Here is a 70,754-nt window from a genome sequence, read left to right as displayed (position 1 = left end):
ATACTGGCATATTCTTTAGCTTCAGCTAACGCATAACTGACCGTGGGTTTGTAAATTGTTCCTCTAGACGAGGACTTGGAAGTCTTCTTTTCTCGAAGTAAATAATTGTATTGCTCGACATGTTAAGCTAGTTCGTACATGTCATGGAAGTTTGTCCCTAGGAATTTTTTCTTGTACTCCACGTCCAACCCATTCAAAACGAAACTAACAAATTTGACTTCAATGAGAGGTACTCGGCACCAATTTCTGGCCGATTTAAACCTTGTAAGATAATCCATTGGTGACTCATCAGATACTTAAGCCATCCTAGCCAATGAAGAAACTGACATTTCCATCCCCGGCTGATAAAATTGCTCATGGAATTTTTCGACCAGTTCCTCCCAACTTTGGATAAAGTTAGGTGGAAGGTTGATGTACCACATGAATGCCGAGCCTGTCAACTAGAAGTTGAATAGTCACAGTTTATGGAAGTCATTCTTAACATCTCCGCATTGTGCAGTGAACCGAGCTACATGTTCTAACGAGGACAAGGACGATTCTCCAGCAAAAGGGCTAAAATCTGGGATCTTAAAGCCTTTAGGATATTCAAACTTCTCTACATAAGCTGGGTATGGATGGATGAATTTCGAAAACTTCGGCCCCTTTTTCAAGGCCGAATCGATCATTCTTTGGACCTCAATCACATCAACGAATGTTGTTTCTTCTCTTTGGTGGAATCCGTCTGATCTACTGTTTTATCCTCCTCTTTTTTCCAAGTCGATCGTTTTGAGCCGAGCAGATCATGTCCCGGCCTGTATCGTTAATAACGGATTACTCCTAAGTGGAAGTTGTTGGGAACGATCAACGGGTCCACCTTCGTAAACTTTACTAACCAATAGTTCGAGCAATTTGTTGTGTGACTTGCCATTATTGAGTATTACCTCAAGTATGCTTTTTACTTCTTGACTGAAATTCAGAGATTGTTCTTCAAATCTTCTCCGGAGAATCAATCTAGTCGGTGGATCAGAACCTTAGCCACCATCCTCATCGCAGTCCTCGATTATTCCTTCGATAAAAATTTCTTTTGTCGTTATGGTGGTGATCTCCGCATCATGAGCTTGTCCATCGAGACTAACTTCCTTTTCTCGGCATGTCGTACTTGTGGCTTCAGGTGTGATAGCAGCAAGAGGATTCTATGCTTGTGACAAGCCATCATGATCTAAGTTTTAGACCATAGGTGGAAGGTTGGTCGCTAATTTACCCATCCATATTTTCTTTTTTACTGACCATGTCTCAATGGTTATAAACTTCTTAGCTTTAGCATTGGGTCCCACTAGGTATGCCAAAATGTTGACCCTAAAAACTACCAAGCCTACGTGGTGTGCATGCCGAGTAATTAAAAAACTAACTACGTCATTTGGTTGTATGCGGGGCGTGCCAACTTGACGGCTGAGCTTGGCTAAGGAGTAAAATAGGTTGATGTTACGTTGAGCGCACCACTGACTTCTTGATCTTGCAACTGCGATTGAGGAAGGAACACGTCTCAGCCTTTAGATTCTAGAGCTGGAAGACAAGGTTGCTTGTCTTGCTAAGTTCACGGATCGTCGGCGCCGGGTTTGGTTACAGTGATTATATTTGTGAGAGTATAAGCACGCCGAATTGGCACCAGACTATACGGACACAAGTACTCAAATGAGATGTATGTCTTGATGGTAAATGTGGTTCGGCCATCAGAATGCCAAACTCTAAAACTTACTTATGAATATCCAATCATAAAAAACTCAGCGTTCAATGTGCCGAACGCAATATTCTATAACACCTCACTTCGCCGAGAAAGCTAATGAGATGACTTCTATCAACAAGAACTCGAAAATCCTTCTTGACCGAGACTTGGATAAATAACCAATCGGCCTCGACACAATGTTGTTTATCCAAATTGAAGATGTCACTGGTTTCCTTCACAATGTTATTTATCCAAACTGAATATGTGTTGGCGGAAAAAGAAAATGAAAATCTCAAGGTTGTTGAGAGGTTTCGCATAGAGAGAGAGTTTGCGCAGGGCAGTTTGTATGTTCAATTGGAAGGCTTTGAATGGTGCAATCCCTTTTCTATTTATAGTAGTGAACCTTCTCCTAGCCGAGTTAGAACCACACCCTAGACTTGAACTCCTTATTCTGATCTAACTAGGACTCGACTAGTCCTAATTCAATTGGGACTTTGAACCCACCTCCATAATGAACTAGATTTATTCCCTAACTCTCAGTGCTTTCAACTTTAACACCCTTTGTGGTATAAGGATTCAACCTTCGCCTTTATTCGAATCAATACTTCTCGCAAAAGAACTCGACCGAAAACCGACTAGACAACTCCTGATGCCTAGTCGGCCCATGATACCCCCAGAAGACCGTTGGACCAAGAGTCTTGGCCCATTTTGTTACTCTCGGCCCAAGTTGTCATTTTTGGGCCCAAACAGGATCACATAATAAAAAACTAGCAACTTGGATATCTATTTCTGTTTGAATGGTGTGTGCGCTCTATTGCTCAGGAAATATTTGAGACTGTGGTGATCAGTCTTGATTATAAAGTGTCTACCCTGGAGATAATTTTGTCATTTCTTGGCTGCTTGGACAATGGCTATAAGTTCTCTCTCATATGTAGATAAAGCCTGATTTTTGGGCCCAAAGATTGCTTGGAGAATGTTGTAGGTTTCCCTAGCTTTTGAAGAACAACCCTCATTCTATTGCATGATGCATCACACACAATTTAAAAAGGCAAGGAGCAATATGGAGGAGCAAGGACCTGAGGAGAAGTCATGACACTCTTGAGCCTAGAGAAAGCATCTTGAGCACTTTGATTCCACACAAAACCATTTTTTTAGTTAATTGGTACAATGGTTGGCAAATTTTTCCATAACCAGGAATAAATTTCCTGTAATAACCAGTTAAGTCTAGGAAACCTCTCAGATTTTTAACACTTGTTGGTGTAGGTCAATCTACAATAGTTTGTAGCTTTGTAGGGTCTACAGCCACTTCCTCTCTGGAAACCTCATGGCCTAAGTATTCCACCATATTTTGCCCAAAAGTGCATTTTTATTTCTTGACAAACAAGTGATTATCCTTCAGAAGTTGAAAAGTAATTTTCAAATGAGAGAAATGATCCTGCCAAGTCTTGCTATAGATCAATATATCATCAAAGAAAACTAGGATGAAGTGGCTGAGATGAGGCTTAAACACATCATTCACCAAATTTAGCTAGAGCATTGGTTAAACCAAAAGGCATAACTAGAAACTCATACTGTCCCTCATGAGTTCTAAAGGTTTTTTTCTCAATATCTTCCTTGTGCATTATGATTTGGTGGTAACCAGACCTAAGATCTAGATTAAAGAAATACAATGCTCCACATAACTTATCAAGTATATCATCTATTAGGGGTTTGGGGTACCTATCCTTAATAGTGATGCTGTTTAATTCCTTGTAGTCCATACATAGCCTCCAGAAACCTTCTTTTTTTCATAACCAGTAAGACTAGAAAGGAGAATGATGTACCCTACCTGCAATAATTCTTTCAATGCTTTTTCTATCTCAGACTTTTGAAGAGGCCCATAATGATAGGGTCTAATATTGGGTGGTTTTGACCCTGGTACTAGAGAAATCTTGTGGTCACAATCCCTTGATAGTGGAAAAGATATGGGAACTTCAAAAATTCATGCATAATCCTACAACAATCCTTGCAGCTCACTTAATTGCTCATAATTCAAATCAGAAGCCTCTATTTTTCCCCCTTCCATTCAGTAAATAAACAGTCCCGGATTGGAACTAGATAACTCTTTCTCAACTTGTTAGAGAATGATTTCTTGCACATATGGCAAGGAAACAGATTCCTTATGCAGCAGTTTATAGTCAACCTCATCCTTAGTGAAATCCATTGTGAGTAACTAGAAATCCCATTGTACATGACTAATTGAAGAAAGCCAATCTACCCCTAAAACTACCTCACAACCACTGAAAGGCAAAGTATAAAGGTTATTGGAACGATTGTAACCACCCACAAATAATGGAGCATTCTAATAACAACATTGGCTCTTAACTTCACCCTCATTAGCTACCATGACTTCAAAAGGTTTTGTTGGTTGTAATTGCCAGCCCAACTTTTTCACAATTCTAAAGTCAATAAAACTGTGTGAGCTACCAGAATCTAACAAGATGTTGACAGTTTGGGTGCTCACTAGACGTTCAACCTTCATGTTTTGGGTGTTTGGTTGGAATAAGTGCCAAAATAGGCATACTCACTGAGCTCTATGTGTTGGATCTCTAAAGGTGGTTTCTCAATAATGCCAATCTCATCTTCCTCATCACTTAACCACTCCATCATTAGTAACTGCTTGTGCCCAAACTTATGACCTCTAACCCATTTTTCATCACAAAAACAACAATCGCCCATATTTCTTCTTTTTTTTTTTTTCTTTCAAGGGATAATCGTTTCACAGGCATATTTCCAACTCTAGGATTAGTAAGAAAATGCAAGCTTGGTGTTGTAGGTGGGCACTTAAATTGGGGCGGTGGCCTAAAAGTAGTAACTTAAGCTCATTATGCTTGTTATCAAGTTGATTAGCAATATCAATGGCCTCATGAACATTTATAGGCTTAAGTAACTTGACATCAAATTTCAATTCCTTTCGGAGACCCCCTCCCAATAAGCAACTCTTAAGTAGTATAGGGCCAACATCAGTAGTTCTATTATCAAATCAACGAAACTCAGCAATATAATCCTTCAATGTACCTGTTCGGCACAACTTGAAAAGAGATTCTGCACAATCCTCAAACTCAAAAGGCCCAAACTCCCTGCAGAAAGCTCGAATGAAATCATCCCAACATGGAGTTGTTTGGAAGCAGTCCATCTACCTAAACCATTGGAGTGTTTCACCTTCCAAATGGAATGACATGTTAACCACTTTTTGATGCTCAGATATGCCATAGTATGTGAAGAACTATCCGCCTTATAAATCCAAGCCAGAAGATCGTCTTCGTTTATGAATCTCAAAAAATCGATGCGATGTTGCCACTGCAGGCACTAATGAATGCCACCGTCCTCGATCTCACGTCGTGTAGTGTGATGAAGCTCACCCTCATGAAGATTTAAGTTGTCAGTAAGGATCGCCGGAGGTGCCCACTCAATTTCAAATATTGAACCTCCTTAAGTGTCACCAATAGGATGTCAGTAAATGATACCATAGAATCCTATAAAGCTTACATAATCACACTTCTAATAATTTGGGACTGCAACACTCCCCCTTGAGTGTGTAAATACTCAAACAAATGTCGCATCAAGTTATCAGCAAGGAAGCAAGAACATTTAAAGAACTCGTCAGCACAATGAGTGAATACAAGTCTCAAAACAAACAGGAGAATGCATAAGGTGTTGGAGTTTGTGCCTCTATTGTCCCACATCAGGGCACTGAAGTTCTCCAATAGGCTTTATATTAGTTTTGTCCTTTTTATTGGTAATTAGGACTTGGACCGCTTGGAATGAATTGAGGCTTGGGCCTCTAATTGTGTGGATTAGGCTTAGGTAATAATAAAAATATTTTGATTAGTCGTTTCAGCTACATCCAACATGTATTTGAAAGGCTATGAAATAGCTTATACCACTAAAGTCTCATTTTCCAATTAAGGTAATCTTCTTTCCTTCTCCCTCCCGTACAAAACCTTTCATAAAGTAAACACACAAAGCAATTTGCCAGAATTCTATAATCCGGTGTGGATTATAGAATTTGAAAGTTGTATCGTAGTTAGGTAAACATCATCGAACCACTAGCATAAGAGTGGGGCGGGAATAATGTTTGAAAGACATAGCTCTACGCTAACCTCTATCTGTCAATCAAATTAGTATCATTTTATTTTATGTAATTATTGTGTTATTGTTTCATTCTATATTGTAAGTATATTTCATTAATAAAGAATCGGTAATTCAAGTTCTATAGTTATTTTAATTTCTGAATTGTTCTCCTACGTAAAAAGTAGAACTCACAAAACCTCGTTATAGTAAAACTCAAGGTAGGATAAAAACCCATAGTCTAAGGAAAAAAGTGAGAAGTTTCATTACATCAAAACGAAACGCCTTCAGGACTCAAGTAGAACGCACACAAGAGTATGATAAGACTAAGATGAGTGCCTCGTTAAGCCCTTATCAGGTAACAAAAACTTAAAGCGAAAAATGCTCTTAATCGTAGGAAAAAAGAGTACATTAAGGTCAAGTAAGTATACTTCTAGATACTCTCTCTGAGTTTCACAAAACTTCCAAATGAGAACTACAAGCATTGCAAATTAGACAATTTACGCATACCAATTCCTTGAACAAGCTTCTGGAAGGTAGACTTTGGCAGTAACTTTGTGAAGGGTTCAGCTAAGGGTGGGTTCAACAAATAAAAGACTAAGAAAAAAAGGACCGAACACCAAACCGAAATCAAAAAACCAAAAAAGGAAAAACCGAACTTTATTAGTTCGGTTTCAGTTGTAGAGGTTTGGAAATCAAACCGAACCAAATCCCTTTACACTTCATGAATGTATGCCCATGATGTTTTTTTTTTTTTTTTTTGTGAAACATTGTTGGCAAGTTTGAAACTAAGTCTAGTGCATTTTCAAGGAGCGTACTTGGTTCAATTAGGGAGGATCTTTAATTGGTTATAGAGGCAAAGTTTTGGAAAGCTTTGGAACTTGGAAGAACTTCTCTATTTGTTTGCTTTCAGAATGGATATGATTATCATTTTTCTTTGCAATTGAGGTTGTTGATAGAAAAGGATTGGTTTATATGGGTTTATATGATCTTGTGTATTTATAACTACATTCCCACTTTCTCCATTTTCTTATTATTAGTCTACCAATGCAAGCCTCTTTTCTAAATTGCATATTAAAAAAATAAAAATAAAAATAAAAAGATCAAGTCTTATATAAAATAAAATAAAATTGAAGTCAAACCGAACAAAACCAAACCAAAAAAAAAGGGAACCGAAAAAACTAAAAGAAAATCAAACCAAGTTGAATGAAACAACCCCTGAGGTCAGCCAAATTGTCCTGGGAACAGATTTGTTTGATTTCCATCTTCTGATACTCTTGTTACTGATGCAAGTAAAAGAATTTCAGCACAATATGTTTAATGTTGTCTTGTTTGATGTATCATATCTTAATCTGGTCGATACAAGCTGCGTTATCTTCATATATTGTTGTAGGGGTGTCAATGATGGAGGCAAGTCCACACTTGCTTTGAAAATGCTCAACAACAGCTCACTTCCATAAGAATTCACTCGCAGCTTTGGTGGGGCAAGAATTTTAGCATAGTTTGAAGAAATCCCAACTAAGGTCTACTTGGTTAACCTTCAAGATATTGCAGTGCCTCCAACAGTAAGGACATAACCTGTTTGAGAATGTACCTTATGCGGGTCAGATAAATAACCTGCATCAGCATAACCAACATGGCGAAATCAACTCGATGACAAGGGTGCAACATCTCCACTCTAGGATGCGTAGGGATAGAGAAAACCCAAATCTCGTAGTACCCTTAAGGTAATTAAGAATGTCTTTAACACCAGTCTAGTGTCTGTGTGTAGGCATGTTGTTATATCTTGCTAAAAGATTAATAACGAAGGACTTGTTCAGTCTAGTGCACTGAGCTAAGTACAATAAATTGTCAATTGCACTCAAGTATGGAACTTCAGACTCCAAAACCTCTTCCTCATCGTCTTTATGATGTCTTTATAGCAGAAAGGATCTCATTTTGCATCTAGCATACGAATGACCATAAGAGTACTTGAAGGTTTCATGTTATCCTCACTAGAACGTCTTAACACCTTCTAGGTGCAGTTCGATTGATGAACTAGAATCTTATCCAACAATGCTCAAGCTCTAGGTCGAGACCATATCGAGTTTCCCGAGACCTTTCATCTCAAATTCTGACTTTAGGTGCACAACAGTTTTCTCAAGCTCTTTGAGAGTCCCAATGAGATTCATGATATTGACATCAACTACAACTATCACAAATCTAGTATTCGACTTTCTATTTGTTGACTAATCAAATAATCACTTACATGGGCATAATTCATTATTTACATATCCTTGACTAATCAAATACTCACTTCAATTTGTAAAGTGAATGCCTCAATCTAATCGAGAGTGTGATCCGTGGTCTAGAACTACTTGATTCACTCAATATAAGTTCTTCAGGAACTTTCATATAGATTTTCATATCAAGATGTCTATAGAGATACGCGATTATCACATCCATAAGCTACATATTCAGTTTTTTGGAAACTACAAAACTGATAAGGTAGCGGAACATTATGAAGTCCATTACGGGGAATATGTCTCCTTGTAATCAATATCAGGGCGTTGAGAGAAGCCTTGCGCCATGAGGAGTGTCGTATATCGCAATATCTCATTTTTCTCATTACGTTTCCTTACTAAAACCTACTTGGAGCCAACGAGCTTCACATGTGGAGGTGTAGGAACTACAAGCCCAAACATCTTACATTTTGCAAGTGAATCAAGTTCGACCTGGTTTGTTTTTTTTCTTTTTTTTTTTTTTGAGTTTGACTAATCAGTTCTACGTTGACATTCATCAACGGACCGCGGTTCAATGGCATCTCAATATGATATTAGTAACCACTATGTATGGAAATGCATCGTCGACTATCATCTTAGTCTAATTCCAAACCTCATCCATGCTAGCATAATTGATCAAAATTGCATAATTCTCGGGAAACAAATTCATCTCTTCAAAACTTTTTCGTAATCTAGAATAATATTTTACGTTGGAGTGGTTAAGTAGGCGATAGTCAGATTCAAACTAGTTTCACTAGGGTGTGCCATAGGTTTCCTCTTCCAGGATTGTGAATCCTTAAAACCAACAAGTCTGTCACAGTTTAGGGTAGGAGAAGATAATTGGCCAACTGTCCTTCATGGGCGATGTTTCAATATACATTAAATACATATAACTTTGTAGGCGCGTTTGTAGCTGATATATGTGATCCCATCACTTTTGCTAGATTAGTAAAAGCATTAGGCATAGTTTGAGCAATGTTGGGGAGATTTAAAATAAGTTACACTTTAGTTTTAGATTGTGTAGTGCGGGATCTAAATGACATAGTGGGAGTAATTCACGACAATTTGCAGAGTTCTTTAGGAATGATAACGTTCTTATCTCCCCTTGACAACAGGAAAACCATCTTATTGAAGTGACAACCCGTAAAATGTGTGGTAATGAGATTGCCTATCAAGGGCTCTAAATAGTGAATAATAGATGGCAAATCACAACTGACAATTCTTCTTTGAGGCCCCATTTTGGTACGTAGTGGCAACACTATTGACACATAAATTGCACACCCAAATACATGTATATGTGAGGCATCATACTCGTACCCCGTAACCAAGTGTAATGGCCAAAAAGATTAGGGAGCGGTGGGCCTCAGATAGACCAATATAGTTGCAAGCAAAATTGCCTCACCCTAAACAAAGACCGAAAACTTGATGCGCATGACCAAGGTCTGAGTGATCAATTGAAGGCGCTTGATGAACGAATTTGCTAGGCCATTTTAAGTGTGGATATAAGATAGTGGATGTTTAACTTCAATGCCAACGAACTGCAATAATCATCTAAAGTCTTTGACATAAACTTGTTCAACATTATCAAGTTGAATCAACTTAATCGAACAATGCAAGCCTTAAGAATGTGTGCTAGGAGCTTCGTAAATTCAACACTGAGTATGGACAATAGGCAAACTTGTGACAAAGTGTTGATGGATTAACCAACACCATAAAATATTTAAAACGTCCACATGTTGGTTGAATAGGTCCACAAATATCCCCTTGAGTCCTCTAAAGAAACTTTGAGGGGTCATGGATGATCCTTGTATTTTAGAGTTGAGTTGACAGTTTCTCCAAAAAGCAAGCTTAACATGACGCATGTCTAGGAATGAGTTTCAAACTTCTAGTTGAAGGATGCTCGTGAGATGTTTTGAAGATACAACGATTCATATCTATTCCCAGATGTCCTAAACGATTGTGCCAAAGAAAGAAATTGCTCTAAAACTCGTACTTCTATCAAGCCACATGGTGGGCTTTTATGGCTCGAAAGATATTCCAAATGATTCTCTTCAGTAGTTTTAGCATGATAATTATTCTCTCGAATATATATCCTTAAAGCTCAACAATGTTCTTTTGTAACGGAGGGAGTAAAGAGACTCTTTAATAGTTATTTCTATACCATTGGACAACATGATATGGGCATTGCCATACCCCTAAATCAGGTTGGATGGGCTTGGAAGGGTTTTTAGGGGTGAATTTTTAGGTATGGAATTAGTAAAATAGTGACGGTCACGCACAATGGTGTGCATGGCTATACTATCTGCCAAACAACTAACTTCCTCACATGACATACCTAGAAATAAATTAATTGAATTGGTCACATTTTTATGATACAATTCTAAATCCACTCATTTAATTAATTATTTGAGAAATAATATTCATAAAATAATTATCCTAAAGTTTAAAATAAAACACCAAACAAACAGTCCAAGTACATAGGAAATTGTTTGAAAAATTAAATGATAAAAGATAGGGGGTTGGGCCACTAGTGGGAACTAAGCCAACATGTCTACAAATTAATCTAGTCTTCCATCGGAGCGGAAGCCTCTTGAAAATCAAAAATTTATGTGGTGGTATCTTCGAGATTATTCATTTGTGCAAAGTTTGTCTCAGTCTTTTGAGGACGTGAATGATACCTACCAAAAATGTCAGAGGAAGCTCGACAAATGCGGGACCAATATTCTTTGGAACCACAATAGTAACATATATCAAGATTAGTATAATCTTGATTGGTTTGATCCTTGCCCTTATTCTTGAAGTGGGCCCTAGGGAATTGCAATTTGGGGTCAGATTTCCTCCCTTGGGTGGGCCTCTGCATTGTCGACCTTGGGCTTGTGACTAAGGGTTAGACCCTTTTCCATGGCCATGACACTTAAGGGCCTCGAGAAGTGGTAGCATGCGCTTCAAAAGCACATTGATAATTCCGCATCAAAATTGGTTTTTCATTTCAACAAGTAGTAAGATAGAGATCAAATTCCAAAACTTAGTGACTTATATGCATTTATTGTTGCTACAGGACAATATTGGTGGCATGAAAAGTTGAATAGGTGTCCAGGATATCATATTTAGTCAAGTCATTTTTACAACACTTGAGAAGTGATCGGATTAGACAAATTTCCTAAGTACTCATTCACATACTTAAAGTTTTAGAAGCGTAAGTGTTGCCAATCGTGTCTTGCTTTTGGGAAGAAGATATCCTTCTGGAGATCGAAGTGTTCTGCCAGATTGAGCCAGAGAGTGTGTGGATCCTTTTTGGTGAGGTATTTGATCTGCAATACATCATGCTTTTATATTCGAATGAATATCATGGCAGTTATTTTGTTAGCTTCGCCAACTGGTTTGTCAGTAGCCTCTTCAATGGTGGCTCTGAGACTTTTGGCAATGAGATAGAGCTTCACATCTTGAACTCACTTCAACTAGTTTCTGCTACATACATCCATAACGGACAAGTCGAATTTGTTCAAGTTTAACATGCCACTACAATGGAGGGAACAAGATTGTAGTTAGTCTTATGGAAATGTAAATATCCATCAACATAAACTACAACATTCAAGTTCTATGGACATGTTTTGGTTTAGTTTACTTGAAAATTTTTAGGTTTCATGGGTGTATGTTTTATATGAAAATATTGGTTTCAAATACACTAAATTCGAAACTACAGGTTCAATTTTAGATGAACTTGCGGTTCATAAAATGTACCTGCAAGAACGCAAGATATAATGCACAACTAGTGTAGTGAATTTGAGCAGTATGAGTAGCCTCAAAACTACAAAAAGATGTTAACGGTTCAAATAAAAAAAATATAATCTTGAATCGTTAATTTAGAAAAATGGACTGCATGCCAAAAATTTGTTTTCAAATTAATCGAATGTTGATCACTAAATTAATTCAATAGGCCAAGTGTGACATCCCACATCGCCCAGGGGTGTGATCCTTATATGTATATTCCCATCCCTACTTAGCACGAGGCCTTTTGGGAGCTCACTGGCTTCGGGTTCCGTAGGAACTCCGAAGTTAAGCGAGAAGGGGGCTAAAGCAATCCCATGATGGGTGACCCACTGGGAAGTTGCTCGTGAGTTCCCAAAAACAAAACCATGAGGGAATGGTAAGCCCAAAGCGGACAATATCGTGCTACGGTGATGGAGCGAGCCCGGGATGTGATCCACCCCGGGCCGGGATGTGACACCAAGAACCAAACATGAGTCGGTCGTGGAAGCAAGAAAGTATAAACGTTGGGGTCATATTGGGTTTGGATGGCTATGAGCCAAAAAAGCTGGATACAGGTTGTGAAACAAAAATTGGCTTAGACCGAGAAAAGCAACAACCCAGCAAGCTGGGTCCAGGCTGAATAACCCAGAGCAAACAGAACGTGGGCTGGGCAGATAGAATGCCCAACAATAGGGATGGCAACGGTTCGGTTTGAGGACAGAAATGTTATACTCATTCTTATAACCATGAAAATTAATCATATCCATAACCGCCAATTAACCATCGGGATTATCCATAGCCATACCCACCGAATAGCGATTTCCCCATTAGTAAACAGTTATATCCATCTTCATCAATACCAAAAATATATTCATTCAATTAACATATTATAATATAATAGGTACATTGATGATATTGGCTTATGTTTGATCTCCCATAAGCACAATTGAATTCTCATTGGTTTTGATTCAAAACTTTTTAACTTTCTCACAAAATGCAACTTCTTGTCATTCTCAAGGTAATGGATTCTGTGAATATACATATATATATATATTATACAATACTATATTTTTATATATAAATTATATTATATATAATGTGTAATATTCGTGTCGGATTCGGAGAAGGATATGGATCGGAGACTCCTATAACCATATCTGAAACCATAACCAAATAATATTTTCGGTTTTTCCCCATATCCGCAATATAACTGAATTTTCATCCCCAAAATGACATTATTCTAGGAGCTGGAGCCGAAGGCTCGACTCGGCGGGGTGCGTCTTCAAGGTTTTAAAATTCCTAGTTTTTGCTTCTATTTTTTGTTTTTCTTTGTAATCACAAAATTCAACATAGCAATATAGCATAATAAAACATATTATGCCTCTACAAAATCAACATAATATTGCGTATGCATGAACAAGATATATATTTTAGAAAGATAAATGCAGTATAAGGTAATATATAAAGCATAGATAAATTGGGGGTTTATGCATCATAGTGAATGTTTTCATGCTATCAGAGCTTATAAAATATCGATTCCGTGTCTTAGAAGAACTTGGATTGGATGAAAACAAAGAAAGCCCTTGAATGCCAGTTGTAGAAGAACCTCCTTCAAAAAATTTTGCTTCCCTAGCGCAACAGCGGGAGGGTTCTATTAACGTATTATGGGCCTATTTTGTTGAGGGATTATAAAGAGGGAGAGGGAGGCCGGCGAAAAGAGAGAGAAGAAAGAATTGGTGAATTCTATGATGTGTATTATCTCATGCCATTATGCTTTTATTTATAGTAGTAAGGAATGGAAAATTCTTGTCTTTCCAGACTTCAAGTAATACATTACAACTAGGAAACTATGTAAAATATACCATACAATCCTATAAAGGTTTACACAATCACACTTCTAATGAATTTAGGACTCTAACAAAGCTATTTTTTCATTAACATATTTCGAAGTAATATTTTTATAGATTGTGTTAATATAATTTTTGTGAACATTTAAACTTAGTTAAAAGTAATCAACAAAGTATGAAAGATTGCCCAACGAAACCCCCTCGAACACAATCTAACCACACATCAATATCTTCCTATACACATCAAACACATTCCAAGCATGAAACAATTTAAGATGTTATCCTTAGGCATTAGATTTAAATTTAGGCCGTTTGATCAATTTCTTTTAAACCTCTACATCGAAGATGGTCATATAATTTGTTTGATAACGTGGAAGGTAAAAATCGACCATGGGTCTCTTTAAAACCCTTATTTGCAACTCCAATTCACATCAAATGAACCAAGTATATGCAATCAGAGGCGGATATGCATTGGGACCAAGGTGGTCCTAGGATCATTCAAAATTCGGAAAATATACATGTGAAGGTCTTTCGAGGACCCTCCGAATGTTTGTACGGGTCCCTTTTTATGCCTATCAAGTGTTTAATATAATGTCTGCTAGGCATATCTTGATAGATTGCGTCAACAACACTCGACAATTTCTCTCGATATTACTCATTAGATTGTTTCAACATATGTCGATATCTATTGACATGTACACAACGTGGTTTGACGTGACGACAATACGTCTACTAAGTGTTCGACAAATTACCTCAGTGAATAAACTGAATTTTTTTTTTTTTTCGTGCGCTTAGCATTTTATTTCTATCTTAAAAACTTGTACTTTATTACTAGGACCCCCAAGATCCAATTCCTGAATCTGCCACTGTATGCAACACAATTATGAAATTAAGCTGGTCATATATAATTTGCAAAACATTGGACTAAAAGCTAGTCAGTTACAACACGCTAATTTGCATCTCCATTTGGTATCGGATGTGACCCTGTTGTTTGGTTGAGATCTGACCTAGTTCCTTTTGAGGAACTTCATGGTTTGATTCTCAATTAGAAGATTGCTTTTTTAGCACAATAATGTCATTATGGATTTCGTTTGGGGGCAGGGTTCTAATTTACATCTCCATTTGGTATCGGATGTGACCCTGTTGTTTGGTTGGGATCTGACCTAGTTCCTTTTGAGGAACTTCATGGTTTGATTCTCAATTAGAAGATTGCTTTTTTAGCACAATAATGTCATTATGGATTTCGTTTGGGGGTAGGGTTCTAAATCGGCTTAATCAATTGTCGGTGAGACTCACATACATTAACGACTCATGATTAATCGTCATCCACACTGATACAAACCCCTAATTTTAGCATTCCTCAAAGAATAATCCAACAGCTCATATAGAAGAAAGGGTTCACTACTCTAAACAATTTGGCTAAATTCTGAACTTATGTTTCATAACATTGGCTTTGATCAGAATGTGATGTTACACGAGCTATCATAAACATGTTAGCATTTGTTCTTTGTACAAAAATGAGCAGAACCCGAAGATTCCCTCACTTGGGTAGAATGGAGAGCCAGCCATTTCAATATTCATTTCTTTCTGTCTTTTCCATAAAGTAGGCAGAAAATGATAAGCAATAAAACAAAGACGACATATGTAGGCAAAAACGACAAGAAACACTCGCAGGCACTTTTTAGCAAAAGCAGATTTGGACCTATGTGTGTATCTCAGTCTCATATATTTGGAGCTATGTGTGGGTGCATCTCAGTCTCATATGTGTGTGGATCTCAGTCTCACAGATTTGGCCATCCCCAACAAATATAACCCCGTCAAAATTATAGCTCTGAAAATAAAAAATAAAAAATTTTAAATAAACAATATCAAATTATACTCATATATCATCTCTAACTGAGAAGGTTAAAAGGGGTTGAGGCTCCAAAAAAAAGACTAAGAGGGAGGCTATATATAGCCAACCTGATGCCGCTTTGGCCAAATAATGGTCCGGTGAGCTCCACAAAATTATAGCCTAGTCATCGGTTGAAAATGAGTTTTTGGACAATCAGACTATTTTTTAGCTTTTGGACCTTTAGCCCTTTCCATTGCAACATGTTAAATTTTAACAAGGCAGTATTCTACTCTAGAATATTATAATATAGGAGAAGGATTCCAACTTATCTCTAAAGGAGCAGCACAATGCCTCGGCCAACTGGCATAACTAACATCTGCGCAACATGTTTATTTAAGGGGTTTACAGAAATTAGTTTTCACAAGTTCAAGCTAATGACATTGCAACACAACATCTTCCAAATGCTACACATGAAAATTACAAATAACCTTAATTTCCTAATTCAAGCAACATGCCTCCTTGCAAGGCTTCAGTTCAACAAAGGCAGCTGGTCAAATGATGCATCCTCCCATCAAAAACACTTATGACCATCTGTCACACATTACAACACAAAACCAGTACATATAATACGTACATGCCGTTCACGACAACTTCAGTCAAGAATCCGACATGAGGGTAAGAAGAACACAACTCCAGTTCCAGTTAGCAGTTAATAACTTAATTGACTCATCTAACCTCTCTAGCATTTGAAAATTGTGGCAACTCCGTATGAATCACGCACAAATAAACTCGCTTAGCTCTTTCACCACATTATCCATTGATGGCCTGTAAATGGGAGACTCGTGCGTGCAAAGAAGAGCAAGTCTGCCAAGTTTACTTGCATCTGATTCTGAAAATTTTCCGTCAAGGTTTGCATCCATAAAATCTTCAAATCTGCCGGCCTCAGCACCTTGGCGAGCCACCTGGGTGATTTTACGTTTTCCAGAAAGGATTTGAAATACAATCATACCAAACGCATAAATGTCACTGTTTGCAGTGAAGCGTCCAGTGGTTGTGTACTCGGGAGCCAGGTACCCCATGGCAGCACTTGCTTTGAGCATGGAGAAGACGATATCATCTGCGAGGAGTTTGTGCAAGCCCGAATCTGAGAGTAAGGGGTTGTAGTGGGAGTCAATAAGCACCTTCTCAGCTGATATAGTCTGGTGAACAATAGCAGGTTTATTGCCCACGTTTCCATGCAAATATCCAACACCTGCTTCCAAAAAACATGTTAAATATTTAGTAATAAACGTCAAGTATTAGAAGGGAATAATATCATGTCAAATTTCAGCACACACCAAGTAAATTGCACGGTAAGGAGTTTTGGTGTCTCCTAAGTAGAAGAGAAACGAAAAAGCAAAATCGAAAAATAACAATGACAATTACTTTACTGAGCAATATATACACTAACCTTTAGCGATCCCATTGATTATAGATACTCTGGTTGACCATTCAAGAACCTCCCCACTCCCATCCTTAATGTCAAGATACTCTAACAGACTATCATTTGGGATAAAGTCATAGATAAGAAACCACTCTCCCCTGCCTTTTGAGCAGCAAAAGCCTCTCAACCTAACAAGATTCTCATGTTTTAATGATGTCAATATCTTCATTCCCTTCAAAAACTCAGCTTCATCGGGCTTACAACTAGTCTTGCTAATGCAGTTTATAGCAACAACTGAGCCGTCTCTTAGGATACCCTTGTAGATGGCATAAAAATTGCTCTTCCGCAACAGATTGACTTCAGAAAAGCTTTGAGTTGCACGCTCCACTTCTTCTAAATTAATCATAAAACTCTCAAGAACTTCTTGAGAGTACCCACTGCTACCTTTAGCCAACGGATCCCACCCATTAGAATACTCCAGATTGATAAGAGGAGACACGCTCTTCTTATAAACTTCCTTTGCCTGGTCGGTACTAAGCCTGCTATTGGAAGAGTCAAAAGTACTCCCAATCTTCTGCTTTCGTCGACGACACCAGAAGAACAAGAAGAGCCCAGATACAGTTAATGCAACAATAACTCCAATCACCCCAAAAACTATACCAATTTGTGGGGATTTTGATGCCTCTGAACAGCGGGTTCGGCTACAATTGGAATGGATATTTGCAGACTTGGGGATTTCTTTTGCAGTAGATGAGTCTGGATCTTTTGCCGAAAGGTTACTAGGTTCAAATGGTTGTGGCATGTTTGGGTTCCGAGTATTCTTAGCTGTGCACAATTCTAAGCCAGAAAACCCAACCCCACATAAGCTCGGGTTGTTTTTGTATAGGAATCCTTCATTAAGTCTCTTTAGAGCTGCATTTTCATCCGAAAATGCAAAAGGGTCAAATTAAAATTCGTACAGAGAAAAACGAGGAAGAAAGCAAAGCAGAAGTGTAGCACCATATTACCTGGAGGTACATTTCCTGAGAGAATATTGCTTCGAACGTCAAGGACTTGTAGCATCGGAGCATTGGCTAATCTTGCTGGAATAGGACCAAAAAAGCTATTAAAGCTCAAGTCTAACCTTGTTAGCGTCCCCAACTCGCCCAAACTTGCAGGAATTGCCCCAGTTAACTGATTGGATTGCACAGCAAGAACACTAAGCCTTTGAAGCCGCCCTAATTGTGTAGGTATCCCCCCAGTCAACTTGTTGTAACACAACTGCAAAACTGCAAGGTCCAAACAAAGAGAACTCAGGTCGGAGTAATATGTTTAATCCCCAAGTTCTGACAACAACCCTGAGAGTTGCATTCTAATAAAACTATAGAAGCATTCTTGAATACCAAATGATTCATTGGACAAAGCCATTCGTTTATTCAAAGAGATCTCAAAAATAAAAAATTAAAATTAAAATAAAAAAAATAAAAAAAGCTCTTTTCGTAGATTCTCTTTTCGGTATCAAACTAGAAATAAATATGTTGGAAAATACTAAGATCAATGGCGAACTAGAAGTGGGGATTTGAACCAGGGACATTCGCATCAAATACGGGATGACTAAAAGACTAGAAAAGTAAAACTATTACATTTCCTCCCTCCATTTTTAAGCTAGATTACCAAACGGGCTTCGACATTTTGGAGTTGACTAAACCTTTGGAGAGCATTCCATATCAAATCATAGGGTGACTTGGTGAATGAGGAACCAGATCAAATTGATCAATGCACCCGCTTTAACCTCTAGATTTCAGAATTCAAAAAAGACCCAGAAATCCTTATGCAATAATTCAATGAGCAAAAACTTTTAATGCACCCACTTTTCACCACATGAGATGCACAGCAGAAAGCTTTGAGTGCCTCTTTATGCATTTATCACAAAGCGTGGCCAAGTTCAAATCCCCCTCCTCGTAAATCAGACTAGTTTAGACTATCGTTCGTCAAAACAAATATGTGAACATTCAATCTCAAAAAAGCACAAAAATGCAAATTTATAACAAAAAAATAAAAAAACCCACCTTGCAAATTGGGCATTTTACCAATCTCACGAGGAATTGCACCAGAAAGATTGTTCACGTTGAGGTACAAATCAGTGAGCTGGTTCAAACCAGCAATCTGCTTCGGGATTTTCCCACTCAAGGCATTGAAGTGAAGATAGAGGCCAGTGAGGCTCTTGAGGCCGCCAACGGCCGGCGGAATCTGGCCCCACAGGCCCTTCCCCTGCAGAGAGATGTTGGTCACACGGCCCTGCTCGTTGCAAGCCACCCCTTCGAAAGCGCCGCCGCAAGGGTCGGCGTGATCCGTCCATGACGTCAAGAACTGGTTTTGTGGGTCCAACGAAGCCTTCATTGCCATGAGAGCAGGGAGCTCGGTGAGCGAGGAAAGAGAGAGGGGGAGGAGAAGGAGGACGAGGAGAATGGAGAGAGGGAAACAATGCATGTTTGGTTAGTGGGGAAGTGTGGGAAAATGAGAGGGAAAGTGTGGGAAATTTTGGATTTTTTTAGTTTTTGGTTTCTGGGGTTTGCTGTGTTTTTGAGTATTTGTAGTGGAATGGGTGGTTTAGGCCTTGCATGTTGTCTGGGAAGATAACAGGGTGTGTTTGGTTAGAGGAAAATGAGAGAAAATGGGTAGGAAAACGTCGGGATTTCTCTCTTTCTGTTTGGAGGGTGGGGAATTTTGGAACTTTCTCAGTTTTTGGCATCTGGGTTTTTCTGGGTTTTTGAGGATTTGAAGTGAAATGGGTGGTTTAGGCTCTGCATAATGACTGACAAGATAATATATGCTGTTTGGTTAGTGGGAAAATGAGAGAAAATGGGTAGGAAAACGCGGGACTTTCTTAATTTTGTTATGAATGTGTGGGAAAATGTGGGATTTGGAACTTCTAGGCGAGAGCGAGAGGACTGTTGGTTTTTTAATTTTCCTTCTTTTGTTTTGTTTTTTGTTTTTTTTTTTTTTTATTTGAATGGAGAAAGAGGTGAGTGGACTCTGCAGGTGAAAACAGAGCTGCACTGTCACACACTCTTCAGTTACAGTATTTAGCTGTGAGAATGATTTGCTCGATGCATGCATATTTGAGTGGCTTATACTTTATATGGTTCATTTGGAAGCAAAAGTATATGAAAACTATGGGACCCTCCCCCTTGAATTTTGAATTAATGGGCCCTTGCAATTTTGTTCATAAGGTCCTACATTATTGATCCTATTAACACATTTTGTGATCCCATTAACACATTTTGTTCAAGTATTTCATTGTTGTTTTTGGGATTCATTATCATAAAAATTCGATATAAAAATTGAGCGTCGGCTATCGATTACCAAACGTCATTTCCCTCTTTGTTTACCTAAGAAATGAGAGAATTGTAAAGAAACGTAACTTGGTTGAGGCTAGGGTTGGTAAATTACAGGGTACTCATGATCTTCTAACGTTCGTCTTCAGATACGATATTCCACTCTTGTGACAATAACACTCCAAACTACAAGAACAAGCAAACTTTAATTATGTAGAAACTCTCTCTCATTGACCCAAGAATTAACACATGAATTTTTAGGAGGCTTCCTATATAGACTGATTAATTTTGAATTATTTGACTGCTAGATAAACCATCTATTTATAGATATAGAATAACAACAATCAAGTCTTATTCCACTATGAAACCTAAAACGTCACGCTCTGTTTGGCTTCAAACCTTCCGTTAGCTCAAAGTACTGTATATCTTTTATTATAGTCTCTTTAAAAGTCTCCTTAGATATTTTTCTACCTCTTTTGTGATGAGTCTTCGTCTCATAGTCGCATCTTCTAACTGGAGCATCCATAGGTCTTCAATTCACATTTCCAAACCATCTTAACCAATTTTCTCTCATCTTATTTGCAATTGCAGCCACTTCTACTTTAACTTGGATATCCTTGTTCTTAATCCTAATCATTTCTTGTGTGCCTACACATCGAATGAAGCATTCTTATCTTTACTACACTCATTTTTTCCACGTATTGCTTTTTAACCGCCCAACATTTTGTGCCATAAACCATCGCCGACCTTATTGCCTTCCTATAGAATACCTTTAAATTCGGAGTGCGACTCTTCAAACAAAATGAGCATGACTGTTGGGAGGGGACGCACTGCGTAACAAGAGGCGTGTTCCTTTTCATCAAATTTCTCATACGGCACCGTTCTCTTGGAATGGAGATATTACCCCTATATGAGTTTTCCAACAGGACTACTTAAACCTTTGAAATTTTAACTAACTTGTCCTATTGAAGTCTTTGCCGCATGCCTACATAAGAAATTTAATATAATTATCATCCCTAGTTAAGTTAATATGTTTTTAAGACTAAATAATAAAATTGAAGTTTATTTTCGAAGAAAAAATATGTACCGAAGTTGTCACATTTAGATTGTTACATCTAAGGCATATCTTATTCAAACTCTCTAAACCAAGTTTAAGTGGGGCTCGCTACATCTGTAACATTTCCTTTTTATCATATTATAATGAATTCAAGCTACAACTTGAATTCAAAAAAGAAAAAAGAAAAAAAAAACAAAGTGTCGATCAGTCTAACTTAAATTGTTTTGTAGAATGTCTGAACACGTTTAACGTTGGCAATTAAGCAATGCCAAATGCCTACTTTAATGTGCTTCTTAAAAAATTGCTATGAATCTCTCTTCTAAAACTATAAATGATGTATTTGATTATTCTTGCAAAAGCAGCAAAATACACTTGAGGAGCATAAATCTATTGCAACAATAGATGCACTAGATGCACAAATAAACATTATGAAAATAACAGTGGTTAGCGGAAGCTGTAAATAATAATTGGGAATAAGAAAAAATCATCTATATATGAAAAAGGAAATTTTAAAAAAAAAATAATCATGACATCCCTTTTAAAATGGATCATGGAATGGGATTAGGAAAAAAGGAGGATTCTCTTTGTGAGAATTTCCGGGATCATTTTATCGTGTTCATTCATCATACATCGTGCAGTTAATTTTTGTCAGGTACTGTTTGTGTTCAATTTTAAATTAAAAAATTCAAAATAATTTCTGACCATATGATGACAGATAAACGGACACGATGAATTGACATCCGGAATCCTCAAAAAGGATCCGGATTGGATCCCATTCCTTGAAAAAAGCCTAAAAGCTTAAAAGGTAAAAGCAAAGAAAGAATGGCACAAACAAGGATGACAGTCCTTTGGATTCATTGTGGTCTCTATCAATTGAAAGGGAGTGAAGTGAGATGAGCAGACAAATCCCATGCTACTTCTCTCTACTGGTTCTCACCATTCTCCACTGTTTTCATTATTCATTCCAACACATGTGACTGGTGTCCTTGAATCTATTGAAGGTACCTTCCCTTTAAATTCTTATTTGGGTAACATTGTCACTCCGATATGTGTTGGCAAACTACTGATATAACTCATGCAGGTAGACGATAATGTTTTATCTTATAGTTATAGTTATACTCTCTTGTTTTGGTTATCAAACTTTCATTGGTGAATGCGAGGTGAATACGCAATACTAAACTATCTGCTTTGATTCCCTCAAAGCTGATACAATTCCAAACCCAAGTACACGGAAAAATGACAAGTTCAAAAGGCATATTTAGAAAGATGCTCTCAAATAACACACTAAGCATCTCTATACCCTATATATTGTAATTAATTCGTCAATTTTGTTCATTGAATTATTAACTTTTGAGTACATGATACTCGATATGTCATCCATAGTATTGATATTATGTCGAGTCGATATCATAGAGCAAAGATAATAGCCAATGGACGAAAGTTGGATATAGTACAATAGTTAATGTGATAGATAATGTGAGATGAAATGAACATTATAAAAGTAGGAGTAAAGTCATACTTTCTTAATAAACATTATAAAAGTGGTTAGCTATAAGTCATAGTCATTAATTAAAAGTCAAATTTAACTAAATATTTAGCTTGGCATTGCTGAAGATGCTCTTAAACAGTTCGCCAGAATGTTGGAAATAATTGAATATGTAATACTTGAGGGCTTCTGCCAATGTTTCTCCTGTCAAATTCAAGTAGAAGTGTAGAACCTTGTATTCCTGCAGCTTGAAGATAAACTTGTTTTCTTTTTCTTTCTCCCCATATACGTATAAAATGAATCATATATATCAAAACTGATACTGGATGTGACATCAGTTGTCAATGATGGAGAGGATTACATAAGCATATTTTATATATATATATATATATATGGACCCATTAGTCTCTACAGCTTCTTGCATGTGAACTCCCTTTTTCACCTGTGCATGCATGCATGCAATTGTACTCTTGCTAGCTAGCTAATATGCAATACATGTGAACTTTTTTATTCCTTGTCTTTTTGTCCCCAGCTCCAATGGTAAAGGCCATTTTTCGTAGAGGACAGATTTTATTCACAGGCTCACTGACTCGCTGACTCGCTGACTAGCCAGTTCTGTATTTTGTGGTAATTGGTAAGACATATCACTCGCATTTGGATTACTGAGTACCACTGATAATTGCAACCAGCTGTCATCGGTAATAATATATTTTGCATAATAATGTGACATACTGTCATATATAAGTTACTAGAGCTAGCTCGTGATCAATCGAAAGCTTTTCCTCGGCACCTACTTCATTCGTAGGACAATACTATGAAAGTAACATGCACATCTTTGGAGCTTTCCAAATTCGTAAGGGATACAATTCAATGGACCATGATTAATCTATACCTACTCCGATCTGAAATATATTGACCTAGTAGTACAAGGTTGAACTTGTAAATTTTCATATAGAAAAGTCTGTTTCTTTTTCATAATGTATTGACAATACATATAATATTCACGCACCAGACAATCTAATGAGAGAACTGTAGGATTTATTTTATGGGATAAATAAATATCAGAGGATATTTCACCCATACGAGGATATTAACCTCTTAATTCTCTATGTGATAATTAGATGAAAATCAAGAGATATTCATATTAAAATATACTTGGGATTTTCATGGGTTTTTTTGTCTTTGTACGTTCTTCCCAACCACTATATAAGGAGGCTTTGGGGAAGAGAGAAAACACACAAAAAAAACACAAACTTTTCCACAGTTCAAATATTCTAGTTAGGTCTTTAGGGCTATCACTTTCAGCCCTAGGTCTTGCCAGGCGAAAACCAAGGGACAACTCAACATACCGTAGCCAACCCAAAGACCTGCAAGGTTCTAGACGTGCATGAATATGGTCAGAGCAGTTGTTCGTGTTTGTAGGAGTGTGTCGAGATTCAAGCTTCCGCATAAAAGGTACACACGTCCTTTCGAATTTATTTATAGTCTTGCAACAATGGGATCAAAGCCACTCACACACTCCTCACACGAAAGCATGAGATATATATGAATATGTCATGTAGAAAAACCATGAAAGCATGAGATATATATGAATATGCCATGAATGCTTGTCTTCAAAATTTTCGTTTTCGCCATGCTTATTTTTTTTCTGGGTTTTAATGTTCGGGTTATGTCCTTTACATTCATATGAGACTATGTTTAAAATTTGGTAAAGAAAAACCGTGGTTAGAGATTGAAACCCTAGTTTCGTAATAGCATGAAAAACGAATTTTTTTAAGGTTTTTGCGACCCTTTTTTCGTGCATTTAGAGTTGCTTTTGGAATTCGCCAAAGAAGACTTAATTGTAGATGGTAATCTGATCTTTCTAACAACATAAAATACACATAAAATGGATGCATAGTCGCTAAGTTATGGCCTCTGTAAACAGGCCTCGTGAAAGTGAAAAATCTGGAAATTCCAAATTTCTTGGAGGAAGATGATGAACAGTGTTTCATCTCTTCCACTCTCAGCCTGAGCGAGTACGAGTACAACACTATGCTTTCGTGGATGGTAGCTACACTATTGAATTCATCTTAGGGAGTTCAATCCAACGGAGGTCAAAAGAATGGCATCGGACCGATAGAAGGCGGCGCGTGTATGTCACGCGGCACCCACGGCAAGTGGGTTCGCGGAACATTAAATTAATTAATTAAAAAAAATTAATTTTTGCACAGCCTCTTTGGGCGGCGTGTGGGCCATGTTTTTGGGACACAACTGGCGAGTGAATTATTGTGGTTTACTGACCTACGTAGGTGTATATTTAGGTTTGGTAATAAAGACATTTTTAATTTACTAAAATTAAGGAAACATTCTTATTTAACCTTTAAAAAATATCCAACACATGCCAAGATTTTAGGAAAATCAAAAAGAGATAATGTCGATCAAATTTGCTCATATTGATTGAGCATTTTAAATTAGAAAGGAATATTCTTTAGGAGAATATTTAAAAATGATTACCTAATTAATAAAAATAAAAAAAAATAAAAATTAGACTGGGGTTCACTAATAGTCTACGAAAAATCTTTAAGGCGACACTTTGGGTGTCAAAGAGGTTCGGTTTTTAAAAGATTTGCGCTGCCACCCCTCTCATATTTGACCTGGCCACACTTACAAGGGCCCACATGTCGAGCCCATTGTCTAAAAACCCTAATCATTGTGCACTCAATTGGATGTTGCAAAAAAAATGGATAAGTTTAAAACATAATAATGTTTAAATAAGATTTATTTCAAAAATAATTAGAAAATATGATCTTGAATCTTAGAATTGAATGATAATTACGAGTGACTTAGCGGATTTTTCAATCTCAATCTAGGAGAAAAAGTGAAATATTTTCTAATGAGTATTTTGAAATAAATAAATGTAAGATGTGTAATTAATAATGTCAAATTTGTTTCACCCTTGTAAAAAGAAATGGCTGCCAAAAATTGTCGCTGATTTAACCAAAGGAGAAAAACTGGTTGGAACCAACTATGATATTTGGCATAGAAAGATCCAATATCTTCTCAATGAACAAGAGCTCTTGAAGCCTTTAGAGGCTTCGATGGATGAGCTTGATCTTAAGAGAGGTGGAACCAATGTGGCTCAGCATAGTGCTAGAGTAAGGTCTTATGAATCTTGGTTCAAGAAAGATCGAAGTACGCACTTTACTATGTTAAGCAACGTGCATGATGATCTTATTGGTGAGTATGAAGGGTACTCGACTGCTAAGGAGAGGTGGGATCGGCTGAAATTTTCTTTCGATGGAACCTCAACTACTAGGCTGAGAAGTCTAGTGCTAAAGTTTGAGGTTTACAAGGTAGATCTCAGGCACTCTGTATCTGAACATCTTAGGAAGATGTCTAGCATGATACGAGATTTGAAAGCTGCTGGGATGCCCTTAAACAGATCATAACACACAATGATCAAATTAAGAACTTTCATGACATCTCGCGTCATGTTGAATTGAAAGGTGAGCACCGAGTGGCGACCCAGAATACTGCCCTTTTGACTTAAGGTGGGTCCAAAAAGGGTAAATAGTTCAAAGGAAAGGATAAGACCAAGGCTGAGAAAAAAGATGCAAAGCTTTCTCCTAATTCTACTAAGATTAAGGCTCACAGAGGTAAACGTGGCAAGAAAGACGAATCCAAGTCAATAAGCTTTAACTGTAAAAAGAAGGGACACTTTGCTTGTAATTGCACTGTGTCGAATAGAAAGGTAATCCCTAACCCCAATTCTGTCATTGTTTATGTATGTTCGCATATACATGTTGCTCACACGTACGATAATTGGATTGTAGACATTGAAGCAACCAAACATGTGACGCGAGATAAAAAAGGGTTTGAAAATTATCAACGATTTCCAACAAAGTCACGTTGGGTGTACGTGGGTGAAGGAAGTCATACATAAGCTTTAGGAGTTGGTTCGTATCGACTTTAACTAAGCATTGAGTGCCAACTACTCCTGCATGATGTCTTGCAAGCCCTTGGAATGCAATTTAATTTACTTTCAGTTACTGCACTTTTGTATGAGGGATATTATTTTTACTTAAGCCCGTCTAGACTTGTGATCTATTTGGATCAAGTTAAAATTGGATATGGTTCAATAAAGAAGGATTTTGTTTGCTTGGATTTAATTGATTCTTGTTCTTCTACTTCTTTAGTAACTGTTATTAAACATGTTAATTCTGAAACATGGCATGCTAGACTAGGGCATATAGGGCAAGATAGAATGACAAGGTTAGTTAGAGAAGGCTTGTTGCGGTCACTCACTAATGTCAGTCTGCCTGTATTTGAGCCTTGTTTAGCTGGCAAAGCAGTTAGAAAGCCTTTTGGAACGGTTGTTCGAGCTACTTAACCGTTAGAATTAATCCACTCTAACATATGTGGACCAACGAGGGTGAAGGCCCGTCATGGAGCCTCTTATTTTTTGAATTTGATTGACGATTACACGTGATATGGTTATGTGTACTTGATCTCTCATCACTACGAAGCTTTAGATTGTTTCAAATGCTTCACAACTGAAGTTGAGAATAAAAAAAGGGAAGATTGTAAAAACTCTTCACACTAATCATGGACGCGAGTATTTGTCTGAAAAATTCAAGGTTTTTTTTAAAGTAAGGGGATACGCACATAACTTTTTGTTCCTTACACGCAACAACAAAATGGTGTTCCTGAAAGGAAAAACAAAAATTTATTAGACATGGTCAGGTCTATGATGGCGCAAGCAAATCTCCCCATACATTTCTGGGGTGATACATTGTTAACTGTGATGTATATACTTGTGTACCTTCAAAAACAATTCCCTCAACCCTATACGAACTTTGGAATGATGTAAAACCCAATCTGGGCAAGTTGTGTCCATGGGGTTGTGCTGGATTTGTTCATAAACAATCACATAAGTTTGGAAAGTTGGGTTATAGAGCAAATAAACATATCTTTATAAGATATTGTGAAAACTCGAAAGGTTATGTGATGTATGGTGAACATCCATATGGAGAAAGAACCGAGATTGATTCATGTGACGTGAAATTCATAAAGAATGACTTCCTAAAACTTGGTGATACTTTAAAAAACCTTGATCTCCATAAGTTTGAGAAAGGTGAAGAACTCGTAACATCTTCAAGCGAATGAGGGAAATTAATTTCCAATACGATGGTCGCTGAAGATGATGTATGAGGGCTTGATCCGAGTGGGTGTACACAAACCAGTGGGAGTAATGTATCCTTGGACACTCAAGATAATATGCCCAATGATGAGAGCGTACCCTCTGAAACTCATGGTCACATAGTTCGAAGGAGCAAGAGATGGCACATTCCCAAACATCATTTTGAGGTTGATAGGGAGGTCTCCATTTGCATACCTTCAGAGGAAGACGAACCTTTTTCTTACAAAGAAGCATTGTCTTTAACAGCCAAAGAAAACTGGATAACTGCAATGGAGGAAGAGATGAGCTTCATAAACAAAAATACTGTTTGGGAGTTAATTGACCTTCCACCTGGGCGTAAAACCATTGGAAACAAGTGGGTTTTAAAAATCAAGTGCAAGGTGGATGGTTCAATTGACAAATATAAGGCACGCCTTGTGGCGAAAGGATACACTCAACAATTGGGTGTAGACTATGAAGAGACATTCTCCCCTATGGTGAGGCTTGCCTCTATTCTCCTCATTTTAGCTATTGTTGCTCAACTAGATTTGGAACTTTACAAAATGGATGTTAAGACAGCATTTCTCAAAGAAGAACTAGACGAAGAGATATACATAGATCAACCTCTAGGCTTCGAGGCCAAGGGACAAGAGCGCAAAGTTTGCTGCCTAAAACGTTCCATATATGGCCTCAGGAAAATGTCTAGACAATGGAACATTAGATTCCATAATTCAATCACTTCATTTGGTTTTGTGATGATTGAGGAAGACCACTATGTGTATCTTAAGAAATTCGGGAAAAGTATTCTCATACTTTCTCTATATGTTGACGATATCCTAATAGTGGGAAATGACAAAACCTCTATAGAAACCACGAAAGCATGGTTGTCATCCCATTTTGAGATGACAGATATGGGTGAAGCACATTATGTGCTTGGAGTTAAGATCTCAAGATATCACTCAAGGAAACTTCAAAGTTTGTCTTAAGAGACTTACATTAAGAAGGTACTTGAATGATTTAAGATGGAGAACACCAAACCCATAGACACTCCTATGGAAAAAGGTGCGATATTTTCCTTAGAACAGTGTCCAAAGACTATGAAGGAGAAATAATAAATGGCAAACATCCCCTATGCTTCTGCAGTAAGAAGTTTGATGCATGCGATGCTTTGCATGCACCCAGACATTTGTTATGCCGTGGGCATGGTAAGTCACTATCAAAGTAATCCCAGACGAGCTCACTGGCAAGCCATCAAGAGAATTATGAAATACCTGCAAGGAACGAAAGACTTGGACCTATGTTACTAAGGAGGAGATTTGAAGTTGAGAGGATATAGTGATCCAGACTAGGCAAGTGATAGAGATGAACGTAAGTCCACCTCAGATTATGCTTTTGTCCTTGGAGGTGGAATTGTTTCTTGGTGTAGCAAGAAACAAACTTGTTTTGCTCTGTCCACAATGGAGTCAAAATATGTTGCCTTTGGATCAACTGTTCAAGAAGCTGTTTGGCTTAGGAGGTTTCTACGACAAATGAGAGTTATAGCTTATTCTCAAAAAGTTGTACTTGTCTACTGTGATAGTACTTCGGCCTTAGCATACACTAAAGATCCTAAGTATCATGGCAAATCTAAGCACATAGATACATGATATCATTTCTTTAGGAACAAGGTTACCAAGGGTAAAGTAGTGTTGAAACATATCTCGACCAGTAATATGCTTGCTGATCCCATGACTAAACCCATAATTAGAAAGTCATTTATGACTCATGTAAAGAATATGGGTTTATGTAGGGTTTGATGTGTTTTTTCTTTGTATTTGACATTATTATTAAGTAAAAAGGCATTGAAGTTTTTCATTTCATATTTGTTTATTTTTGAAATGTTTGTTTACACATCTTTACGAGTGTCGCCAAGTTAGAATCGATTTTTTATATGAACGATTCACCTTGGCCCTGAGATAGTGAGTAGGATGAGACATTTGTGTCCTCATTGCATTGGACTGCCAGACTGGACATGTGTATGTTGTATGTACCAATATGGACAAGGTAAACGTCACCTTAGAAATGTCTGAGATGAGACTTAACAGAAGTCGAACATGAAATTTATTTTATGTTGAAGTTTGTAAAGCCGGATATGAGTATCTAAATGGGCACCGAGAAGGCGACTAGGCTAGCAAACTCAGGTTAGGCGCTTGTGTAGTGACTAGACTAAGATCCGTATGGTGTATGTCCAATGGACATGTGACACACTCACTGAAATGAGGATACACCATAGCATACAAATCATACTGTATGTGTTATAATTGACTGATAATGAAAGTGATGAATTGATACATGCTTTAATCACTGTGTGAACCACAAGGAATCTATATGATTCCACCTTTGTGCCCTTTGAACTAAAGTTTATGTCAAAAAGATGAGGTTTGATGATTGCCACTTTAGCACATTTATCTAAGACAGTTAAGTTACTACTGTCCCAAGAGGTGTGTCTAGGCAAGCAGTTAAACCAAATTAGACTGACATGAGAGCTTAAGGAAAACAGTTCGAAGATAACACCATGTCATGCGATTCATTAGCTATGCGGCGTCTTTTGATATTTGTTATCAAACATAAGACATGGATAAATGATACTTGTGAGACATGACATTATTTTTTATTTCATAACAAGGGATAAAGAATGTCAAGTCTGGTGTGTGACAAACAGTTTGGGGTATAAAGCGATGAACTTCTGAGTGATGCACTCTTGTTAATTTAGTGATAGCTTAATGGCAGTGCTTCTGGTTATGTACGTTTTTTCTCGCGAGGTCGCGGGTCCCATTTCCTATATGAGGAGATAGACTAGAATGGATGTGACTTAAGTGTGTTGATTAAGACTATGCCACACCCTATGTGGTTAAGTGAGAGATGTAGGATTTATCTTATGGGATAAATAAATATCAAAGGATATTCCACCCACATGAGGATATTAACCTCTTAATTATCTATGTGATAATTAGATGAAAATCAAGGGATATTCATATTAGAATATACTTGGGATTATCATGGGATTTTCAGTCTTTGTACGCTCTTCCCAACCACTATATAAGGAGGCTTTGTGGAAGAGAGAAAATACAAAAAGAAACACAAGTTTTTCCATAGTTCAAATACTCTAGTTAGATCTTTAGGGCTATCACTTTCGGCCCTAGGTCTTGGGAGGCAAAAACCAAAAGGCAACTCGACATACCATAGCCAACCCGATGACCTGCGAGGGTCCAGACGTGCATGAAGGGTCAGAGCAGTTGTTCGTGTTTGTAGGAGCGTGTTGAGATTCAAGTTTCTGCATAAAAGGTACACACGTCCTTCCGAATTTATTTATAGTCTTCCAACAAGAACATTTTGCTTATTTCATATAGTTTTTGTATTTGTATCACAAATGAAACCCGATTATCGACATAGAATGGTTTGATTGTCTTCCATAACAATCATGTACAAAGTCATAAGCAGGCTCGGGGTGACTTAACAACATTTTTAGCATGTGATTACATTAGGGAAGATCTCGGATCAAATTAAATCAGGAAAGTGATAAAGATTAGTCTCTGTTCATTCACAAGCTCATACAGTAGTATATGCAAGAGGGATGCAAGCGCAAAAGACAAATGTGTGTGTACAATTGCCAATGAAAAATGAAGTGAAAGATGTTTCTCCCTCTTAACATGTCTTACATTTGTCCATTTGATCATATGATTTAGGTTATGGAGTTGGTGGATATAATTCACAGTTCAACTGAACTTTGTCCTGCTAATAGATCTTAGTTTAGCCATAAGATTAGGAGAATAAAGATTTTTTTTCTTTGTTTTTTCTTCTCTTTTGTCAATAATATATTAATAATTGAATAAGAAAAATTTCAAGACATGTACAAAAGGGTATGAAGAAACATAAAATATGAGGCTTGATTCAAAGTGAGACCCAAGATACATTGCCTCGTTTACCTTGCCTCTCGGTCAATCCGAATCAACCTATATGTAGGCAATGAATCTTTACTAGGAAAATAATAATTTTTACGCCAAAATGAATCGTGGTCTGAGACTTAAAGTACAACTGCTTAAAGAAAAACTAGCAGATGGCCACACACAGAGCGCGTGTGTAAATTTTTTTATTTTATTTTTAAATAAAAGGAGAGATGAGGAGAGTGAGAGAGAATGTGGGACTATGGAGAGAGCTTTAATTTTAATTTTTTATTTTTAATTAAAGATATGTTAGAATCACATGTAGGTGACGATTTGAAATGAAAAAACAAAAAGCAAAATTTTAGGTGTAGAAAATTACATTTTTGCCCATATTTCTTATTCATGTTCAATTTTAATTGGAGAGTTAAAATGGTAATTTCACGAAATTTTGGTTAACGATTTTGTGTTCGAAGTTTTGGCATGTTTGCCAAATGACTATTGAGTCTTATGTTGGCCCAAGGGCCGAATAAGTACAATCATAAGAAAGTAGGCCCAAAGATTTAATTAGTTAAGCCCACGGGCCGAAGTAATAAACAAAGATTCTTAAAAACCCTAGCCCAAGAACTGAACAGCAATAAACAAAAATTATTAAAAACCCTAGCCACCACCTTGCTTATATTCGTTGTTACTGATAGGACCTAGCTTTTCTGGTCGACCAACAGAGAGAGTGAGAGAGAGAGGGAGCGGCGGAGCTAAAGTCACCAGCAGCTGCATATACACTACTACAAGCCGGCAATCATGGGGCGTATGCACAGCAGAGGGTTCGTTCTCTTCTCATTCTCTGAACAAAGTTCTGTGAGCCGATGATTTGTGCTCTTTGAGCCGTTGATTTGACTGGGATTGATCCGTTTTTCATGGTGGCTTTTGTGTTTTGTGGTGTTTTGCAGAAAGGGTATTTCAGCTTCGGCTTTGCCGTACAAGAGGACCCCACCTAGCTGGTTGAAGACCTCTACACAGGATGTGAGAAAACCCCAACTCTTTAGCTCTTGAATTAATTTGGGTTGTTTTAGGTTTTTGTTTGGTTGATGAGAATATGGGTTGTGTTTAGATTTGTTTGGCTGATTAGAAAATGGACTATAGTTCGAATATTTAGCTCAATTTTGTTCCCCATTGTTGGAAAATCTAGGTTCATTGCCATTTGGTTTCGGATGTTAAAAGATTTAAACTGATTTTATGATTTCATTTTATGGGTAGTATTTTATAATTTTGGCAACCAGGCCGCACTTTGTTGTTTAATCTGTTTCTGATGTGCTGTTTGTATTGATTGACTGATGAAGATCTACAATTGATCTTGTTGAAGCTAATAAAACATGGAGTTTGATATCGCTGTCTTATGTAATAAATGATAATTTAATTAGCAACGAACGTATAGTTTTGTTTCTTATATTCCGCTACTTCTTTGTGATGTAGTTAACTTTTAGTTTCTATGTTATGTTACCTTGTTATCTTTTTATGTTGGGTTGTATTTCCGTGTTTTTTTTCTTTCCATTTTATATTAACCCAATCTTCAATTGTTTGTTTCTGTGTTCTGTGTTCATTCAATCAGTTTTATATGGTCTGTTAATACACAATGAATGGTGACACGACTTTGTGTCTACTGCATGCCTTTTTCCATTTAATCTCCATTGACTAAATGGAAGTTTGGTTATTTTTAACTCCTGATTGTTCCAGAGGTATCACTCTTGCTGCGGTAGACCAAAAATTTCTATTTGTGTTTTGTGCATTATGGTTTAATAGCTTATCAGGTTGTTTTTTGCCTTTTAGGTTGAGGAGAACATCTGTAAGTTTGCCAAGAAGGGTCTGACACCCTCTCAAATTGGTGTTATTCTTCGTGATTCGCACGGTATTGCTCAGGTGAAGAGTGTCACTGGCAGCAAGATCTTGCGTATTCTGAAGGCTCATGGTGCGTATCTTGAATTTATTTTCATAATAACCTCTTTGTTCATGGGAGAAATCTTGAAAATTATATCTTATACTTTCCTTTTTGCGTGGTTAGGTCTTGCCCCTGAAATTCCTGAGGATCTTTACCACCTGATCAAGAAGGCTGTCTCAATCAGGAAGCATTTGGAGAGGAACAGGAAGGACAAGGATTCTAAATTTAGACTGATTCTGGTTGAGAGCAGAATCCATCGCCTTGCTCGTTACTACAAGAAGACAAAGAAGCTTCCACCAGTCTGGAAGTAGTAAGTACCTTTTTGTATTTCATTTTAAGTAGTCATAGATTTCATTAATCTTACCTGAAGATGCGCAGATGGGTCATTGCCTTCAAAACACTTGAGAATTTTAACAGAATAGTTGAGTAATAAACACTGCCATAGGTCTGCTAAATCAAACTTTGGATATGGGTCCCAGCAGTTTAATCTTTGATGCGGTTTTACAAATCTTGGATTTATTTCGTGTATTCTATAAGTAATAAACCACTGCCCTAACCAAATTGTGTACTGTATTATGTAAACTAATTCGTTTTCTGGTGTTCTTACGTATCCAAAATCGGAATACCTTATTAAACATGGTAATCTAATATTTGTTCCCTTGAAGAATGAAATTTGAGTCATGTCAAAGTGTGTATCCTAATTCATATTTATGCTTGTTATATAAGTAATAAATCATTGTTAGGCTGAAGCGGGCCTCACCATGAAATCGTTGTTGTTCCGTGTCTTGTACTATAAGTTTACATGTCAACTGTCGTGTCATTTGCAATGAAATTGTAGCGGCTACCTTGAATGCTTACTCCTTTGTTCTGTTGTTTGCAGTGAATCGACCACCGCCAGCACTCTTGTGGCTTAGGAAGGATATGACTGGCAACAGTTTTGGGTGCTCCTGTTAATGTACTTTTGAGAGTAGTACTTATGCTTTAATGTCTTATTTTCTTTCATTTGCTTCAAGTTGGATGACTTAATTCAGAATCCTGTGGAACACTCCTTCGTTGTCGATGCGCGTTTTGGATATTTTTCTCATATTCAGCTGCATAACTGTGCTATCTCTCGTGTTTGTTTAGTTTTCCATGGGGAGTTGATGATTTTTTATTTTTGTTGACAAGACGCATGATACTTAACCACAATAACGGAAAGTAATCATGCATTTATACCATGGTTTGAGTTTGATCTTCCTCGCCTCTTAACAACTAAGGAGAGTATTCAATTGGGAATTTGTGAGATTTTAATGCATTTTTATGGAATTTAAAAGATTTGGAGAGATTCTAGATAAAATTTTAATTCAATTCCTTTACAATCAGCAAATGTGAGATTTGTGGATGTTTAAAATAAATTACAAAATATCTTCAGTTCTCTCCTATTCCTGAACTTTTTCAAATTCTTTAAAATAAATTTCTAATTGAATACAGTTTTAATAAACTATTTTAAAATCCGAATTAAATACATTTTGAATCACTTAAAATTATGATTGAATACACTTTAAATTATAGAGGATCGTTTAAAATCCTGATTAGATATCCCTAAATCTATTATAAGAATTAAAAACTCTTAAAATTTCAATTGGATGCACCCTCCTAAGTATTTAATTCACTAACGCAACAGCTCAAAAAAATAAAATAAAATAAATAATTGTTGACAAGAAACTCTCTTAATACAGTACTTTTTTTTGGCGGGAAGGAGGATATGAACTCCGAGTCCCAACTGGGTTTTGGAGTTTTTCTGGTACAAATAGCTGGGATTAGGACTTAGGAAACTGTAAACCCTAGTTCCCCAAATTCCTCTAGATTTTCCCGCTGTATCCAAACATGAGGCCAATACTGATGAAGGGGCACGAGAGGCCCTTGACCTTCCTCAAGTACAACAGGGACGGCGCCTCTTCTTCTCTTGCGCCAAGTATCACAAACCCACCGTCTGGTTCGCCGACAATGGCGAGCACCTCGGCACCTACCGCGGCCACAATGGCGCCGTTTGGTGCAGCGACGTTTCCCGGGACTCCTCCCGCCTCATCACTGGCAGCGCTGATCAGACCGCCAAGCTCTGGGACGTTCAGACCGGCCGACTGCTCTTCACCTTCAACTTTGACTCCCCGGCCAGGGCTGTTGACTTATCCGTCGGCGATCGGCTGGCTGTTATCACCACCGACCCCTTCATGGGGGTCACTTCCCCGATTCACGTCAAGCGCATTGACAGAGACCCCGAAGATCGTAACAATAATCTCCTCTTATTTGCTTTGCCCTGTTTTTAGTTTATACAACGAAATTGAATACGATGTTTTTTTTATTACGAGCGATATTACTACTTTAAGCTAAACTAATTCAAATGCAATTTTGAATGTAGTATATAATTCGTTGGTTTCGATTTTTCAGAGGTTGGTGAATCGATTTTGGTTCTCAAGGGACCTAAGGGACGAATTAATAGAGCTGTTTGGGGGCCTTTGAACAGAACCATCATAAGCGCCGGAGAAGACGCAGTTATTCGCATTTGGGATGCAGAGGTGAGTTATTGTTGGCTTGTTCAATTCTTGCATTTGAAATTTCGAAACTTTTCGTTAACTTTGTTGGCAATGAGTGTTGTGTTGTTGTATTGCAGACCGGTAAATTACTTAAGGAGAACGACCAGGAAGTGGGTCACAAAAAGACGATAACTTCACTTACAAAATCCGCCGATGGTTCACATTTCCTAACTGGTTCCCTTGATCAATCTGCCAAGGCAGTGCATCTCATACTCGCCGCCTTTCTTTTGTTCGTATTGAGTTGTTGCCGGCTCTGTACTCTTTACTGAACTGGGTTTTCTGTTGCGTATTTTTTAGCTTTGGGATACTAGAGAGTTGACACTTATCAAGACCTATGTGACAGAGCGTCCAGTCAATGCTGTTGCAATGTCTCCTCTTCTTGATCATGTAAGTAAATTTCATCCCAAATGGGTTTGCATTATCTTCTTGCCAACTTGTTTCAAGTCAAAAAGTTTCCGGCATAAGTTCTAAGTTTGACGATTTGATTATACTTAATCAACACACTTAGTTCCATCGCATCTCTCATTTACGCGCAATTAATCAAAACAAAATGCTTTTTGTTGCTGTCCAGGTGGTACTTGGTGGTGGTCAGTATGCAGGAGATGTCACCAGAACTGATCATCGTGCTGGGAAATTCGAAGCCAAATTCTACGACAAGGTAAACCATTCGACTTTGTTTATGTTTTGTAGAATGAATGTTCTTTGTTGTCGTCTCTTCAGTACATGGTTTTTAATTTTTTTTTTTCCGGATCCTATAGATTCTTGAAGAAGAGATTGGAGGTGTTAAAGGGCATTTTGGACCTTTAAATGCTTTGGCTTTCAATCCCGACGGCAGAAGGTATAGTTCGATTCCATAAATGTATTGGTTAGTTTCATGAAATTACCCCTAAAATTAATTTACTCTTGAAATCGAGCTTAATTAAGGGTGCTGGAGTTTAATCTAAAGTGGTAGGGGAAAATTGTCTGCTTATATGCATTGAGAAGGTTGTTCTGGAGCTAGGAATTTCATGTTGTTTTGATTAAAAGCGTTTTAGCATTGATATTTAGGTTTTGTTTTACTATTTGTTTACTCCTTTTTTAACTGTCAGTTTCTCAAGTGGAGGTGAGGATGGATTCATACGTCTGCATCACTTCGACCCTGATTACTTCAACATCAAGATTTAGGTTGCAGAGCGTGCCGGAAAAGCTATTTCTCCCCTTCCCAAACCAGTCGTGTAGAAGAATTTGCAGATGAGATGATCGTTTTAATTTTCAGATTTGATTTTAACTCTACAATTTTAGGAAAAAAGAGAACAAAAATGTAAAGAGCTGACATGATAGTACAAGTTTCAGTTTGGTTTTTAGAAGCATTTTGAAGCACAACATTTCTACTTGTATTGTCTTGACAAGCTAAGTTTGAAATGAAGACTTCATATTGAACATTTTATTCTCAATTTCCTTTCGATATAGGGCATATTTAATCTTCATTTACCCTTGTTCATATCAACGGGCTTATAGCTTAGTTGATTATAAGCGTTCACCCTTTGCATTTGAGGTCCTGAGCAATGATTCCTTCCTCTCACAATAGCGCTTCTATGAAATAAAAAATGTTCATACGGTTAATTGGAAAAGAGTACTGTGTTTATAAGCAACATTCAAATAGGCTCATATATTCATCTGGCTATGCCATCTTCCCAGTTCACTGCCTATGAACAATGTAGCTTCTATTCTGCTACGTCATCCACAGCTGCACATTTACAAAGCAATTCACTATGGCTTACGAGCATCTGTGAAGGAACCCCATCACGTGAAATGCAGTTCACCGGTTCTAAAACAGTTGAGTAGAAGATTGTATTTATATAGTTTGCATCAGTAACTTGAATCTGTTACACTACCACTCCCCTACATCCAAGCACAAACCCTACCGCTGGTAGCGCACGCTGCCACTCCAAACACGAGAAACGTGAAGTACCATTGTTTGCTCTCAGTGCACCGAAGCTCCAAAGAAAACTTGCCGTTGGAGTGTGCATAAAAACATTCGATCCTTGAGAATTGGTGTATGAAGAACTTACCGTACCTAATTGGTCATCAAGAAAAAACTAGTGGGAGATTTAGCAGGAAGAGCTTGAAGGAGCTAAAACTGCAATCTGCTGGATTCTCATGACCAAAATTGTGGAAATGATGGAGGATGAGTCCGCTAATACCTCTTAAATAAATGGTATATGAAGAAATATGATGAGTTATTCAACTAAAGACTGTATGAACTACAACTAAATAATGAGGCCGCCGTTTTTACCAAGAAATGTGTTAGTATATATGTTTAATATTTAATGGGGTTATGCTAATGCTAATGCTAATGCCATACTATTCTACTTATTTGATATGCATTTAATTAGCTAAATTAGCGTTGGACATTTTCTATATAACACAAAATGTCTGATGGTAGTTAGAAGAAGATTGAAATGTTTATGTCATCTTCTTCGCCTCCGAAAAAATGAACTGCTAGAACGAAGCTACCCGTTAGTTTTTTATAAAAAAAAAAAATGTGTATATATATGTTAAAAAAAAGTGTCAAAAGTGTGGGGTTTTACCTTATCCTTCAGATCACTTGTTTTACGCTAGTTTAGGACATTTAGGTCAAATTCCTTATATGGGATAACGTTGCATTCATCATCATTCCATCTCTCTCAGACTCTCGGGGCATCGCAAAATCTCGTGACATTCATGTGGGCGTCTGTCACCGAAAATAACATTTGAGTTCTACGCTACTACCGTGTTCTCCTTCCACGTAGCCCTAAATCTCCTCCACCTCCCTCACCCTTTCCAGCTTTCCTGCTCTGGTTTTCATGGACAACAACAATCGCAACGTCAGCAGCAGCAATACCTCCAGAAGGTAGTTTCTTCCCCCTCCCATTTCCTCTCCTATCCTGTTTGGTTGCTGAGAAAATGGGGAACGAGTTCAGATTAAACAAAATCAGAATTGTGACTTTCCTTTGTTTTCTGAGAAATTTATTCCATTTTTTCATTGTTTCAATCAATTCACCCTTCTTTTGGGAATTTCTCGATAAAAGTTGGGAAATTTTTATTTTTTTTCCATTTAACGGCAGAGGAATAATGGAGTTTCTGCTTACCTATAACAAATACTGTGAAATTCTGATTGTGTATTTTTGTGGGCAGTGGTGGAGGAGGAAGAGATTGGGAGGTGAAAAATCATAGAGAAACATCGAAAGGACGCGGAGGCGGCGGAGGTGGTGGCTCCGGCAAAGATAAAATTGACGCACTTGGTAGATTATTGTAAGCACTACACTAGCCTATCTGTTAATTATTTGTTAATCATTGTTAGGGTAATGCAGCTTAATGGCATAGTTTATTTAAACTCTAGCCTCTCTGTTACTTATTTAGGACGCGTATATTGCGCCATATGGCGGGTGAGTTGAGTTTGAATATGCGAAGCGATGGATATGTGAAGGTTAATGATCTATTAAAGCTAAACATAAAGACATTTGCTAATATTCCGTTGAGATCACATACTATTGATGAGATTAAGGAGGTTAGTGATCAGTTCTCGATAGTCCTTTATTTGTTAGATGAACTGCGTAAATAGGATGCTTAATTATGTGCTGCGTCTTGTTAGGCTGTCAGAAAGGATAATAAGCAGCGCTTTGGCCTCTTGGAAGAAAATGGGGAACTTTTGATACGTGCAAACCAAGGCCACACAACAACGGTAGTTTATCTTGAATATCTGTTTTGAGTCGCTTCATGGAGATGCGAGACCTTCTGTTAATTGCTTGAATTGTCAACTGTTTCCGTAGATTACTGTTTTACTGCTTTAGTCACACGCTATCCAAGTAGTTTTTGTCTGTGTAATCTTGTGAAATCACAGCAAGGTATTAACTCGTTTCTCTTTGCATAATCTTGTGATAGCACGGCCAGGTTAGAGTCTTTCTGTAAGTGGAATCTTTGTTGAGACTTGAAAATTTGGTTAAGCTGGAGAATTGTTACCTTACACTCTAAGACTGGATGTCCTTTCATTATTTTTTCTTGAGCTCTGAGTTTCAGATCATTATGTAGATACTTATGGAATACTTAACAAATCAGAATTTAGTTATCCAGTTTATTTGTCCTGTGCATTTTTAGATTATGGATCTGCCTAAAATGCTAGCGTAAGAATGGCATTGTATTTACCATTTTTTGCGTTGTGCGTTTTTGGATTGAGCATCCATCTATACTTGTTGGCTTTAACATTATATGTTAATATCTACTCTGCGTGTATATTGACAGATAGTTGAATCTGAAAGATTGTTGACACCAATCCTGTCATCTGAAGAAGTTCCAGGTTTATCTTTTAGTGTGCAATCTTATTGCATTCTTAGCACATAATTTCTCAGTCAAGAATGAAGAGTTGTGCGTGTTTCTATGGAAATTTTACCTCTTTGCTTGTCTCACTGTTTTTCTTTCCCTTTGATTTGCAGTTTGCGTGCATGGGACCTACAGGAAGAATTTGGAATCGATATTAGGCTCCGGTCTAAAGACCATGAAAAGATTGCATGTTCACTTCTCACGTGGCTTGCCAACAGATGGGCAAGTGATTAGCGGTACTGTGTTTGATTAGGATTATTGATTAGTAAATTTTTCTTTTCATGAACCTGTGATGATGAACCGTCTTTCATTTATAATCGCACATGAATGACAACACTTGTCTGGGGAGGACCATTTGTAGACCCAATTTCTAAAACTTAGCACTTATCTATGCAATTTTTTGTAGACCTGAAAGTTTTACATATGTTTGCCATTTTTAAAGGTTTAAATTTTTCTCTTAGTTCATCAACTCTGTTGCAAGTTGTATACAAAGTTTACTTTAGTGAAGGAACAAATGAAGTAATACTGTTCACAGCTGGTGAACCTATTAAAGTATGTGATACAAGTTCTCCACCTTTGTGTCTAACCTCGATGAATTCTGCATTTTGTGGTCACCGACTTTTTCAGAATTTTAGATTTCTTAAAAGTTTTTAGTCATTCTCTAGTGTTTTAACTGGTAATAACTATCATGACTTAATGAGCTATAGTGGCAATGATTCTGAAAATATACAAAAGTTATTCATTTGAATCCAAGACACTTTTTTCGTCATACTGTAATAACTTGTTTGATTTGTATTCTTGTAGGTATGAGGTGCAATGCTAATGTTTTGATCTATCTCGATGTTAAAAAAGCTTTAGAAGGTATAGTTTTACAAAACATTCATTATCGAAGTTCAGAATTTTCTTGTACATTTGTCATGAACCCAAGCACCTATGATTTCTTGTAATTTTCATTGCAGAGGGAATGAAGTTTTACATTTCACAGAACAAGGTGATCTTGACTGAAGGTTTTGATGGTGTTATTCCAGTCAAGTACTTTGAGAAAATAGAATCATGGCCCGATAGAAAGCCGATACCTTTCTCAACCTAAATCGGTTGGATGCAATCGTTCCATTTCTCTATTTCATTTCCGACCCGTTGGAGGATTGTAGCAACTATATGAGATGCAACGATTCTGTTTTTCGTAACATGTAAAGCCGGTTGTAGTCAGCAATTTTCTTATCAATGGAAATCAAATTTGATGTTTTTGATGTTGGATTGAAGTCTTTATGTCTACACAACTAGAAGACTGCTTTTCTTATGTAATGAAAGTGGTGTGAAGAGACTTATGGACACGGGCATCGTGTCAATGCCCCGTGAGATCATGAAAAGCCAATGAAATATACTGTAAAACTAGTTTATAGGGGCTTCTCTGTGAAGAGAAACTCCTCCAAAAATTAGTGTATGCCATTATTTGAGGCGAGCACACGGTATTCTTTAGTAAAAGGCGAAAGAATAGTTCGCTCTGTGCTCACCGCATGGCTGCATGGATACTAAATTTTCCATTTCCTCTATTTTTATAGCAGTTCCCATCGTGATGGTTTTGCTTCTGTTCCATGTGGGATTTTGAGAAACAACAACAAAGTGTTGCCCATTTGGCTTTACCTCAAAATCCCATTACTAACGTTCCCTTTAGATCTAATGATTTCAAATTTTACTGGATCTTCAATTATCCAATACCTTAATAGCACACTAACATTTCAGGATAACCCTTCAAACATTTTAAGGTTCTCATTTGAAGTGTAAATAGGTGGACATCAAAACAACACAGAAGATGAAGAACAAGGTTTCGACAGAGCAAATAATAGGTGACAATTGACTCCAATAAAGGCACATTTGGAATGGATTATGCAAGAAGCACTTCTGGCTATAGACATTTTGTGACAAGTACTTTTATTAGTAGCATGTTAAAAATTTTCTCAAAAATACGCTTCATGAAAAACACTTGAAAGTGTTTTTCATGAAGATGTGCTTCACCATAAAATATTTATCCAAAAAGCACTAAAAACTATTTTCATGACCAATAAGTATTTGAATGTCCTTGATTAACATTTCATTTTTTTTATTTTATTTTTAGTTTTATAGATAGAGGGGACGCAAAGGAAATGAGGTATGAAAATGAGTGAATGACACATGGTGGGAGAGGTGCAGACAAAACCACCACCAAAAGCTAAACAACATCGACATCTCTTCAATGCACCTTATAACTCGATTCTCGTCCAAGACCACTAGAAGTGGATATTAGAGTTGGTTATTGCAACTCAAGACACTGTTTCTGAAAAAAGCTTAAAGTTAATAAAGGCCCATTAATCATCTCTCCTCCCAATCGTCTTATAAATTTATGCATGTTATTTTATTAACTATAACAATATTGACATAAAGACACGAATAAAAGAATATTAAGGAGCAGGGATGTACTTTAAGCATACAATGATATGGGTTGGCCAAGTGCTCGACAAAGTATCTCATCAAAAAACTGGAATTTTTATTTTGGCATTGTGCACACTATTGTTGGATGCAATGAGGATAGAGTTCTGCATCCTCATCTACTTAATTGTGCCCCGGTGAACTAACGTTCTATCTTGGCCCTGCTCTCCCACATCATTTGCCTCGTATCTCAAGCACAAAATTGAAAAGCAAAAACTAAAAACTAAAAACGAAACCTAACCCTAAATTTCGAGCAGAACAACGTTAGAATTTGATTGTCCAACCTCCAAAAACAAATCAAACAAGCCATGAATCTCTTCTAAACATATTATCCTGCAGTAGAATAGGAAGTGTTTGCATATTGAACTTCATTGGTAAAATCTGCAAGGAACGTTCCCGAACATAAAACTTTAAGCAACTGAAATTTGTAGGGCTCCTCTTGTAAGAGAAATCCCTTGAAAAAATTGGCGTATGCCACTGAATGCGGTGCACACACGGTATTCTTTAGTAAAAGGCGAAAGAATAGTTCGCTTTGTGCTCACCGCGTGGCTGCGTGGTTGCTATAGTTGACATTCTCTCCCCTTGTAGGCGCATTCTCGCAGAGACTGTTTTGCATCCTCCGATGTGGGATTCCTTGCTAATTAATGACGTTTTCACATTTCTCCATTTACATATAATCACATCACATGCTAAAGGACATCAAGATTAACAGCCATATCATTATTATTTTAGACCAAGATATTAGGTTTTAGCTTGTCATGTGTAGCAATCACCAATTTGAAAACTTACAAATATACACACAAACGAAGCACACACGTACCACACATTTTCTTTTCCTAGATAGACGCTGGTGAATGTAACCTCCTCCTCTCTGCAGCCTTTGGCCTTCACACTGCTGGCTATTTTCCTCATCCTTCTATACATGTGGATTATTCCTCCGCCACATCCACAAACAAAACCCCGTCACCGCCTTCTCCACCCAAGCTCCCTATCATCGGAAACTTGCACCAACTAGGGTTGTACCCTTATCGCTCGTTTCAAGCTTTATTTCAACGTCATGGCCCTCTCATGCTTCTACACTTTGGAAGTGTCCCCATCCTTGTTGTCTCTTCAGCAAGGCTGCCCTTGAGATCTTGAAAATCCATGACCTCACATTTTCTGGTCGACCAAAGTCCACCATCATAAAGAAACTACTAAATACAACTGCACCGGGGTTGCATTTCTCCTTATGGTGAGTAATTGAGGAATATTAAAAGCGTATGTGTCTTTTCGTTCTGTGAGAGAAGAGGAAACAAAATCTATGGTCAGCAACATGAAGCAATCGTCGTAATCAGTTTTGAATTTAAGCGAAATGTTTATTAGACTTACTAATGATGTGGTATGTCGAACGGCTTTTGGGAGGAAGTGCGATGGTGGAGAAGGCGGGAGGACGTTTAAGGAGCTTTTGGGGAAGTATGTAGAGTTACTGGGAATAATCAATATCGGGGACTATATATCCCGTGGCTTTCTTGGTTGAGCCATTTCAATGGTTTGGAGGCCAAGATAGCCAAGGTGACTAAGTAGTTTGATGACTTTATAGTTCAAAGACTGGATATCATGACGAATTGAAAGGAGTTTGTCGAAGTTTTGCTTGCAATTCAGAAAGAAAACTTGACTCAAGTACAACTTTCAAAACATTACCACTAAACATACTTAAAGTGTAATCTAATTGGAGACAACAGTAGCCAATTACATTAGGATCATCAAGCTTCAAGTAATCTTGATCGAGAAAAAAAGACAACTTAGTTTTGGACATAAGCGCACGATCAACCAAGTGCAAGTAAACAAGCATATGTTATGAGTATGAGTAATGATCTTAGCGGTTTTTATCTCAACTTTTAGGTTTCGTTTCACTTTTAGTTTTTATCCTCATTGGGGTTTTGAGTGTGATTCCAATAATGTCGAGTAGAAGGAAGAGAAAAGGAAAAAGGAAACTCGATCGTTTTGAGTTGTTTACATTTTGGCATGGAGAGATATGGTTGAGGCGTCGTGTCCTATGCGGTGCAAATCCTAGGAGGATTTATCATTCAGGACGGGAGATTCTCGTGTGGAATCAGAGATAAAGTGAAGATTGCTCAAACTCAACTCTAGTTAATGCGGGGATCCCGAAGAGATGCAGATGCAAGACAACAAGACGAGGAAACAATTCGCATTTGGGTTGCAGAGATTAGAGATGCTGCTTATGATTTGGAGGATGTCACAGATTTCTACTTCCATATGCAGAAATAGTGAACCAGTGAACCGTTCCTGGATTTCAATTGTGATTTTATCATCATGTTAAGGTAATATATGAGCAGAATTTTTCTACACAACGTGCTTTAAACCTGGTTCCCATATCCTTCTGTAGTCCCGATCATATTCTTTTTTTTTTTTCCCCCTACATTCATAAAGTTTTTTAGTGCTTCAAATAAAGTTGTTGGTCAGGATCATGAATCAGTTTAAATTGGAGGCTCCATATACCTCATCTCATCTTAGCGCTTCTTTGATTCTTGCGGATGTCAAACCTGCATCGCTTGGTGTACAAGAAAAGGAGTATGCAGAGAATCTCTTTGAGTTACTCCAAGTTGCTCATCCGAATGGAATCAAAAGGAAATAGAATCCACTTTACACGTCTCTACTGTTTGGATAGATAGCCTTTCAGATGAAGAATTTAGTGGAAGAATCATATCTACTCTCTTGGAAGCTTGCAGTGCGGATTATCACTTCTATATCATGGTAGTGCAAGAAACACACAGGACTTGTTTAAGCCTACTTTGGTAGGTTCTTTTTTGTTTAACATTCATTACGGAGGGGATGAAGTTATGTACATCGTAGACAACAAGATGATCTTGACTGTAGGTTTCAACAACGTTGTTACAGTCAAGTACTTCGAGGAAATAGAATTACGGCCTCACAGAAGGCAGGCACCTCTTTGAACATGGATCCAGAGAGGCACGAGCATTCGAGTTTTCCTTTCCCTTTTCGACCCATTCAATGGTTGTTTCAGGTGAGGAATCTAAGTTACCAAATGTAGTTAATGTGTAAATTGCAAAGTTGCCAGAAATGTAGTTAAGCTTTCGCAAAGAGAACCATTATGTTGTACCAAATTGTAGGGCTTCTTTTGTGAGAGAAAACCCTCGAAAAAATTGGCACATGCCACTTAATGTGGTGCGCACACGGTATTCTTTAGTAAAAAGTGAAAGAAAAGTTCGTTCTGTACTCACCACCCGGCTGCTTGGTTTGCAAATTTCGACGATCTCTTCTTTTGTAGGCGCATTCTCGCAGGGACTGTTTTGTATGTTGGGATTTGCTTGCTAACTAATGACGTTTAAAGTTGAGGTTTGAGGTAGTAGCATTTCTCCATTTAATCACATCACATGCTAAAGGGCATTAAGTTCAACAACCATATCATTACTACTAGCCAAGTTGAAGGATGAAGAATCACATGACTTAGAGATTCTAACCGAAACCGTTCATGTTATAAATTTCTATGTAAACATCATCTCTACAAAAAAAAAAAAAAAAAAAAAAAAAAAAAATTCAATTAAAACTAAGGTTGCTTAGTCAATTAATTGTAGCAAATAGATAGACGGTTCGTAATTTATTCAACGAATCCATCTATCTGTTTTAATACAATTCAATGACAAACGATTTCATATTTAATTGATTTTTTTGCAGAGATGATCTTCACAATGATTTATAATGTGAACGGTTTTGATCATAAGCATGAAGTTCCGTGAATTAGCTACATAGTGAATTAAGGAGGAACTCATCTTAATTCATTGAGAAGCCAAGTTAATTCTCAATGTAATATATAGGGGCGGATGAAATTGTTTTGGGAAACTCTCGTAAATTAGGGGCTCTGTGTTAGTGCATCCTTTGCACACCCTCAACGCGGCCCTTGTACTAGTCACATCATTCGCCTAAATTGTAATATTTACTCTTTTCTTAATTATTTCACATAAAGTTGGCCGGGCAAAGGCCATATCATAATGAAGCAATATTTCACTTTGCTACAATTTATCACTAAATACTTGATTTTGAGTGCGAAATTCCTTCTTTGATTAGAAATTGCAACTCTAAATCTTAGTTATAGACAAAAATAAAGAACAACGCTACAAAATTTCAAAAATGCTACATCCTATACATAACTCAAAAAGATTACAACTTATCAAACTTAATTCTAATGTGTCGCGAGACGAATATTATAAAAACCTAAGGGTTATGATCCTAATAGAAAAAGAATCATAACCCTTATCCATCCCACTACAAATCGCTCCTGCATAACATATGAAAAATAGCGTAACATAAAAATAAACCAAATTGCTAACTAACTAAATGTTTCCAACAAGTCTCGTCAATATCAAGAAGCTTTATTTTATGTAGTCCTTACAAGAAAATTTAATGGTGTTTCTAGTATCCACGTCACTAAATTCGTTAAACAAAAAGAAGACATTTAGCACTTTCATTATTTCATAGTGCAGATAGAATCGAAAACTTGTGAAAGAGAACCATAGAGTTGAACTGAGATCGTAGGGCTTCTCTTGTACGAGAAATCCCTACAAAAAACAATAGGCGTAAGCTGCTTAATGTGGCGACCACACGGCACTCTTTAGTAAAAGGCGATGGAATAATTCGTTTTGTGCTCACCGTGCTGCTGCGTGCTTTGTCCATACGGAAAGGGTCTGCTTTTATACGCCTTTCTTCTGAGGATTAGTCCAGTTCCTCGTCGATGTGGGATTACTCATTCATCATCAGCAAGTCTGCCATTTGCTTTTGTTTTGTAGTAGCTTGGTTAGGTTCATTGAAATAATTTTTAACTAACAATCAATTAGAGCTTTTTTTTTTTTAATTGGTTTGACTGTAATTTTCAAGCTCACGTGTTGGTTTGGTTGATTTTTAGTATCCTTTCGTGCTGTAATTTTTTTTTTTATTATTAACAGGTTTCAAATTCTGAATCTAGCATACTCTTACTCATTATTTTACTCACACTCACTACTACACTAACATACTAGAATAATGTATATTAAAGAAAGAAATAGAGGATACGTTCCAAGCACCGTATAGGTTTGAAAGTAGAAGATATAGGTTTGAGTTGAGTGAGCAGAAGCAAGTCACTAACTCGCAATCTTGAACCAGAAGTAAACGTGCCAATAATAATTTCCCAAAATAATATTACTATATTGAGACGGCTAATTTGTTCTCTTGTGATTTCCATGGTGAGAAAAATCAAAGTTCAGTTTGGCAAGATCATTGTCAACAAACAAACAATGATATCATTTATCTCCCCCTTTTTTTTTTGGGAGTTTTAACGAAAAGTCCACGGTATTGTTTACTTTAACGAAAAACTACATTTTTACACTAAAAAGTCAATGCTGGTACTATTCACTTTACCCTTTATTTTGTCCTTATCGTTAAAACTCAAATTTTTCAAGCCCTTTTCATTAGTTTTCCTTTTTTTTTTTTTAGGAAACAGAGAGACATTCTGTTTGGTTGATGAGAAAATCGACTGTACAGTTCAATCTGGTTTTGATAATTCATACCACAGGAAAAAGGACACGAAATTACTAGGCTTCTTTTGGTTTTGAATAAATTGAAAAACAGACTAATGCCATGCCAGGAATTATGTTAGCAGCAGTCGTCTCAAGTATTGTATGTCTCCTAACCAAGGTTCTAAAAGACGTTAGGCACTAGTCGGGTGGTGGGTTGGAACCTAACACTTAGGCAGGCATGGGCCTAAGTGAGAATCACAACTTAAACAAGTGCCTAGATGGATCTAGGCAGTCTAGTAGGCACCTAGGTGGGCTAAGAAAACGCCTAAGTAGGTCCAGACGCCATTTTTTAGTTTTCAAACGCTTAGGGATTAATCGTGGCAATGACCAGCCGCTTGGCACCTAGGCAGAAATTTTTAGAACATTATTCCTAACAATCAATTATTCAATACCGTCTCCGACACATGTATGACAAGTTAAATCAGGCACACACGCCAAAAACAAGTTCTCAGAAGTGTCCAAATAGGAAGCCAATATTGAGGCACATCAAATAATTTAATTGTTAAAGAGGACGGCCCCTCTCCAAAGAACACATAATGACAGGCAATAAACGTCTAAGATGCAAAACAAACTAACACCACAAATAAAACATACGTCGAATCGGCATAGAAGAAAACTCCTTACACTTTGAAGCTTTCCCAGCTTGTTCCGTTCTACTTGTCAAATGATCCGGGACAAGACCGAAGACAACTGTATGCTTAACGCTTTCCCACTTTTTCCTTTCTGCATGCTCCGCCAAAGCTTGATGAATTTTTTCTTACCTAACGTATGTTATGTTGCTGTACTGTCAATCTGGACTATGAATTACAGTTTCTTGTTGAATGTGTGCTCCGATTAACAGTGTATATAACATAACGTGCCAGATATCTGAGAAAAGAATATTACCTTTCTCGAACTTCTTGCAAAATAATCTCAACGATTCAATGTTCCTGCAACTTATTAGCCAAGACACAAACTAATAGTTTATAATAGAATGCATTCTTCCCCAAGCATTCAAAGAAAGTTTAACAACGAGCCAAGAGTATTCTTGCCTTCGTGTAGAACTTAATGTGGCAGGGAATGAGAATGATTACAGGAAATAAATGAATTGTCATGAAAAGCAAATCAACTAGTTTCTGCCAGAGCACTGCTGTTATACATTCTACTTATGCAAATGCTATCAATCTTTACTTACGCTACCTGCAAACAGGAAAAGTCCAGCCCTGTAGTTGGACTATGAAATCGTCATCTTTGTCATAATTCACTTACTAAACAAAGACAATCTACAGTGTTCCAAAACTATATCATGCACAAGGAAATGTGTCATAAAAGATGAAAGAGTTACTTGTGATAGTTTTAAGTTTTAATATACGTATGAAGACAAACAGGTCTTTCAAAATCGGAGTAAGGAGCAAAAAGCGGACAGGTAAGTCTGTAACAACAGAAATTGACAACAAAAGGAAGATATATGAATACATGTCTACAAGTTTTTCAGTTTCCGCTTTATTAAGTACTTCTATATTCATCGTCTTTCAACAAAAGAAGAAAACCAAACAGTTAATAAGGACCCTAAATGGGGAGAGAACAAAATGCTAGAGAGATTCATACAAAAATTTGTGTTATGATTTTTCATTCATTCCTTGAAGATTCAAACATGGAATATAAAGCCCGGCAGAACATATAACTTGAGCACCTCACTTGTCATGTGTATTAATGACAATATAAACCGGAAAGTAAAAGAAAACTGAAGAGCGAACCTGATATGCAAGAATGATCAGTCATTGAGTCTAAGCAACAAAACGGCATGCAGGGTTAGTCTTGCCGTTGAGCTGCGTGACATACTTAAGCTGGTTCTAACAGGGAGCTGCAAAATTAACCATAAAACTGCAACAGAAGAATTTGATGGATATCAATTCTACACAACGCATTTTATGAAATACTAATAAGTTATTACACAAAAACAAACTGTGATTCACTTCATATAGTAGGAAGGAACCAAACTATCCTGTGGTATTTTATTGATTGCATGGCAATAATACACGTTCACCAATTAGCATATATTCTATCAGTCATGAATTCTACAACGCCGTAGCTCCAACAATTACATTCCAAGAAAAAAAAAAAAAAGAGATGGTCCTCGTTTTCGCTCAATACAGCATGCGAGTGCTTAGAAAACAATGTCCCCTAGCCACAAAACTTCTTCACCGTAGTTCACAAGGTTCCTCCTCATATGGCATTACATCATTATGATATATGGAAAAACAATACAGGGGCAATGACAGAAATGTTAAAAACAATCATATGAATTATAATGAACAAGAATTCAAAGGGGTCGACCACACAATCAAAAGAATTTTATCATCCAGAAGCCTTCTTCCCACCAGAGTAGTAACTGAGGTACCACCGAACAAATTTCTTCAGCCCTGTCTGCAGATCTATTGTGGGCTTATACCCAAGTTCCCTCTGAGCCGAACTGATGTTTGCATGCGTAAACTGAACATCCCCATTACGCGGCAACTTCATTATATTTCTCTTCGCCTTTACCTTCAAAAGCCTCTCCAAAATGGTCACAAGATCCGTAACTGGCACAGGCGATGTGTTCCCCAGATTGAAAACCCGCAATTGGGCAGGCCCCTTCTTCTTTCCCCCACTCCCAGTACTCTTCTCAGCGGTATCCAATGACGCCAAGCATCCCTTCACAATATCATCAATGTAGGTAAAATCCCTCGCAACGGTTCCATGATTAGCCGCCTCAAAGATTGGAATGGTTTTCCCCTTCAATATATCCCTCGTGAAAAAGAAGTACGCCATATCAGGCCTTCCCCAGGGGCCATAAACAGTAAAGAACCGCAACCCGGTAAGGGAAAGGCCATAGATATGGTTGTAAGTGTGCGCAATTTCCTCACCGGCTTTCTTGGTAGCGGCATAGAGACTAGCCGGCTGGTCAGTCCGGTCTCTTTCCGAAAAGGGTACCTTAGTATTCAAACCATAAACAGAACTAGAACTTGCCCAAACAATTGCAGGTTGTGGATTTGCATTTTTACAAACTTCAAGAAGATTAACAAGACCAGCTATATTACTATGAACATATGAGCCTGGGTTTTCCATGGCATACCTCACACCGGCTTGGGCGGCCAAATGCATCACATGGGTGAACGCCACCACCTCGAAGAGCTTGCTCAGCAAAGTGACGTCGTTTATGTCGCCTTCCACAATGAACACCCCACTCCGCTCCAAAAGCGCTTGCCGAGCCCTCTTCAACGAAGGGTCGTAGTAGTCATTGAAGCAATCCAGACCAAGGACCCCGTCTCCGCGGCGTTTGAGCGCCGCCGACACGTGAGTCCCGACAAAGCCCGCCGCGCCAGTGACGAGGACCGAGATTCCGTGGCGGGAACGGACTCTGGCGGATGACCTAACCCGTTTTTCCCAGGCGGGTCCGCCCCAGTTGTAGGTTCTGAGAGAGCGGCGGGAGGGATCGGATGGCAGAGAATTAGAGGACGGCGAGCGGAAGAAGAAGATCAAGATCATGCCGAGGAAGACGAAGGACCAGAACGTGAGCTTGGCGAGCGAGCCGTGCCAACGGAGGCGGTGAATGTACGGCGACTTGTCCATCTTGAACTTTCCGGGCGTCGGCGGACTGTTGTCGAGATGGGTCATCTTCAATGGCGAATGCGAGCAAAACCCAGGTCTCGGATTACTGAATTTCGGCCGGGAAGCTTGGGATTCGGGTCCTCTTCAGGGTTTGACGAACTCGGGTCGTCGAGATTTCTTCTGAATATGGCGGCGGCGGCGGTTGCAGATAAGAAAAAGTAAGCTCCTTTCAGCTCCTTTCCATGTTGAGATTTGGTAAAGGAGGAATTTCTGGTTTCTTGGAGATATGGGTTGGTGGCGGTGGCAGCAGTTTCTCTTCTTTTATGCAGAAAGCGTAAAAAACAAAGTTCAAAGATTTTGATTTGAGTTTAATGATTTTTGTTTAATCCCTGTTTAGAGAGAGAAAGAGAGGAGGAGAGAGAGAGAGAGATGGGGAACAGATGAAAAAGAACTGCAATATTTAATGGAGATCAAACAAGACAAAACAAGTGTATAAATTTAATTAAAATCGGTTAATCTGATGGTGGTTTCCTGCAAAGATAGCTTGTTTTGGTTTTATTTTTCAGTTGATAGTTTTGGGGCTTCATTTTTGCAAACAATTCAGAGATTGTTTGTTGTTTTGAATCAAAAGAAAGAAATTTCAAACATTAAGGTTTTTTAGTTTGTTCGTTTGTTTGTTTTTAGGCTGTCAAAATTTAAAGATTAGTTTAATGGAGGAAGGAGAAAGGTGGTTTACCCAAATTTGAAGGTGGAAGTTTAACATTTGATTGGATAGGAACACCTCTAAATTTTTGCCCCCATTTTTGTGTGGGGGGGTGGGGGCACATTTTTGTGTGGGAGTTGCCTCTATATTTGGGTTGGAGATGGTGTGGATGACATTTTTCACTCTCGTTTTGCTCACTTGGGATTTTGACTCATTGAGGCTAATTATAAACAGGTTTTTAGGGTCCGGTTATTGTGCTGGATGGCATTGCGCCTTAGCTAGGGCTAGGGTAGGATTAACATAGACTTGTAACCTATGTATAAGGATGAATTATGTAATCCATTCTATTGTGAATTCATAACCTATCATGTCCAATCATGTTCATCTCACAGTTTTTTTTTTTTTTTTTGAACAAACAGTATTATCTCGAGTAAGAGAGAGGGAATGCTTAGCCTCACAATGAGTTAGTAATAATGTGGTTTAAAGTCGCATTTGGCAATAATCGAACCTAAGACCTTTCACTTAAAATTGAAGAAAAATATCACTATGTCGTAGTACTAAGTAACTGTCCATCTCACATTTTGACACAACAAAGAACGGACTAAACTCAAGTCCATTTTAATTGGCCACAAACTATCCCATCCAGCCCACCAAACAGAGCCTTAAGGCATCAAAGATGCAAATGTAAAAGTTATACTTACATTTCATTTTTACATTTGTCAAACTCTACCGGGAGATATGCAAATTTGGTCTCATTTGGCGGAATTCACCTCCAAAAGATATATGAATTTTTATTTACATCTTCCAGTCAAGATGGGTGTTTACCATCTCTCCCCTTATAAGAGAAAATTTTCGTTGTGTCGAGAACATGAGTGGTACACCATGTATCATTTTATAAGTGGAGGGAGTTTTATTTTTTAAGTTGTTAATTTTTTAACACAAGTATCTCACCAGTTGTATAGTGACAAGTAGTGTACCACTTCGTATTTTGGGTACACTAAAAAATCTCTCCCACTAGAGAGCTTTCCGGCCAACAAAAAATGTAAAATGCCCATTCCAAAGCAATTTACATCTTTCATTGGAGATGTTCTTAGCTCCTAAATGCAAAATAAACCAAAAGAAAAAAAATAACTGGCTTTCATTTTCTCTTTTCTTTTTTGAAATAAACGGTTTTTTTATTTTTTTTTATTTTTATTTTTTATGAACGGTTTTTTAGTTTCTCTTTATTGAAATAGAAGTGATTTATCTACAATTTTTTTCCTTTGACGCCTATGTTTATTCTCTAGATTTGAATAGAATTAATTAAAAACAATTTTATTGCACTCGACATCTCACAATATCTTAACGCAGTTATATATTGTTATAAGAACTATGATATTTTATGTGAGATATATATACATGCCGCTTCATTTACATATAAAATATGAATAATAAGTCAAATGTGCTTAAAACTTAAATATTCTTTTAAAAGCAAAAATTAAATGTGCTTGAAAAAGAAACCTTAATGTGCATAGAAAATGTATGGCGGAGAACTCAGTCAACAAAAATAGGAATTTGGTTTATGGTGTCTCTTAAGTTGGAAATTTCAACTTTATATTTTGGGTATGGAGCTACCTCGCTTTACGGAGACTAATTCTCATTAATATGCACTAGATCCCTATATAATAAGCTTTGCATGGTTATTGTTCTTTGCATCAGCGTCTGAGATCTCTCTTATCATACACAAGCACACACACAGATCAAGCACACACTCACATACACACAGATTCAAATGGAGCGTTCAATGCGTCTTGTTTCAGCCGCCTTCGTTCTTATCCTGCTTTTGGCCGCTACCGGTAATTATACTTCTTTTTAATAATTAATTTTTTATGATGTTTCGACTAAAGCATCTTATTCAACAAAAAAAATTTGATCTTTAGAGATGGGGCCAATGGGTGTTGAGGCAAGGACTGAATCAAGCAAGGCAGTTGAGGGAAAGATCTGTGAGTTTCCGAGCACACTGTTCAAGGGGTTGTGCTTTTCGTCTAACAACTGTAAACACACCTGTAGAAAGGAGCAATTCACCAGAGGTAAATGTAGTCTCCTCACCCGTACATGCATGTGCACCAAAAAGTGCTAATTAATTTGTTAAAAAGAAATGTAATATGTGTAGAGACCGTGCTTGTGTAATGTGATGGATTGATATGACCCTGTATCCACATGGTTGCTTTTGCTAATAAATTGAATGACCCTGCATGGATCATTATTCATACGTCTAGTGTAGTGTTTTCACCGCGCCTCACGTACTTTTAATCACCTATTATCCTGTATGTTTTTCTTCAAGGTTATTATTAACATTCCAAATAGTCACCAACTCTTCTTTTAATCATCTTACGTGGTGTATCACCCGTGTTCGAGGAAAATTGAAAAATATCTCCCACTAGAGAGCTTTCCCACCAACAAAATATGTGAAATGCCATTCCAAGGCAATTTGCATCTTCAATTGAGGAGATGCTCTAGCCCCGAAAAGCAAAAACAAATAAAATTATTTTTATTGCACTCGACATCTCACAATGTCTTAACGACAAAATTAAACAATAATATAACGACAAAAAAAACAGTGTGAAATTTCGCTTAAAATATGCAAAATTTGGGATGAGAAATTGCAATTTTCTCATAAAAGGGAGAGTTATGGTAACAATTACATAGAGTAAGCTGCAATCAATCACTACAATAATTGAATCAACCATGGGAGTTTCTCTACAATTCTTCATATTGACTCCATCGGACTAAATTTTCAATGAAATCGTAAGTTTCCTAACACTATGTCATATTCTTGCCTAGATATTACAAAGTTCACCCAAACTATATAATTTATACAATTACTAATTATTAAACTTCAAACACAGAGAGTTGTAAGCCTAAAATTTGTTCTATATATTAAAATTTGAGTAAAATTGTAGTTAAATCAACATGTCACGCGTCATTTACATCACATCACGTACCAAAATTTGTCCTAAGAGTGAAAGCAATTGGTACATGTAATGTGCCAATGTGGCCAGTGGTCACTTGTAACAAAAAAAATAAATAGATCATGTCTCTATCTATCTTCTATTAACATATTACAAAAATAAACAAAAATAATAAAACTAACAAATTAAAGAATTTCAAAAGGAGAGTGGTCCAATATTTCAATTTTAATGTTCCTCTACAACCTTGTCCAATGTTTTAATTTTAATGTCTTTTTTCCTTGGATTATTTAGTTTATCATAATTGTGTTGGGTCATATAAATACATAATGATTGTAATTTGTATTTCAAAGCATTTTTCTACAGTCACTTAGTACTACAGTCTATTGGTATTTTTCTTCACTTGTAAGTGAGATGTCTTATATTCGATTATCGCCAAAGACGAATTTGAACCATATTATTGTTAGCTCATTGTGAGGCTAAACCCACTCCCTGTTCTTAGTGTAGATGATATCGATTGTTAAAAGAAAAAAAAAATTTGTTTCACATATTTATTTAAATTTTCGATTTTGTAGTAGGCGAGCTTAAAATTCGATCTTAAGCAGATTGTGATTGTCTTGTGTGATTGTTCAACGCTTTAATATGCAATTGCACATTGATGTGGCAAAGAAGCTTTTCTATCCTTATCGTTATCATGACAGACGGACTTACTTACATCGTGTGAAAACTGAGAAGTGAAATAGACACAAATGATACATATTATGGTAGATGCGTATTTCAACCTCGTCATAGGTTTATCATTTTCATTTTTATGCCACATTGTTCGAAGTATACTTTGCTCTTACTTAAACGAACACATTCTTTTTAAGACACATTACAGTTCCAGAAGTGGATCCAAGATTTGAATCTTGGAGGGTCCCATTGTTAAACACAAGTTTTTAGATAGGAATAGAGCGCGAAACGCAAAAAGAAAAATAAATCAGTTTATTCACTTGGTTGGCTTGTTGTGCACGTGTCAACAAATATTAGAATATGCTGAAGCAATCTAATAAGTGATATACAAAGAACTTGTCGAGTGATGTTGAAGCAACATGTCGGGATATATCTAACACGCATTACATCAAATATTTAGTAGGCTGTGTCATTACCTCTAAGGGTAAAATTATCATGTCAATAACTTTCTATGATATGATAAATTTTTGGATGAAATTTTAACAGATGGAGTTTTGGGAAATCAATTTTAAATTTCAAGAGGTGTTAATATAATTTCAAAATTCTCAACAAGTTTTTATAAAAATACAAAAAAACTTCAATATAACATTTAGAGGGTCCTCGGAAGACCGAAACGTGCATGTTTTCCAAACTCGGGTGGTCCTAAGACTACCTTGGTTCCTATTTCCATCCGTCCCTGATAGTTCTAGTGCACAATCCTTTTCTTTTGTGCTTATAACGAGTTGTTTTTGTGTACATAAGATACTGCGATTTGCTCGAATTTTTTTTTTTTTTATTTGAAGGAAGAGAAAATGCAAGGAGAGAGATTAAAATGTGACTAGTACTAGTAATGAAAGGACTTACTTGAAATGAAGGCAAAAGCATCTTTCCAAGAAGTATTATTGGTATCTTAAAGTGCAATTTATGGCATGCCAAGGCTAGCATGTATCATGTGGGTTGATAACAATCTCAACTCAAAATGTAGGAATAGTGATGGTGAAGAAATCACACCTATATTTGTGCCCCACCTTCCCTACAACAATATACTCTTTAATTATGATAATAGATTGCATACATACTCTTACATTTTGAAAAGATAACAACCATTTCCAACCCCTTTTTATCTGCCTTTTTTCTTGGCTATTGCTATTTGCTACTAGGGAATAACATTTTTCCCTTCTGTTCTTTATACCTTTGTTAGCCCTTATGTAACGAATAAAATCTTGAGAAGAACTTTTAGGTGAAAACTTCTATGTTACGTGACAAGATGAGCAACATACATTGTCGAGTTGAAATTTATTATGTGTTAAAAGTTTCTACTTGTGATTCACCTAAGTTCTTTAACAAGTGTTATGTCAAAACATCATTCAATTTTTTCTCAATAAACCCCTCGTTACTTATCCATACACCATTTACACAATAACTCCGAGCAATTTTTTTTTATCAAAAGAAATAACTTCATTAGATAAACGTTAAATCATCCACCAGGTCTAACCGGATACGAAAAACAATAAGTTCGAAATGGAAAACTGTTGAAACATATGTTTCACATCGGACAAATTCATGAAGTTAAAATTGCACATCGGAGGACTGTTGAATCACTACTAAATGAATCGAGGTCTTTTGTAATACCCTCCACAGTTATAAAATTACACATGTGATCAAGTTTGATATAATATCAACACTTAAATCGTAAAATTAGTCAAGTCCAAGCAACTCAAAACCACTAAAATCGTAAAAATAATCCGTAAACCCGAAGTACTATTGTCATCAATCTCACGTCGCATCATATAACCAAGAAGAATATGTAAAACAAGATGCGAATGAGTCGATCATAAATCGTAGCACAACAACCAAAATATGCCAAGAGCACTGCAAATTGAAGTACTTTTGATCCTCAGTATTCGGTGTGCATTATTGAAAAAAGAAGTGATTCTCTCAGATCTCTTCCACCAAGCTCATTGAATCATATGATCTGGATCTTTAAAATTTCATCAAACGGTAAAAAATTATTATAGCTTTTAAGGGATCAAAACAGGTGAACCGTTGAATGAAATTTTAAAGGTCTGAATTACTTAATCCGGTAATCTTGATGTAAGAGATCCAGAGAGAATCTCTTCTTTATTGAAAAACGTGAAATAGTTACTCGGTCATCATGGTAAATTAACTTATTAAATTGTTAATGAGTACTTATTAAGATTTATTTAGTTTGATATCATTTTATACCATCATCTTCATTACTAACTTTATATTTATATTATAATAATATCAAATCAAACGATCTTAACAAATAACCGTTAACAATTCAGTAGATTGATTTGCCGCATCTGACAATCACCACCGTCTCCATGTGAAACTGATGCAAAAGAAGACAGAGGAACACGTCTTGTTAGTCCTTTTTGTTTAATAAGCTGGCATCGTGCTCCATGCCCTGCAATTTAATCTAAGCAGCTGGACAGACACGGACACGGACACGGACACGTGATTAAATCAACCCCGCCCCAACTTGTAGTGTAATGATACACCCTCGTAATTTAGTGGATATGTGGATCCTGGACGGTGCTCCTACAAACCTATGTACCATGCACGGCCCAACAAAATGTGCTTTTGGGTGGACTGTCGGTTTAGAGCTTGCCCCAAGACAAATCTGATGCCATTTTTGGACCAGGATCCCCTCCTAAGCAAAAGATGAAGATACTTTTGATTAAGCCCATCAAACCGTTGAAATTTTATCTAACGACTACAAACAGAAGGTCCTTCTAAAAATTATAATCATTGTAGCCGTTAGATAAAATTTCAACGGTCAGATGAACTTGGTTAGGAGGATCCTCACCCTTTGCTCAAGAGACGATCTTGATCCGTCATGTATCACATGTAAAGGTAGACCAGAGAAAGGGTTTACAAATCCATAACCAACGTGTATCTTAACTGGTTAAAAATATTTATTTATACGCTTGAGAGTCAATATGAGATTTTGTTCGGCACTTGTATTAAAACAAATGGTAGTTCGTAGATTGTGAGAAGCTTATAACTAAATTGGTTAAGAGCATTCAATTATGTGCTCGATAATCAAACACAGGATTCACTTTTCCAGTTACCTTTTTATAAAAAGAAAGAAATGGTGGTTTGCAAATTGTAAAGAGCTAGTAGCTCAACTTATCAAGAATATTCATCTGTACGTTCGGAAGTCAAATACAAGAAAGAAAGAGTAGTTTGAAGATTGTAAAAAACTTGTAACTCAACTTGTTAGATCATTCATCATACACTCAAGAATTGAACAAAAAACTCTGCTTTCCCCTAATGTCAACTTGTATAAAAAATAAAAAATAAAAAAGGGTCAGCAGATGGCAGTCATCCTTTCTGTTTCCTTCACTCTCCAGCTTGCCACTGAAGAATACAAACGCAACAAATCAAGGCAGACCTTCTAGGGACATTTTTCACATGGAAATTCCGAAACATGCAGAATTTTGAAAAATTGCGATGCTTTGTTCTGGTAATTAAAATATTAACAGTTTAATCATATAACATCAATAAGGGCTTAAACCTGGGTGCATTACGTTCACGGTTCATGTCTTTGTAAAAAAAATACTTGGACCAGACCATACCATCTCTTATGGTAGTTGGTCCTTCGGCGAAAAGAGAAACTGCAGAGAGAGTTATGGCAACATCTGGTATTTTGTTCATGTTGACATCAATAGCTTTCAAGTGTTTTCTTCTGGATGATTGTCGCCGAGGTAACTTTAGCACCCATTTTTCAAGAACTTCTGCAAACTATGCATCTCCCTTGATTAGTAAAATGACCGAAAAAAATTGTAAAGATTACTTGAATTTTGTATGCATAATTCACAACTATTTTCCCAAATCGTCTAATAGATACTTGTAACTACGAATTTGGAAATAAATTGTCCGAAAACTACTAAATATGTTCAATCTGAAATTTGTTTTATGCATGCGCTGAATTAAACAAAAATATATTGGTGTGTGCAAAACACCACAGCCCTCAACTGTGACAGTTCCTCTGGTGACAGCAGCACCAGCTAGGAAGTAACTTGCACTCGAAGCATCACCTTCGATAAGAGCATTTCCAGGAGACCTGATGTATTCTTTTCATTTTGTTACGCACAATTAAACAATATTTCTCACGGCGGTTCGGCTAAATAAAAAATACTTTGCACTTTAGACCTCCTTGGACGAAAAATCAATCTAAAATATCACTATGTTGCACTGTGACACCAAAGTGTTCCATCACTTTCAAAGTCATCTTCACAAAAGGACTAGAAACGAGTCTATCGACAATGTCAATTTCGATGTCTCCAAGAGCCAAAGGAGACGCCATAAGCAAAGAAGTCAAGTATACGCTACTAACTGATCCAGAGAGCTTCACCTGAAAACAATATATAATAAAGTTTGAATTAAACCGATGAATCTCATCGCGGCTGCAGGCCAAAATAGGAGTGGATTCGGATAGGAAAATCAGGATTTTGGCATGCAAGCAGCAAATTTTTATTTTTATTTTTATGGTTTTACATCGCATTTGATCAAAAACTTACCAGTTAAACAACAACCATTAATATAAAAGACGAGCAAACCACACCTTTCCCCCTGGAAGGCCTCCCTTTCCAATCACACGGACAGGAGGGCAGTTTGTTCCAAGAAAACAATCAACATCCGCACCAAGCTGCTTAAGACCAGCGACCATATCTCCAATTGGCCTCTCCCTCATTCGGGGCACCCTATCAAGTACATGCCTGAAATATGTTTAACATCCAAAGTCTGTAGTGAATTATAAAACCGGATATAAAAAAACGGTAAAGAAAAAAAAATATGCAGGGAAAGCAGATTGAGATTAGAGAAAACGCATGCTTGAAGTGTTGGTGCTTGAGCACGATTTGCAGGGTACAAGAAGATCCAAATTGGTGGTGTTTGGATATATGCTGCCTTCTTTTCGAGCATCGAAGGTGGGTGATGACTGCTTTTTTTCTTTTCCAGTTTGTGTTTCCAAGTACAGCAGTCAATGACCAATTGCTGTTCCAGCAGTTCCAACAATTGAACTCAATCTCTTGATTCATTCCCTGAGGGAAACCGACCACCACAACCCTCCACGAAGGCTCGTTTGTGTGCCTTATCTTCTTCCACATTTATCCCAATGATTTTCAGTGCACCAATCATATAATGAATATCATCACTATCTAGCAAGTTGTCAACAAGTTGTTCCCTGAACTATACAACAATAGTTATGTCTACCAGGATAATATCGTCTTCTGTCCAATTACTTGATCCCTAAGTAATTTCAGATGCCAAAACACTCAAGATACTGGTTTACCTTGTATCCCTTCTAGTTCAGCCTCCTTTTAAGTTGTCATCAAGAAAGAAATGGTTGACAACTACAGGTCGAGTGTTTTAATGTTATGTAGCACTCAGTGTCGAGTCTTTTAATGCTACGTAACACTCAGTGTCGAGTGTTTTAGCCATTAGATTTGATTTCCACAAATATTATATTTTCAATCTTAAAACATTAATTTTTCATACCACTCAATGTTACGTATCTGTGTCTTCTAATTGGAAGACATTTTGCCTCATACGGATTCAAAGAAGGGTGCTAATGGAATAATTATACAAACAAAAAATGAATTTAAACTTGCAACCCTAAAAATTAACTAAAATCAGCTAATTAAACCGCCACAATCTTTATGGTGCCCGAGATTTCTCTGGTGGGCTGCAACACTATCTGTCACTGTTGACGGCTTCTCTGCTGTGCAAGCTGAAGCTCTAACCGAACGAACCATCCAACTATCCACCAACCTGTTTTTCAGCTTCAAACTCAAAGAACCTGAGCAACCCAGAAACTGACTTCAATGGTAGTAACAAGGATTTGGCCATCTCTCTCTCTCTCTCTGTGTGACAGAAAAGGTAATGAAGTGTACATCTGATACAGCAATATAGTGTCACAATCTCGCACCAAAATAAGAAGGGCGGAAGCGATGACCGAACAGCCATGAATGTTCAATTTCGAAATGTTCAGATTAAGAAATGCAGACACTGCATTATGTAAAGAAAGACTCTTGAACGGAAACAGCAGAACTGCATTGCAAATTTACAAATGATGCAAATTCTTTGAACCAAATACTTAACAAACCTAGCAATGTATGCATTTCTTGACATCGAGTTTGTCCGAAAGAGAGGTACAAAAGAAGATCCACGAACCAAATCATGAATCACTATTATTGAGTAGAATCGGATCACAAATATTAGAAACAATAACGAGCTCAACTTGCAAATACAAATCATCCAAAATTACAGGGGAATAAAGAGAAACTGAAACAAGTGTGGCTTCCATCTGCACTGCTTTGGCTGTAGAGGCACAAGGACGATCCCTCTCTCTCCCTATCTACAGATAAATATATCTTATAACCGCTGTTCAATGCTTGGTAAACTTCCTGAGGACTTCAAAGTAATCGGGGAATGTTTTTCTGGTACAACCGGGATCCTTGATAGTAACTGGAACGTCTCCACAGGCAGCAAGAGAGAAAGCCATGGCCATTCGGTGGTCATCATACGTGTCTATTGCTGTCACGTTTAATTTTTCTCGCGGTGTGATTATGCAGTAATCTGGTCCCTCTTCAACAGTTGCTCCCAGCTGAAATTTAGGTCCGAAAAATGTTAGAGAAGTAATAAGCATATGAAGGTGTGGGAATATCAAGTGTGAGGGCAGCCAACTAAAACAAACCTTTCTTAGTTCAGTGCATATGGCGATCATCCTTTCTGTCTCCTTCACTCTCCAACTTGCCACTGATGACAAGAACTCAAGAAGTCAAAGCAGGCCTTTGTGATTGTTTTCACATGTTATTTTTGAATAATATGAACTACTTTTAAAACCATAAGCATTCTGCTCAGATACGCAAAAAGATTAATCTTGAATGATAAATGTATCAGCAAAGGCCTCAACCCGGAAAATATTCATCCTCACTTCTAAAAAATATTCATCCTCACTTCTAACTGTTAAGAAAAAGATTTTTAGCATGGATCCATTAACCACGAGATTGATTTGTTACTTGTCTATTTACCAGTTCTAAACACCTATGCGGACTCCACCCACCCTATTCCTTTATTGTCTACTAACAACGAAAATAGTGAGCACAAGCCATTCACAGGAAAAAGACTAGACCATACCATCTCTTATGGCAGTTGGTCCATCAGCAAAAAGAGCAACTACAGCAAGAGTCATGGCAACATCTGGCATTTTGTTCATGTTGACATCAACAGCTTTCAAGTGTTTTCCTCCAGAAGAAAGTCGTTGAGGTCCTGTAACTGTGACAGAATTCTCTGTCCACGTAACTTTAGCACCCATCTTTTCAAGAACTTCAGCGAACTTTACATCTCCCTTGATTAAGAGAAACCAAAAAGGTTGTAAGATGTCATATTTTCTCGAAGTGATAACTCTTTTTCAAAAACCATCCAAGCGATGGTTGTAAATGTGTAATTACAATCGGGAAATAGGTTGGCCCATCAATCTGAAAATCTATCATTCATACACTGGGAAGTGAACAGAATAAGAAAAGATATTGGTCCCAGAAATTACCTGTAAACTGCTTGTCCCACAGCCTTCAACAGTGACAGTCCCACCAGTGACAGCAGCACCAGCTAGAAAGTAACTAGCACTTGAAGCATCGCCTTCAACAAAAGCATTTCCAGGAGACCTGATAGATATATTTTTCATTTTGTTACACAATGCAATCATATATCACATAGTGGTTCAGCAATACATTGAATAAAACATACTTGTACTTTTGACCTCCTCGGATCAAAAACCGATCCCAACTATCACTGTGTTCCACTGAGACCCCAAAGCGTTCCATCAACTTCAAAGTCATTTCCACATACGGAATGGAAATTAGTTTATCAATAATCTCTATTTCAACATCTTGAAGGGCCAAAGGAGCTGCCATAAGCAAAGCAGTCAAGTACTGACTACTAATTGATCCAGAGAGCTTCACCTGAAAACAACAGATAAAGTGTGGATTGAATTGATTAAGTGCATCAAAACTGCAGGCGTTACAGAACAACCATAAATGTACAAGACAATGCAAACCACACCTTCCCCCCTGGAAGGCCTCCCTTTCCAATCACACGGACAGGAGGGCAGTTTGTTCCAAGAAAACAATCAGCATCCACACCAAGCTGCTTAAGACCATCAACTAAGTCTCCGATTGGTCTCTCCCTCATTCGGGGCACCCCATCAAGTACATACCTGAAACAGAATCAATATTATAGGAAAACCTTTTAAAATACAATATTAGTCTGTACTACCATATTCAAGGTTACTAAAATCATTTAACATCACAAAGTTGGGTAATGCAGAATGTGGTAGAATAAAAAATCCGCAGAATGAGGAAGGAATCACACTTCTAGTCAATATGGAAATAGGACAAACCTAGCATGTCCACCAGCAGCAACAACTGCAGCAGTCAATGGCCGCATTGCTGTTCCAGCATTTCCAAGGAATAGTTGCACTTCATCTACGGATTCATTACTCAAAGGAAACCGACCACCACAACCCTCCACGACTGCTCGCCTGTTTTCCTTGTCCTCTTCAACATTCAGCCCAAGGGTTTTCAACGCACCAAGCATATAATGAATATCTTCACTATCTAACAAGTTGTCAACAACAGTTGTTCCCTGACAATACCATAAAAAAAAAAAATTAAAAAAAAAAAAAAAAAAAACAATCATGTTAACCGGGATGCTTTAATACATAAGGAAATCTTGAAACACATGTATGAAGTGATAAGAAGTATCATCAATCACTCTAAGGAGCAATATACTTCATTCTCTCTAATAATGCAACTTCGATAACATCACCCTAATAACTGAATTTTCTTTTTAGATTTCTTATCAGCCAAACAGAACCATGTCTAATTAGCGGACGAAACATTCCCGAGATCGAACCATGTCTAATTAGTGAACGAAACATTCCCGATCATTCGATCTCCTCAAGTAAATTTGAGATACCAAAGCACTCAGGGTCCTCGAAATCGAAAAACAAACACACGAACCCAAATCCACAAAAATCTCTCCAATTTCTTCCCCCAAACCTTTCACTTTCAGCAACTACTACTAATCACACTACTACAACAAAAACTCAAAGTTTTTATATCATCGTATCACAATTAGTTGCAAAGCAACAATCTTTAGATACCTCAGAGAGAGCAGCAATCAGCAGAATTCGATTCGACAACGACTTGGAACCCGGCAACTTTATGGTGCCCGAGATTTCTTGGATGGGTTGCAGCACAATCTCCGGAACCGTGGACGGCTTCTCTGCTGTGGCAACTGAAGCTGCAACTGTAAGCGGATCGACCCTGACTTTACCGACGGTCCAACTGCCCACAAACCCATTTTTCAGCTTCAAACTCAAAGAATTTGAGGAACCCAGAAACTGGGACTTCAATGGGATAAAATTTGATGATCTGGGCATTTGGGGTTTGGAAACATTGGGCAAAAGATTGATGCTTTGAGCTCCATTGCTGCAGATTTTGCTCACTTGGGCCATCTCTCTCTCTCTCTCTCTCTCTCTCTCTCAAAAAATCACTTTTGAGAGTTGTCTAAATTGGTGTCTCTACAATTGTGGGAGCTTGGCGGAAGAGAAAGTTGGGGGTTTTGGTGAGAATGGTCGTAGGTAGGGATTGATGGACTCTCTCTCTCTCTGGTCTCTAACAATTCACCAACCAATTCTGCCACCAGAAGTTTGAAAAAGAGTTGGGGAGATGGAGACGAGGGTGGTAGGTGTGCTTGCCTTTGTGCTTGGAAGGGTTGTACGTTGTGCTTTAAAATGGTGCACTCAGACTTATTTGAGAGAGAGTATAGACTTTGAAAGGATTTGTACGCTAGTTGGGTTGGTAGGGGCTGCTATAGAAAGTGTCAGAGTCTCTCACCGACGCCCATTTTTTTTTTTGGAAACTCACAGACCCTTTTTTTTTTCATAGAAAAGAACTTTTCTCTATGGTTAGGCCTGTTAATTTCTGACACGATCCGATAACCTGATACAATACGATACAAAACTAACAGGTATTTGGATCGATATGATAACAAATCAGATTGTTATCGGGTAATCCGATAAGTACCTGTTAAGATAAAGGGTTGATTCGGGTATACACGTGGGTAACACGATACACGATAAACAGAATATTATTTTTATAATTTTATAACCCTAAAAAAATACTGTAATAATTATATATATTAATTTAATAATTTTATACCCCTAAAAACTATAATATATATATATATATATATATATTAAATTAACTATAATAATTATACCCCCAAAATATTAACTATCTATAATAATTATATATATATATATAATTTTGAATTAAATTTTATAAAAACTATAATAATTATTAATTAATATGCATTCATTGATTTGATTCCATAATTGATAATTTCATTCAATTCCGTGCAGTGCCGTCCTTTTTGATGAAAAATGGAAGGAAAATGAAAGTGATAAGAAAAGTTGAAAAGGAAACAAAAAAGAGAAGGAATTAGGGAAAGATGGATAGACATCGTAGGTTGTCGGAAGGAAAAGTGAAAATTATAAGAAAAGTTGAAAATGAAACAAAAAAGAGAGGGAAAAATGAAAATTAATAAAAGTGGTGAGAATTTTTTTTTTTTTTTAAGTTATTAACTTTTTATCACATATATGACATATCTCACTATTTTTATAATGACTCACATGATGTACTACTCCGTATACCAATCAATTATACGTACAAAATAAATAGATTTAAATCTACTTAATAAATATATATATATATACACACACCATTGAACTTAATGGGATACGAATTTTCTGAAACTAATTTCAACGATCTCAACCGTCAAACTTGTTTGTATATGCTTCGAGATCACATCAGCAAAAAATCGCAAAAAAAAAAACATTCGGATATCAAGTAACGGGACAAAGCTTTTCGACAGTTATAAACGAAAAATCACAATTTAACGGTTATTTTAACTTTGATTTTGATGATTTTTTACAGCTCCACTCATTGACCCTATATGAATACAATGAATGAATTTGATCTTCAATTTAAAATATTTACACAAGTGGATACCACAAAAACTTATGTTATACTTGATGAAAGTATAAATAAAATCTAAGTGTTAGTCAATCTATTGTTTTTATGGGATACGAATTCTCCGAAACGAATTTCAATGATCACAACCATCAAACTTGTTTGTATATGCTTTGAGATCACATCAGCAAAAAATCATAAAAAACAAACATTCAGAGATCAAGTAACGGGACAAAGTTTTTCGACGGTTATAAACGAAAAATCACGATTTAACGGTTATTTTAACTCCGATTTTGATGATTTTTTACAGCTACACTCCTTGACCCTATATGAATACAATGAATAAATTCGATCTTCAATTTAAAATATTAACACAAGTGAATACCACAAAATCTTATGTTATACTTAATGAAAGTATAAATAAACTCTAAGTGTTAGTCAATCTATCGTTTTGATGGGATACGAATTATCTGAAACTAAAAGATCCCAACCGTCAAACTTGTTTGTATATGCTTCGAGATCACATCAGCAAAAAATCACAAAAAACAAACATTCAGAGATCAAGTAACAGGACCAAGCTTTTCGACGGTTATAAATGAAAAATCACGATTTAACGGTTATTTTAACTCCGATTTTGATGATTTTTTACAACTACACTCATTGACCCTATATGAATACAATAAATGAATTCGATCTTAACTTTAAAATATTTACACAAGTGGATACCACAAAATCTTATATTATACTTAATGAAAGTATAAATAAACTCTAAGTGTTAGTCAATCTATCGTTTCGATGGGATACAAATTCTCCGAAACTAATTTCAACGATCATAACCGTTAAACTTGTTTGTATATGCTTTGAGATCACATCAGCGAAAAATCGCAAAAAACAAACATTCAGAGATCAAGTAACGAGACAAAACTTTTCCACGGTTATAAATGAAAAGTCACGATTTAACGGTTATTTTAACTCCAATTTTGATGATTTTTTACAGCTACACTCCTTGACCCTATATGAATATAATGAATGAACTCGATCTTCAATTTAAAATATTTACATTAGTGGATACCACAAAATCTTATGTTATACTTAATGAAAGTATAAATAAAATCTAAGTGTTAGTGAATCTATTGTTTTGATAGGATACGCATTCTATGAAACTAGTTTCAACGATCCAACCGTCAAACATGTTTGTATATACTTCGAGATCGCATACGTCAAAATTTTCAAAAAAAAAAACATTTAGAGATTAAGTAACGGGCTTTTCGACAGTTATCAACGAAAAATCACGATTTAACGGTTATTTTAACTTCGATTTTGATGATTTTTTACAACTATACTCATTGACCCTATATGAATATAATGAATGAATTCGATCTTCAATTTAAAATATTTACACAAGTGGATACCACAAAATCTTATGTTATGTTTAATGAAAGTATAAATAAACTCTAAGTGTTAGTGAATCTATTGTTTTGATAGGATACGCATTCTACGAAACTAGTTTCAACGATCCAACCGTTAAACATGTTTGTATATGCTTCAAGATCGCATACGTTAAAAATTTCAAAAAAGAAACATTCAGAGATCAATTAACGGGACAAAACTTTTCGATGGTTATCAATGAAAAATCACGATTTAACGGTTATTTTAACTCTGATTTTAATGATTTTTTACAGCTACACTCCTTGATCCTATATGAATATCATAAATGAACTCAATCTTCAATTTAAAATATTTAAACTAGTGGATACCACAAAATCTTATGTTATACTTAATGAAAGTATGAATAAACTTTTAAGTGTTAGTGAATTTATCATTTTAATGGGATACGCATTCTACGAAACTAATTTCAACGATCCAACCGTCAAACATGTTTGTATATATTTCGAGATCACATAAACCAAAAATTCCAAAAAACAAACATTCAGATATCAAGTAACGGGACAAAAGTTTTCGACGGTTATCATTGAAAAATCATGATTTAACGGATATTTTAACTCCGATTTTAATGATTTTTTACAGCCACACTCCTTGACCCTAAGTGAATACAATGAATGAATTCGATCTTCAATTTAAAATATTTACACTAGTGGATACTATAAAATCTTATGTTATACTTAATGAAAATATAAATAAACTCTTAAGTGTTAGTGAATTTATCATTTTGATGGGATACACATTCTACAAAATTAATTTCAACGATCCAACCGTCAAAGTTGTTTGTATATGCTTCAAGATCGTATATGCTAAAAATCGCAAAAAAGAAACATTCAGAGATCAAGTAAAGGGACAAAACCTTTCGACGGTTATCAATGAAAAAACACGATTTAACGGTTATTTTAACTCCGATTTTGATGATTTTTTTACAGCTACACTCCTTGACCCTATACAAATACAATGACTAAACTTGGTCTTCAATTTAAAATATTTACACAAGTGGATACCACAAAATCTTATGTTATGCTTAATGAAAGTATGAATAAATTCTTAAGTGTTAGTGAATCTATTGTTTTGATGAGATACGCATTCTATGAAACTAGTTTCAACGATCCAACCATCAAACATGTTTGTATATACTTCGAGATCACATACGCCAAAAATTAAAAAAAAAAACATTCAGAAATCAAGTAATGGGACAAAACTTTTCGACGGCTATCAACGAAAAATCACGATTTTACGGTTATTTTAACTCTGATTTTGATGATTTTTTACAGCTACAGTCCTTGACCCTATATGAACACAATGAATGAATTCGATTTTCAATTTAAAATATTTACCCTAGTAGATACTACAAAATCTTATGTTATACTTAATGAAAGTATAAATAAACTCCAAGTGTTAGTGAATCTATCATTTTGATGGGATACGCATTCTACAAAAATAAGTTCAATGATCCAACCCTCAAACTTATTTGTATATGCTTCAAGATCGCATACGCCAAAAATCGCAAAAACCAAACATTCAGAGATGAATTTGATCTTCAATTTAAAATATTT

The 70,754-nt window shown here is 36.9% G+C and overlaps 5 protein-coding genes, 4 non-coding genes and 3 pseudogenes across 12 annotated transcripts; 4 read left to right on the top strand and 8 right to left on the bottom strand.

Moving 5' to 3' along the window:
- Positions 1-15,865: 15,865 nt before the first annotated feature.
- Positions 15,866-20,022, bottom strand: LOC137747355 (protein CLAVATA3 INSENSITIVE RECEPTOR KINASE 6). The gene is made up of 4 exons (XM_068487451.2): positions 18,976-20,022; positions 17,935-18,195; positions 16,955-17,839; positions 15,866-16,756 (listed from the first exon to the last, which is right to left on the bottom strand). Exons 1-4 carry the CDS (start codon positions 19,394-19,396, stop codon positions 16,278-16,280), a joined length of 2,046 nt encoding a protein of 681 aa, XP_068343552.2. The 5' UTR covers positions 19,397-20,022; the 3' UTR covers positions 15,866-16,277.
- A 12,511-nt stretch (positions 20,023-32,533) lies between these two features.
- On the top strand, positions 32,534-34,911 carry LOC137748807 (small ribosomal subunit protein uS15). The gene is made up of 5 exons (XM_068488995.2): positions 32,534-32,692; positions 32,819-32,891; positions 33,696-33,834; positions 33,928-34,114; positions 34,685-34,911. The coding sequence occupies exons 1-5, from the start codon at positions 32,670-32,672 to the stop codon at positions 34,716-34,718; spliced, it is 456 nt and encodes a 151-aa protein (XP_068345096.1). The 5' UTR covers positions 32,534-32,669; the 3' UTR covers positions 34,719-34,911.
- A 624-nt stretch (positions 34,912-35,535) lies between these two features.
- Positions 35,536-36,695, top strand: LOC137747908 (eukaryotic translation initiation factor 3 subunit I-like; annotated as a pseudogene). The gene is made up of 3 exons (XR_015951987.1): positions 35,536-36,069; positions 36,232-36,359; positions 36,455-36,695. The product of XR_015951987.1 is annotated as a eukaryotic translation initiation factor 3 subunit I-like (transcript).
- LOC137749012 (eukaryotic translation initiation factor 3 subunit I-like) lies at positions 36,652-37,791 on the top strand. Its single transcript, XM_088677387.1, has 4 exons — positions 36,652-36,764; positions 36,949-37,035; positions 37,136-37,215; positions 37,466-37,791. Exons 1-4 carry the CDS (start codon positions 36,744-36,746, stop codon positions 37,539-37,541), a joined length of 264 nt encoding a protein of 87 aa, XP_088533513.1. The 5' UTR covers positions 36,652-36,743; the 3' UTR covers positions 37,542-37,791.
- Positions 37,792-39,045: 1,254 nt separating this feature from the next.
- On the top strand, positions 39,046-41,969 carry LOC137748808 (uncharacterized). Its single transcript, XM_068488997.2, has 8 exons — positions 39,046-39,249; positions 39,534-39,650; positions 39,759-39,906; positions 39,991-40,080; positions 40,638-40,692; positions 40,829-40,951; positions 41,520-41,576; positions 41,675-41,969. Exons 1-8 carry the CDS (start codon positions 39,203-39,205, stop codon positions 41,803-41,805), a joined length of 768 nt encoding a protein of 255 aa, XP_068345098.2. The 5' UTR covers positions 39,046-39,202; the 3' UTR covers positions 41,806-41,969.
- Positions 41,970-42,119: 150 nt separating this feature from the next.
- Positions 42,120-42,238, bottom strand: LOC137749082 (U5 spliceosomal RNA). Its single transcript, XR_011070158.2, has one exon. It is a non-coding gene; the product is annotated as a U5 spliceosomal RNA (small nuclear RNA).
- Positions 42,239-43,613: 1,375 nt separating this feature from the next.
- On the bottom strand, positions 43,614-43,732 carry LOC137749083 (U5 spliceosomal RNA). The gene has a single exon (XR_011070159.2). It is a non-coding gene; the product is annotated as a U5 spliceosomal RNA (small nuclear RNA).
- Positions 43,733-46,315: 2,583 nt separating this feature from the next.
- LOC137749085 (U5 spliceosomal RNA) lies at positions 46,316-46,433 on the bottom strand. The gene has a single exon (XR_011070161.1). It is a non-coding gene; the product is annotated as a U5 spliceosomal RNA (small nuclear RNA).
- Positions 46,434-47,743: 1,310 nt separating this feature from the next.
- Positions 47,744-47,858, bottom strand: LOC137749089 (U5 spliceosomal RNA). Its single transcript, XR_015960265.1, has one exon. It is a non-coding gene; the product is annotated as a U5 spliceosomal RNA (small nuclear RNA).
- Positions 47,859-50,712: 2,854 nt separating this feature from the next.
- On the bottom strand, positions 50,713-53,131 carry LOC137747413 (UDP-glucuronate 4-epimerase 3 pseudogene; annotated as a pseudogene). The gene has a single exon (XR_015955757.1). The product of XR_015955757.1 is annotated as a UDP-glucuronate 4-epimerase 3 pseudogene (transcript).
- Positions 53,132-60,020: 6,889 nt separating this feature from the next.
- Positions 60,021-62,677, bottom strand: LOC137747910 (3-phosphoshikimate 1-carboxyvinyltransferase, chloroplastic-like; annotated as a pseudogene).
- A 133-nt stretch (positions 62,678-62,810) lies between these two features.
- On the bottom strand, positions 62,811-66,598 carry LOC137747672 (3-phosphoshikimate 1-carboxyvinyltransferase 2). 2 transcript variants are annotated; one of them, XM_088684275.1, is made up of 8 exons: positions 65,880-66,598; positions 65,115-65,359; positions 64,778-64,931; positions 64,463-64,677; positions 64,263-64,380; positions 63,854-64,064; positions 63,411-63,472; positions 62,811-63,320 (listed from the first exon to the last, which is right to left on the bottom strand). In XM_088684275.1, the coding sequence occupies exons 1-8, from the start codon at positions 66,231-66,233 to the stop codon at positions 63,102-63,104; spliced, it is 1,578 nt and encodes a 525-aa protein (XP_088540401.1). In that variant the 5' UTR covers positions 66,234-66,598; the 3' UTR covers positions 62,811-63,101. The 2 variants fall into 2 exon arrangements, with proteins under 2 accessions (XP_088540401.1, XP_088540396.1); XM_088684270.1 differs by having other exon boundaries at positions 62,811-63,472; positions 65,880-66,588.
- Positions 66,599-70,754: the final 4,156 nt, after the last annotated feature.

Source organism: Pyrus communis, chromosome 2, assembly GCF_041283825.1.
Source record: "Pyrus communis isolate YQ-2024b chromosome 2, ASM4128382v1, whole genome shotgun sequence".
Taxonomy (NCBI): Eukaryota; Viridiplantae; Streptophyta; class Magnoliopsida; order Rosales; family Rosaceae; genus Pyrus; species Pyrus communis.
This window is presented reverse-complemented; position numbering and strand designations above follow the sequence as displayed.

Coding starts and splice junctions, on each gene's coding strand:
- LOC137747355 (XM_068487451.2), bottom strand. CDS start 19,396: ATGCATTGTTTCCCTCTCTCCATTCTCCTCGTCCTCCTTCTCCTCCCC. Junction 18,196..18,975: donor TAAAATGCCCAATTTGCAAG/GTGGGTTTTTTT, acceptor TGGACCTTGCAG/TTTTGCAGTTGTGTTACAAC. Junction 17,840..17,934: donor CTCAGGAAATGTACCTCCAG/GTAATATGGTGC, acceptor ATGAAAATGCAG/CTCTAAAGAGACTTAATGAA.
- LOC137748807 (XM_068488995.2), top strand. CDS start 32,670: ATGGGGCGTATGCACAGCAGAGG. Junction 32,892..33,695: donor TGAAGACCTCTACACAGGAT/GTGAGAAAACCC, acceptor TTTGCCTTTTAG/GTTGAGGAGAACATCTGTAA. Junction 33,835..33,927: donor GCGTATTCTGAAGGCTCATG/GTGCGTATCTTG, acceptor TTGCGTGGTTAG/GTCTTGCCCCTGAAATTCCT.
- LOC137749012 (XM_088677387.1), top strand. CDS start 36,744: ATGTCTCCTCTTCTTGATCAT. Junction 37,036..37,135: donor AAGCCAAATTCTACGACAAG/GTAAACCATTCG, acceptor CGGATCCTATAG/ATTCTTGAAGAAGAGATTGG. Junction 37,216..37,465: donor TTCAATCCCGACGGCAGAAG/GTATAGTTCGAT, acceptor TTTAACTGTCAG/TTTCTCAAGTGGAGGTGAGG.
- LOC137748808 (XM_068488997.2), top strand. CDS start 39,203: ATGGACAACAACAATCGCAACGTCAGCAGCAGCAATACCTCCAGAAG. Junction 39,651..39,758: donor GACGCACTTGGTAGATTATT/GTAAGCACTACA, acceptor TTACTTATTTAG/GACGCGTATATTGCGCCATA. Junction 40,693..40,828: donor GTCATCTGAAGAAGTTCCAG/GTTTATCTTTTA, acceptor TTTGATTTGCAG/TTTGCGTGCATGGGACCTAC.
- LOC137747672 (XM_088684270.1), bottom strand. CDS start 66,233: ATGGCCCAAGTGAGCAAAATCTGCAGCAATGGAGCTCAAAGCATCAAT. Junction 65,360..65,879: donor TGATTGCTGCTCTCTCTGAG/GTATCTAAAGAT, acceptor TGGTATTGTCAG/GGAACAACTGTTGTTGACAA. Junction 63,473..63,853: donor ACCAACTGCCATAAGAGATG/GTATGGTCTAGT, acceptor TCTTGTCATCAG/TGGCAAGTTGGAGAGTGAAG.